General features: G+C 39.8%; 1 pseudogene; it reads left to right on the forward strand.

The window, feature by feature from the left end:
- Positions 1–15,025: 15,025 nt before the first annotated feature.
- Positions 15,026–16,076, forward strand: LOC137764728 (dickkopf-related protein 3 pseudogene; annotated as a pseudogene).
- Positions 16,077–72,089: the final 56,013 nt, after the last annotated feature.

Consider the following 72,089-nt stretch of genomic DNA (forward strand, 5'->3'; position numbering starts at 1 on the left):
TGTCACAGAAAATACTGTCCTTCTTATCTTGGAACCAAAATGGAGCAAAAGAGACCACAGGAACACAGATTCATATTTTCCCCAAAAAGCCTGTCCACTTAGAATTTCCTCCAATCCCCCCTAAAGACTCTGATCTAAAGCCACAGACATTTTTCAATAGACATGTAAATGCCACAGACATTTTTCTCGGATGCTATTTTTTAGAAAGCATAGAAATTGTTTTTATCTTAATTCTGTGCAAAAAATAAAAATCAACATGTGGTGTTTGCTTTCACAGGTTGATTAGCTTCTTTAAGGCAGGAACCTGTTCTTGAGTATTTCTGTCTCTTCCAGAGAGCTCATCCCTGGAATTTGGGGGGGATGGGGGGGACGGCCATCTCTCCTCCACCCCATAGCGGGCACTGGTCTGAGCCTAGGTCCTCTCTCTGGCTCTCCACTCTGCTCTTTCCTCCCCCGGGGAGAAGTAGCTGATCTTACTGGTGTTGTCCTGACCGCAGCTGAGACACTTTACTGGTGCTCAAGGTCACTGCTCCACAGGGCCCCTCTCCTCTGCTTTCTGTCCGCCTATGCTACGCCCAAGGTCCCAGGGCCAGTGTGGTGCTGTGAAATATGTATTTGATCATCGTCCCAGTTCTGGCACAGAGCTCCTAAAACCTTTCAGATTTCCTAAGTGATGAGAATCATAAAGCTGTCTTTTGTTATGTGAATGAGGTAACTTTTGGACTCCACCTAAAGGTGGGGCTGGTCACCAAAGGAACCAAGCTGTGATTAGAGGGTTGGAACTTTCAGTCTCACCCCCTGAGGTCTGGGGAAAGGAAAAGGGGTAGAAATTGAATTATTACCAATAGCCAATAATAATAATAATAATCAATCAGGCCTATGTAATGAGACCTTCATCAAAATCAAAAAAAAGTGGGTTCTAAGAGCTTCCAGGTTGGGGAAACAGAATGTTTCCATGTGCCACTGCATTGGGCCCCAATCTCCACAAGGACAGAAGCTCCTTTTTTTGGGACCTCGCCCTAAGTATCTCTTTATCTGGGGATTGATTGATATCGTTTGTAATAAATGGGTGATCTAGCAAGCAAACTGGTTTCCTGAGTCTGAGCCATTCTAGCAAATTAATTGAACCCAAGGAGGGGGTCAAGGGAACCTCAGATTTATAGCCAGTAGGTCAGAAATACAGATAACAACTTGGATTTGTGAATGGCATCTGAAGTGGAGGGCAGTCTTGTGAGACTGAGCCTTTAACCTGTGGCATCTGATGGTGTCTCTGGGTAGACAGGTCAGAACTGAGTTGAATTATAGGACACACAGCTGGTATCTGAGAATTCTTTACTGGTGCAAGGGAAAAACCCACAAGTCAGAACTGGGGTACAGAATCTTTCTCCAGCCCCGTAGCTTCTCTGCCGTTGTATCATCTCTGCTGGTGACTAAGCGGATGAGTGAGGAGAAGCCACCAGTATGGAACCAGTTCCCAAAGTACAGGGCAGAAAGTGAATGGGTCCCTTGCCTACCATTCTCTGTGTCAAGCTCCTCCTGCTCAGATCCTAAATAAGAAGCAGGCTCCCTAACCTCCAACACCTCAACAACTTTTACGGAGTAAATGAAAGTTTTACTTGCCTGAATCCCCACCTCTTATCTTGTTTCCTGACAGTTATTCATAACAAAATACCGCACAGATTTCAAGCAGACAGGGTATCATTGCTGACTATTAAGTCAACACAATGAAATCTGTCCTCTGTCATATGTTTGCTCCTTTCCTTGCTCCTGTAAAGAATCATTAGTTAACTAATGTCAGAATACATGTTATTCTATCATTATTCTGAGGGCTATATCCATAGGCTTATTTGCCCCCCAAGATTGTTGCATCAAAAGCATTTAGTTTTTGTTTTTTGTTCTTTTTTTAATAAATTTATTTATTTATTTTTGGCTGTGTTGGGTCTTTGTTTCTGTGTGAGGGCTTTCTCTAGTTGCGGCAAGCGGGGGCCACTCTTCATCGCGGTGCGCGGACCTCTCACTATCACTGCCTCTCTTGTTGCGGAGCACAGGCTCCAGACGCGCAGGCTCAGTAGTTGTGGCTCATGGGCCTAGTTGCTCCACGGCATGTGGGATCTTCCCAGACCAGGGCTCGAACCCGTGTCCCCTGCATTGGCAGGCAGATTCTCAACCACTGCGCCACCAGGGAAGCCCCAAAAGCATTTAGTTTTTGAAAGATACTACCCATATTTCTATGGTGATAAATTAGGATATATTCCTCCAATCCATTTCTCATCCTGTCTTCTTCAGGTAAGATTGATATCTGAAAACAAATAGCCTTTTATTTCTATTAGATAGCAGCATTTTATATCCATTTACAGATGAACTAAAAATACCCCCAAATAATACTTGTAATTGCAGGCAAATGAACCCTCTTAGTTCATATTTCCAACACACACACTGTAGCAGAGCTAGCAGACACTCGTGATGGAATAGATGTGAACGCTGCCGCTGACATCGAAAGCTCCAGTGACCCCAGGATTTGAGTGCTGACTCACTCCTGATTTATTTTTGGCAAATTAGGTAGCATAATGAGTAAAACAAATACTTTGAGGCTCAGATTTAAATGAACAAATCTAAAGGAATTCAGGTGTGAGTCTGATTTCCACGGTTATTTCCTCAATTGCGGTAAAATCTTGGCAGCTGCAAGCATCAATTAATGATCTGGGATTCCAACGATAACAGAGTCCTGCTCAGAATGGATTTACAGAAAATTTGTCCAATCTGATCCAAAGCTACCAAATTGGCAAATTTACTAAAAGTAGATGGAGTAGATTACACTTCACAAGACAATGATGAGAAAAAAATATGGTGTAGATAAAATTCTTGTCTTTGAGGGTTTAGGAAAGAAAAATAAATTCCTTGGCCATTACTTGTCCAATGGGATATAATAACCCACATGTCTATGGTGTTTAACAGTTTAAAATATGTTTTCACAAGCATCATCTCATAAAACTCTCACAACAATCCTGTGAAGTTGATGTGCTTATTTGAACAGATGAAGGCATGGAAGCTCTAAACCAGCAGTTCCCCAACCTTTTTGGCCCCAGGGACCACTTTCGTGGAAGACAACTGGAGGAGGGGGATGGTTCAGGAGGTAATGCGGGAGATGATTCAAGCAATTATGCAAGCGATGGGGAGCGAGCGGCAGATGAAGCTTCGCTCTCTCGCCCACCACTCACCTCCTGCCGTGCAGCTCAGTTCTTAACAGGCCATGGACCTATAGCAGTCCGAGGCCCGGGGATTGGGGACCCCTGCTCTAAACAATTAAATAACTTCCCTAAAGTGACACAGAGAAATAACTGTATGAACGGCTGAAACTATAAAGTAAATAAATTTAAATGACTATTCATTAGAAATGTCCAGATTGCGGCATGGCCTCTTTCTTTGTGACCCAATAGACAACCTCATTCACTAGCAGTGTTTCCCTAACCAGGGATGACCAGTTGGTGGCCTGTGGGATATGGCAAACCACAAGGTGATGGAGGGCACAGGACAGGGAAATTTACTCAGTACTCTATAATGACCTATACGGGAAAAGAATCTAAAAAAGAGTGGATATATGTATATGTATAACTGATTCACTTTGCTGTACAGCAGAAACTAACACAACATTGTACATCAACTATACTCCAATAAAAATTAATTTTTTAAAAAATGCTGACACATACTTCCTCATAGCTGGCTGCTCATGAATTCATCTGGAGCCAGCTCTGAAACACATATCATATTTTCTTCTTCAGGTTTCCAGAGATTCAAGGATGTGCTTTCAATAAAACAAAACAACCTTATGCATAAATTATCAGTATTGTTGAATTCTGTATCTTGCTCCCTTTCTCACCTCTCTCCCTTTCTGGACACATTTGTCTAAGCATAGGGACAAAAATCATTCCAAAAAATTTTTGAACAATGTTTTACAATTAAAAAATGAATTTTGAATTTGGATAGAAATATCCAATGTATCAACTGTTTTGAGAACACCAAGGCATTTGAAGACCTAAAAGTCAGTTTCCCACTGATGTCAGCGCTTCAAAGGTGGACTTTTGGAACCACAGATGTTCAAGCCGAAAGGGGTTATAGTATAGACTCTCTTATCCAAACCTCTCATTTTCCCAAGGAGGAAGGGCTAGTGTCAAGAAGTGACTTTTAATAAGTCACGCAATGGATTAACATCTGAGCAAATCTTTAAAACAAAAGTCTCCTGACCTCTGTCTTGGGCTTTTCTGCTATGATTACATAGTAACAAGGTGCCTGATCACCTAAGCAACAATTCTTAGGATCAGTCAGCTGCAAGTTCCCTGGATTTTTTCCCCCTCCTATGAACAGGGACCAAGAAATATCTTCTCACTTCCTACTTTCGAATTTTCTCAGAGGAAAATAAACTGGTCAAAGGAAAGGAGAGGAGGAAGCCATGTGCATATTTCTCCAGCTCTGTCTCTGACATTAAAATTGCATTATCTTGAGGCCGAGACACTTTAAATCTGACCCTACCACTAGAATCTTCAAGAACTTCAGACATAAGGCCTGAACTTCCCAATTAGTCCCTATAAGATATTGAGGGCCAAATAAAAATGGTGAATGTTAAGGGATTGGTCTGATCAATGGAATATTGGCTGCCATATCAGTAAACAAAGGATGTCACAGTGATCAGTGACTGCAGCCACAGCCACCCCCTAAGGTGAGCAGGTGAGCCCTGAGGGAACTCAGGAAGGAAAGAATACCTGCCATCTAGCAGCCATCAGACTGCAGCCACTCCCTACGGTGAGCCCTGAGGAAATTCAGGATGTGAAAACACAGGATACTGTCCCCAGATAGCTGAGTTGCATATCAAAGGAATGATTTCAGTGAGCTCAGACTCTTGCATCTTCCCATACATAGAAAAGCGCTAAATTCCTTAATTTAGGATTTCTGGTTTTCTTTAATTAACAGTAATCTTTGATTCTGACTACCTGTCTTTTGTTGCAAAACTCCTGTACATCCTAGCTCCCCCCTCACCTCCTCGGAGCAGTTCTCTCAGGGTTACTTGAGATGCTGCCTCCCGGGCTTGAAATCCTAAAAATTCCCGCTGAATAAAACATAACTCTCAACTTTAAGTTGTGAAATATCTTTTAGTCAACAGTCTAAACAAGAAGTGGACCGGGGTGAGGGGAGTCTCATTTAAATGTTTGCATGAAGATACATGTCTTCAACATTCACCATTTATTCCTGGGCATATATCACCCCTCCAAATAGTTTGAAAATCTTAGAGAGAACAGAATTTATCCATTTCTTCTATGACACATCAAGTGAGACCCAAAGTAGGTGCTCAATAAATTCTTCTTGCATGAAGGTGAAGAAAATAATATATTTTTCTTGTAGTCATTAGGAAGTAGCCCTCTTTCAATTGGCAAAATAACTCAAGAAACATGGACTGCCTAAACTCAATGAAAAGATAAACAAAACTTTTCATAGAATAATAGCTAGAGTCAATATCCAGGATTATTGGATCTAATCTTCTTGAATTATATGCAAGGGGATAGAAATCTGGTGAGGTGCACCTATGGGCTGCATTTGTACACACCCCAAGACAGAGCCAGGATTAAGTTCTAGACCACATGAACCATCAACCTCCAAGAAGTCACAGAGAGTCCTCGTTCTGCGAACCACTGTATCAGAGGGAAGATTTTGAGACTGTGCTAATTGGTCCAGTTGTCCAGGCACATAGCAGAGACCATCAAGACCAATGTGCTATGCCTCACACTACCATCCTCTTGATTGCCATTTAAAATCCACCCTCCCCACCCTGACTCCATCTTTATCCTTGTCTGTGCACTTAGTCTGACCCCCCTCCCTCTCAAACCTCGGTCAACTGAAATTCCTCTCTACCCTCCATCCTTTCTCAGAAGATTCTCCTCACTTCTTGTCTTAAGTAAAACCCAACTGTCCTCTAAGTACTGCTTTGAAGACTGCTCACAGGGAGAAGGCTTTTATTTCCTCACTCATGTGTCAGAGCAACACCACCCCACACTTCCCGCCAAAACCACGGCTCTCTTGAAACTCACACCGTGCAAATATGTCACTCTTGTACTCTAAGTGGTGTAGTCATCTGCCAACCTCCTGGTCACTCTCCTCATTCACAGAAAACTTTAGCCCCTAGCTCTGTCTTCCTCTGCACCTTACTTACTATCGTTATTTTCATGACTCATCATGAACATGAAGGAACCTTCATACGTCCTGACCTCTCAGATTCTGAATCACCACCTACCCAGGGATATGTTATCAGACCTCAAAGAATACAAGCTTCAGCACAGGAAACTATAAGCTCTCCTATCTCGCTAGTTATTATATGGTAACAATGCTAGGGGGTTCATTAATTTTGTCTCCGGAAGTTGAGAAAGTGTGTATGGGAGTAGCTAACATTTGTGATAAACTTTGAAAGATGAATATCAGTGATAAGATGGACAATGGCAGAGGGAACAGCACAAGCAAAGGCATCAAATGATGTCAAGTTTGGAAACAGCAAATAACCTGATATGGCTGAGAAATCAAGTTTGTGTTGAGAAAACTGAAAAGAGATGGTAAAGGTACAGGACTAGGCCTGATTAAGAAGTGTATTAAATACCAAGCCAAGACATATTGAATGAAGTGTATTAAATACCAAGCCAAGAAATATTGAAGGAAATGTATTCAATACCAAGCCAAGAAATACTGAAGATTTGAAGAAGAATTATATGGGCAGATCTGTGTTTCTAAGCTAATGAATGCAGACTGTAATGAGTAGTTCATAAACTGTAGAAACAAAGTGCACTCGGATTATGGGCAAGGGAGAGGTTAATTCCAATTCAGCATCTAATCCTTGGCAGAAGATGAAGTCCAAAATGCAATTAAAAAAAAAAAAAAAGCTGCTCTGATTGCTAGTAATAACATTCTAATTTGGTCAGCTTTCAATGCTGAAAGTAGAAGGCAGGTCACTGAGATTCAGATTGACGAAAACCAAATATGAGCCTTTTCTAGGGTACTTCCCAGTAGCATTTGGCTGTAGGTTCCCATGGCTCTCATCCACCAGAAGTCCCTTGGACATTTGGAAGGCTCAAATCTAGAATGAACTGGGAATTCCCTAAGCACCACAGAAGGCCTTTGAAGTTTTAAGACCTGAATCTGAACCAAATGACTTGGTTTATTTTTCACTGTAGTGGAAGGCCTGTCCCCTCTCTCAAGACCCAAGTAAACCCTCAGAGGCAACGTCAAGACTCCAAATAATCTGGGAACTGAGTGGTTTGGGCAGGATGAGTATTTACTGCTCTGAAATCATTGATCTGTGATGAACTTATGATTTTCCGTTTTGTGACAAAGGGGGATTTGCATGACTCACTGAAACCAAAGTCAAAGACTTGATGTAATTTTGTCCTTACCTTTTGTACCCAAACTCCTACATATAAAATATAAGCCTAAAGATTGATTATTCTGACTGCATTGGAATTCAGTTCGAACTTCTACACTATTTTATTCCACAGAAGTGTTCAGTTTGACTAATAAAGAGAATAAACATTTTGACTGAATAGGATCCACCCTTGTCTTTAATATTTTGAGTGGTTAATTCCGTTATCTCATGTAGATACCCTTCAGCGACTCTGGAGTGTAATTTTTTTGCAACTCATTTTTATGATAGGATTGAAATTTCCAGTGTCAGTTTTTCCTTGAAAAATAGATGTCCCTGCTCTTATGACTTCAGATGTTAATACTTATTTCCCTGTTAGGAAGTATATTATGATGCCCCAAAGGGCTCGCTCACATTTTCCTGTGATGACCTCATGAATCATTGGGAACTAATTTGTAACTAGACAATACAAATACATCTAGTTCAGACTTAAAAACTCGTTTTGTCTTATAAGTCCAAACATGAACCAGAATTTTATATAGAAATTACAAAATGGCAACTGAAATGATATTTCTACTTTTAGTTAATGACATCACTAATGAGATAATATTAATCTGAGAAATAAATTACTCTATACATTCCTACAGATGTCAATAGTACATTTTGTTTGGGGTAAATCAATCCCTACAGTATATATGCCTGTGGATTTATTTAAATCAACTTTCTTTCAATGAAACCTGTAAAGGAATATGCATATTTTCTCATTTTGAAGCGCTCAAAAAATAATCTCTTCTGGATGAGTTGCAATTATGTATATCTTGAATTACAGTTAATTGCAACTTGGCATTAGATTATAGGGAAAGATACAGCACAGGTGAATTGAAGTTTCCACGGGGACTTCCATGTTTGCTTACAGACTTCAAGTCTGTTGGTTTGAAAATTCAGACAATTCCGATTTGAAGGGCTTTTGGACCCTTACGGTATTTGTCTTTGGACAAAATTGAGCACATTTGCATGCATACTGATCTGCGGGAAATACGGAAGTGTGTTCTCCCGTCAGGCCATGGGGCTGTGCTCCCGCTGTCACAATGTGGCATGTCTGACAATCATTGTCTGCCCGAAGTGCCAACTCATGTCTGCTTTATCTCCAATCCATCTCAGTATAAATGGATGTTTGCAAGGCCTTGAGATCATACAAGTCACCTCAGGTGGTATAATAATTGTTCTTGCAGCAGAGCAGCTAGGCTATTTCATGGACATTTTGGGTTGGCAGAAAAGTGAATCAATTTTAAAAAGAGTGTGTAGCATTAGATAAATCCCAAGTCCCCATGGTCTTATCCAATGGTTTAGTTTGTTTTTCAAAAAGTGAGGTGGCCAGAGGTATTGGTGCTCTATTTCAAGCAGACTGAGAGTTTAATAGGAAGGTGTTGACAAGCAGCTGAAAGGTCATCAGTAGACACTCCTGTGCATCTAACTGGATTGAGAGTTGGCACCGGGCAACTGCATCTGGTGTAAATAGGTTTTTTGTTTCAGAGGGTTTCAGAACAGAATGCCAGCCCTGCTTCCCCGGGGTTAAGCATCTATTGTAATCAAGGCACTGATAGTTATCGATAACTGTCTTGTTATGTATTTTCTGTTTTGAGTATAAATAAAGCACTTACCCTTGGAATTGAGCACTCAACCGAGAACACATAGCACAAAGTGGAAGAAAGGATAGTCAGTGATCCTCTGAAGCAATATCATGGTAGTGGGCAGCAGCTATGGGAGTTGAGGGTTACAAATAAAATGGAAAACGTATGATCTGTTTTGTTTCTGGATACACTCCTGGGAGTCAGGTGAACCAAACAGACCTAGTCAGATAGAGAAAGATTAAAAAGTCCAAGGAGAGTCTCATCGGGGATTATCAATGGAAGTTGCATGAAAAACTTATTCCCATTATGTAAAAAGAAACTGAACCAGGGGAAATAGAAAAAAAAAAAAAATCTGAATGGTGGATCTTAATCTCTTAATTGATCTCTCCGCTCCAATTCCTCCTCCTTAGTATTCCCAAAGTTAGCTTCCTGAAACACAGGGCTGAACGTATTACTATTTTGTTTAAAAATGTTTAATCCATTGTCTATAAAATTCCATAATTTGGGATTCAAAACCCTCTACTATGTGTCTCCAATCTATGATGCCAACCTCACCTCTCACCCTGTGCCCAGTAGAAACAGTCTTTTCAATTCTCCCTTATACGTCTGCAATTCCTGCTCACATCCTTCCTCCTTCTAAAGCCGCCTCTGCTTCTGCTTCAGATGGCGAGATTCAAGAAAGCAGAGAATGTGTCTTAAATCTGGGCCATGACTATGAACCTTACTGGGTGCACAGTGCTGTGCTAAAAGATAGACTTTCATTGTCTTGTTTAATGCTGACAGCTACCCTATGAGGTGGCCCATTTTACACATGGGAAAACTATAGTAGAGAGAGTTTAATTAACTTGCCCAAGGTCACACAGCTAGTAAATGATGGAGCTAACGCCACATTATCTTAGTTCAAGAGCCTGTGTTCTGAATCTCTCTAATGAACTTGTATTACATCTATTCTTGTAATCAGCTCTCCTCCATCAGCACAATTTTTAGGCACAGCTAAGTCGAATACTGGTCCATTAAATATGGTTAAACCAAAGCCTCACTAGGAAATATAAAGAATAGAATTAGTTAAAGAGAGAGAAAATACATATTACCAAGAAACAGAATGAAATATTGACTTCAGAGAAAAGATTTGTAATAAAAAGGGAAATATGGTCTTCTCAGCAATCTAGGTTTTTGTACAGTAGATATGTAAGCAGCACTTTTGTCCCTTTTCTGTTTGTTCATCTCTGTTTTTCTCAGACCTTAATCATAAAAATGATATCACCAGGTAGCGTTTAACCTAACTCCTGATTTTTGCTTTACTGACTGTACACAATGCCTTGCCTAACCTGTTGATTCCTTTCCTGGATTAGAAGGAGTAATAATGAAGAATTAAGTAGTTAAAGAATGACTATCTACCCCCAGCTTCCCCTTGGTAAATTTGCAGGTGGACCACACGGGCAGGAGAGCATCCAAAGGAAGATCAGGAGAAGTCAGCAGGTCTGCACACAATGCAAAAATGACAAATATGACCTCCTTAATGTTTAACTGAGATTATTTCCCCTTTTTCCCTTTAAAAATCGTCATAGCTGAGCAGAATCTTAGGAGTTGTTCTTGGGACATGAGTCCACCTTCTCCCCAGACTGCTGGCTTTCTGACTAAAGCAACTTTCCTTTCTTACAACATTTGTTTCTCAATTATTGGCTTTTGAGCAGTGAGCAGCCAAACCTGAGTTTGGTAACAGACACTGTCCTGTGGGTTAGGAAAGACATCAGAAGGAGAGATAACTTACCACAACTGGACTAAAGACTAAGAACACTAGCTCTAGAAGAAGTTGGGTGAGGTTTCAGACTTAATTGCAGGGGAAATCAACTTCCAATGCAAGGTTTCAACTGCACTCAGGTCTTGAGCGAACACAGCAGATCTAAGACTAGTCAGTGAAGGGTTGCTAAGCTGAAGACTTACTACGTAAAAAAAAATCAAAGAAGACAAGCTGAGTGTGACAAGAAATCCATCAAAGCAATGGCAATACCAAGACAAAAAGTCCAAGTGACAATATAATGCAGGTGACATGGGCCAACTGAATTGAGAGAAAGGAGCCGAGTGCTGGCCAGGGAGGTGAAAGCTGGCTCTTGGAGAGAGGGCAGGAGTTGAGCTGAACAAAATGCAGAGAATTTGAGTAGGTAGAGAGAAGTGAGAGGAATTTCTCCATCAAATGTTAAAGACTATGAGTCAGGATCCCATGGAGATATGTCTGTCACAATATTTCCTAAACGGTATTCCAGAAAACATGAATCCAGCCAGATGTTCTATGGAAAAAGGGTGAGTGGTTTAAGTAAGTCTTGGACGGGCTGAGCTCTACAGGCTTCTTCTGCAAATTCAGGGCATTCGTTAGCATATTGGGGGCTCTGAGAAGCCCCACAGTAGCAGCAGTACTAGTACTAGTAGTACTAGTACTAATAGCAGCAACTTACATTTACTGAGTTCTTACTAAGTGCCAGCCACTGTGCTAAGATTTTACATGGGGTCCCTACGTGTATCATTCCTTATGTGATATGTGTATTACCACCCTCATTAGATAACTAAGGAAACTAAGGCTTGGATAATAGACAAATCACCCAGCGTCCTGCAGCTAGAAAAGTGGTAGGACTGCGGCTCTAAATCAAGCACTCTGACCCTGAAATATATGCCCCTAAAAGCCACATTATGACTGCATCCCACTAAGCATTCTTATTTAAGTTTTTTTATGCAAACCTTTTGAACTATAACATATGCACCTTGTTTCTCGTTCCCTGTAACTTCTCTTTGATCTAATAAACCTCCCATTCAAGCCAGCATTTTGCATGAAAACTGTGCAGTGAGAGGTGTCTTGTCTGGGTGCTGTGTTTGGTTATAACTTTGGTCTAGTTCTCTTCTTAGATAAAAAAAAACCTTTCATCCTGATTTACTTACTAAGCAACACCCCGCAAATCTGAGACATATCATGCTTGAGAAGATCCTGATTTTCACTGACAGAGCAGATCAGCAGAGTCAAAATGATATCTTCCCCTGGTCCCTTTCCACCAATTTCTGCCTCCACTAACTAAAACAAAATGCAAAATAGCCCTTGGTTGGTACATTGATTATGATTCTATTTCATCTTCCTGCCAGAAATCTTCCTGAATTAACTAAGAAAATATCTATGGCAATGCCTTACCCATTTTTTAGTGGGTATGTCATATTTCACAACTAAACTGTTTAAAAATATATCAGTAGAACAAAAATAACCCTTGGGGCTGACCAAGGGGGTATTCTTTCAAAATTCCTTCCAGGAAAATGTTGACTCTTAGGCAATTAGACACCAAGCTGATAATATTGGGGGTTTACAGAACAAATTCCTTGTGAATACCAATGTGGGTGAAAAATGTTTAGAAACAACATCAGAACCATCTTATGGGGTATGCATTTGGCATTTGCATTGCAAGTCTGAAATTAATAGTAATTCATGAAAGGTTTTTCCAGGAGAGGCTGGAAGTTCCAGGGGAGGGCAAGGGCAAGGAGTAGATTTCTGCAGTAGCTTTGCTTGTGACCCTACCGGGTAACCCCCGGGAGAAAATTCAATGACAGCCACCAGAAGATGAATGTCTCCAGGGAGGCAGGTCAGGAGGGGACGCTGTTCAGTCTGCAGTCTAGAAGGAGAGAAGCCACGTTTCCCAGCCCTTCTTGCCTGCTCTGAACTCCTTTTCCCCTTATCCGTACACCGCGTGCTCCTTTAGCTAAGACCTTAAGGTATCTGCCATTCCCCGAATCTCCATCTACTTGGGTAATTTAAAAAACAAACACCTCAATCAGCTTCATAATTGATTCCCAGTTGATGGAAGGTGCTGCCTTTCTGCATTTGCCCAACATGTCACTGAAAAATCAAGCAGCGAATTTCCCAGGGCCTACCAAAGGAATGATTAACTTGGTGAACCATCTGAGCCTGTTGACAACCCTTTCCTGTTGACAGCTGGTTTTCTTAAACAAGTTAGTACCTGCTGAAGTGGGTTGGATTTGACCTGATCCACCACAGCTGATGTCTTTAAAAGCACACAAAACAGCCCCACACTTTATTTGTAAACTACCACCATGTAGTTAAATAGGTGCTCAATGAATAAATACGGGAAGATATTGCAGCTCTGTTCAGGGAGCATGAAATACAACTTGCTAAGCTGCAGTCTATTTTTCCCAGGCAAGACACACGGTGTAATTTTTTTCCTTTTGATTACATGATGTCAGCACATACTCCATCGCCTCCTGTATAAACTGACACTTGACAGGCCTATTTCAGTGTATTCTAAGCCTTCACCAGCACAGTTAGTGTTTCTAAGCTTCTAGGAGCAGTCACCAGAATGGCAGTGAGTCTGGTTTGATTACCAGGCTGGAAAGCTTTGAGAGAGCCCAGAGCTGTTCCCTTTACATAAGCCTTCAAATCAAAAGCCTCCACTTAATCGTCTTTAGAAATGCCCCACCTTTGGGGGAAGTAACCACATGGTTCTTAATGGTTTCAAAAAAGAAATACGTATTCAGTCACTGTGGATCCAGAGCATAACAGATCCATGCTGGTCTCAGCAGGTCACATTTCTAAATACGAAATTGGTTGAGATGAATCTGGGAGAAAGAGAACTGCCTTCTTGCCCAGGGATTTGAGGAGGCTTTTGAGAGACTTAAGCATCCAAATGTTAGTGGATCCTAGTGAATTTTTTTATTACTACCTATGAGGAATGCATGTGTGTGTGTGTGTGTGTGTGTGTGTGTATGTTTGATAGTAGAAGGGGTTGAGGCACAGCAGAGAAGAAAAAGTCACAGTGTCTGTAGAGGAGAAGTTCTCTGCAAAAGAGCCCTGATCTGAGATAGAATCTTTTGTCTCTCTTTTTAGAAATCCTTCTCCTCCCCACGCAATTCCCATGTCTGGTGAGGCCCAGGACTAATAATAATTCCTCAGAGAATCTGGCCTGTTTGAAAATCCACAAAATGGATTTTCAAAATAAACAGCATCCAAATGAGGGTATACTCTAGAATATATACCAGCAAGAAAGTGATGGTAACCACTTCATGGTTATTTACTACTCCCAGGAAGGCAAAGTTATTTCTTCTGAAGTTGTCCTCTTTCCAGGTCAGGACTCAGCTAAGCCCAAAGCTGGAAATGTTTTTATTCCAGCGACCAGCTGTCACACCAAAAGGGAGGGCACAACCCTCCTGGTGGAAGTGTGTCTGGGTCATCTTCCCAAGAGGTGGGATGTCGCTTTGGCTGGCTGAACAGCTTGCCAGTGAGATCACACAGAGAGCTCAAACCACCTACAGAAACTCCCCCAGGCTGCAGCCCCTCAGCATTAAGGGGTGGGTGAGAGGAGCATGGACTTCAGGGCTGGGCACATCTAAGCTTAACTCCACGTTCCCTCACTGATTCTGCGAAGCTGCTCAGGTCAACGCCTACAAAATGAGGTTGGAAATACTCCTTGGGCAGCTGTAAGAATTGAATGATCCAGCCTATGAAGGCCTGAAACATAGGAGTTCAAACACGTAATCGTCCCCACCTAGGAAAATTGTACCTGTGAGTAATCATGTTTATAAAACAGAGGTCGCCTTATCAGTGGAGACTCCTGATGGGACACCACCTTAAAATTCCTGTGAACGACCTTCAGTTGTCAGCAAACAGCAGTCTCCTGCTCTGCCCTTTCCAGTTCTAGAGAAGACCTTACTGCCTCCCTCGGAAAGGCAGCCCCACCAGCACAAGCGGCAGGTCTTCGACGGATGATGGGGCGACTTCTGAGAGTCCTCATTCCCTCCCTCAGTTTCATCAGCACAACCAGATGCGGATTCACCATGAAGTTAATAACGCTTAAGCCCGCCGAGCTCGCCGCACCCGCGGCGCGCGGCGCGCGCCGCTCCGGCTCCGCAGCCCCGAGGCAGCCCCGAGGCAGCCCCTGGCGAGGCCTGGCAGGTCCAGCCCCGGAGCACAGCTCGGTCCAGTCGGGGCGGCGGCGGAGGGCGCTGAGCCGAGATGCGATGGCTGGGGGGCACCGTGCTGTGCCCTGCTGCTGGCGGCGGCGGTCCCCACGGCCCCCGCGCCAGCTCCGCCAGTGACCCCGGCTTCGTTCGAGCCCGGCCCGGCTCTCAGCTCCCCGCAGGAGGCGGCCACCCTCAACGAGCTGCTCCGCGAGGTTGAGGAACTGATGGAGGGCACGCAGCACGAACTGCGCAGCGCGGGGCAGGAGGTGGAGGCAGAAGAGGCTGCTGCTAAAACGTCGTCAGAAGTGAGCCCGGCACGCTTACCTCCCGGCTATCACAGTGAGACCGACACGGAAACCAAGGCTGGAAACAACACCATCCACGTCCACCGAGAAATTCACAAGATCACCGACAACCACACTGGACAGATGGTCTTTTCAGAGACGGTCATTACGTCAATGGGCGACGAAGAAGGCAAAAGGAGCCACGAGTGCATCACTGATGAGGACCGTGGGCCTGGCAGCTACTGCCAGATTTCCAGCTTCCAGTACTCCTGCCAGCCGTGCCGGGACCAGCAGACACTCTGCACCCGGGACAGCGAGTGTGGTGGAGACCAGCTGTGCGTCTGGGGTCACTGCACCAAAACGGCCACCGAAGGCGGCAACGGGACCATCTGTGACAACCAGAGGGACTGCCAGCCGGGGCTGTGCTGTGCCTTCCAGAGAGGTCTGTTGTTTCCTGTGTGCACACCCCTGCCCGTGGAGGGTGAGCTCTGCCACGACCCCACCAGCCGGCTTCTGGATCTCATCACCTGGGAGCTGGAGCCTGATGGAGCTTTGGACCGATGCCCATGTGCCAGTGGCCTCCTCTGCCAGCCTCATAGCCACAGCCTGGTGTACGTGTGCAATTCCACCTTCGTCGGGGGCCGCGATGAGGACGGAGCGAACCTGGTGCCCAGAGACGTCCCCGACGAGTACGAAGACGGCGGCTTCATCGAGGAGGTGCGCCGGGAGCTGGAGAACCTGGAGAGGAGCCTGTAGGTGGAAATGGCTCTCAGGGAGCTCGGGGCCGCCTCGGAGCTGCTGGAGGGAGAGGAGATTTAGACCCAGGCCTGTTCTGTGGGTAGACATGCAACAGAAGTAGTTAATTTATTTCCCCAGCTGTGTCCCTAGGTGTGGGCTCACCAGGCTTTTTTTCCGTGGCCTCTTCCCAGTACATTTTCCCCTCTGGCTTGAAACAACATGAGGGGCTGCACCCCTGCCCAGAACCCACCCCCCCCCTCCCCCATGCATCACAATTCTGGTGTCCGGGGAAGACCAGGGTGTGGCAGGCTGAAGGTAGACTAGGGCTGCTAAACTGGTCCAAAGTATTGGCTGCTTCGCCTCTGCTGGTTGGCAGATGGCACGTTTCGTTTTGTATGACATTGCCCCGAGAATAGTTGGAGGGGAGGAGATGGAAAAGAATGGAGAATTTCCCCACGATGGGTTTTGGGGAAATGTTGACTCTCAAGCACGTGGCGAAGAATGCCCTGCTTTGCAAACGTAAACCTGCGAAAATGCAACAAGTGAATCTTTCATGCCGTTCTCCCCATGGGCACAGGCAAGCGCTGCCCTCAGCCGCTGCAGGTGAGACGTTCTCACTCCGCGTTGCCTGCATTCATCCTCTCAGCAGTTACTCAGCTCCTACCTCTGTGCCAGGGCAGCAGTGTCATGTCCTCTCACCACAGCCTGGTGAAGGGGGCGTTGGCCTCCCCGTCTGTCAGGATCTCGGAGGCTCAGAGATGTCAAGTGGCTTGCCAAGTCACACAGCTAGTGAAGACCACAGCAGGATGTCGCCCAGGTGTGATTCCAAGCCCAGTGCTCTCCCCACCAGCCTCGGTGCCACCAAAAGTACGCCCTACGAGGATGAAGCATGAGAGTTTTCCTTTTTTTTTTTTTTTGAGGCACATCTGGAACTAAGGTCAAACTAGTTCACACATCCCTGTAAGATTAAAGTTCTGCTGTTAGAAAAACAGCGTTCTCCCCAGCTTTCTCCCCAGCGTGGGTGGCCATCACTCCAGTGGAGACAGAGGTATTGACACTGTCCCCTGTGGCAGTCAGTTATATCAGTAACTTTGAAGGTACACATGACTGGAGCATAATATGTAAGTTAACGTGCCAGAAACAGTACTTAGGTAATCTTAGGGCCAGGATTATAAATGAAATTTGCAAAATCAATTACCAGCAACTGAAGACCATTATTGACTGCATGGAGAAAATCAAGCCAAGCAAGACTTTGTGAAATATGGTTGTAATATCCAAGCTAAGAGCACTGAATTGTATGCTGTTCCATAAATGATATTTTCAAGTGTCATGGACTGTTTCCATCATGTATTCAGAGTTATTAAATGTTAAAGTCACACACAATTGTATAAGCATGCTTTCTTCAAGTTTTAAATTATGTATAAACACATGTTGCATTTAGAAATCAAGCATAAATCACTTAAACTACAAAAATAAAAAAGAAATAAAAAATAAAGCTTAAGCTTCAGGGCCCTTTAATTGTAATGGCCCATTCCAATGCCTTATACCCAACTTAGAACTTATAATATTTATGTTCTTTTTCTTAAAGAGGATCTCTCAGATTGTATAAGTTCTGGACCTTCAAAAATATAGACCTGTCCCTGGACTCACCATAAGGATAGTGTCTTCCTTATTTTACAGCTAAAGAAATGAAATACCTGAGATGATCAGGAATAAGACCTGAGCGTCTTAGTTCCAGCCTCAAGCTTAACCTTCTACATAAGCTGCCTGCCTTACACAGGCACCATCTCCACCTTGGGTCACCTCTCCCTCCTCTGGCTATACCCCAGACTGTGCAAGCTAATTAGCAAAGAGAAAAGTGGAGATTCTGTAACCCCACATCTTACCAATAACTACAACTAAGACTCATATTTTATCATATAAGTAGTAGATAATTTTCATTTTATATAAATATAAAATTTTGTCCCAGACTAAAGCAAACTGTAATAATGACACAGCTGTAAATTATTATATTAACAAAAAAGGTCTAAATTATTTCCTCCCAACATTTAATGAATACAGTTGCTTAATGAATTTCCCAAATGCACTGCCTTCCCCCATTCCATGTTCCCATTCCAACAGTGGAATCATGCAGCTGTTGGGAAGACCAGTGATTCCCATGTCATCCTTCCAGAATACAATTTATTTGCCAAAAAGAAAGACTGAAAAAAAGAGAGAGAGGGAGACTAAATTGTCTTTGATCAGTGGGAATTAGTTGCAAATGCTCAATAAAAATAAAAGCTGGATTTGACTTGTAGTATGTTTAGGACTTCAGTGATGCAATCACCCAAATTTAGAATTTATAAGGTTGCTTTGTTCAGTTCCTTCAGCTCAGTTCCCATATAAATGTTTGCTCTCAGGGCAAAAACATGAAGCATCTGGATGGAATCTATTCTGGCTTCAGGAAGACAAAATGCCAACCCTGTAGAAAAACTGTCCATCTTTAAATTCAAATCCAAGCAGCTTGCACCCCAACCAAAGTCTGTTTCTCTACATCTTTATAAATGACATGATTTAAATCATCTGTGTGGTGATTCTCTTTTTCCCTATTCTTTGCAATCTTTTGGAGTGAATGTGGTGCTTGTTAACGTAAGGAACTGATAGTTTGTTGTCATTTTCCATGGTCTTGACATTTGGGAACATTTGTAATCAATAAAGGCAGACACGAGGAAACAAATTTGATAACTGTTTTTAAGGAATAAAGATAGAATATTAAAACAGGATTCAAAAGAAGTGCCCTTACCCCAAATCTAATAAATCCACAGCTTGAAATTTTTGATTAACTAGCTGTCACGTCATCCAACCTACTTCTGCATATTTAAGAGAGCTTCTTCTCATCCACACTTGCCCTCATCCCACACACAATACCATACTGTTCAGGGACCAGTAACAAATTAGTTCACTAATGTCCATTAATTCCACTGGGCACTTGGAAATGCCAACCAGACAGTCCTGGGCAAAATCGTAACACAAAGCCTGGGCTACGTGCCACCATCTTCCTTTTCTTTACGGCATTCGTCTTTCACTTATTCACTAGTAAAAACACCAATTCTTTCTTTGCCATATGGTTACACAGGGTGGCCCATCGTAGCTGCAGAATCAGCTGCGTTGAGCAGTGTCTCCTGTCTAAGCCGTTTCCTCACGCCTCTCTCCACATCAGCATCTCTCTGTCCACTGGCTGACTTCACAAGGTCATAACCTAAAACGAGCCTCTAACTTACACTCAGTTTTGCTGGTGGGACTGGATTATCTGAGCTCTGTATCATCATGGAAAAAAAATCTCCATTCTGCATTTAATGATGGATTCCAGTGGAATATGGTGATACTTTTAAATGAAGTTTTGTTTTGTTTTGTTTTGTTTTGTTTTGTTTTCTAATAGGGGCCTATAATAGTAATAGTGTCTTAACCCAAAGAAGTGATTCCAATACGGAAATGCCAAATAGTGATGGAAGACGGATGACTAGCAGGGTCCCAAAAGGCAGAAAATCACTGGCATTTCTCAAGTCACACCTCCCAGGAGGCTCCCGCTGTCTAAACTTTTCACATGATGGAACTATTAGGACTACAACCATATGATATTATTGTTTAATTAGAGCAGAATTTTCCAGACAGTTTTCCAGGGTATCCATCGTTCTGCAGTGCTCAAGAATCCTGAGTAATAGTGTCAGAAACAACCTGGGAAGGGGAAGAAGATGGGGAGTTGCAATGGGGGGCTCTGAGCACCCCACCCTAGCATCGCTCTAAAAGGTCCACTTCTACTTTATTTATAAGTTGAGATTTAGTCATATTTCATCTATAAAGCAGTACCCTAATAAAATGCCTAGATTACCCTACTTAACTAGGCTAATAAAATTCATGAAGAATAAGAGGAAAACCTAATTCCTCTCTCCCTCTGATCAGGACAGTCCCTCTATCTGTTTGGCACTGGTTCTAGGAGTGATCTTATGCTCGAGAGCCAGCCTTCTTTCTCAAAGGTAAAAGGATGGAGCTTTAGAAACCCTTTATATGTAAGGCATTCCTGTTCCCCTGTGGAAAGCTACAGGGGCTGTGGTTCCAGCTACAGGTGTATATATCTATACTTTCTGGCTTAGGGATAAGAAAAATCAGACACATAGACCAATTAGAGTATGTAATGCCAAAATTTAATCATGAGAGACATAGAATGATCCTGCTCATCACAGGACATAAGTGAACCTCAAGAAGGCAGAAGTATCGTTTTAAAATCAATTTTTAAAAATAGTCTTGGTGCTGTGAGATCACTCTTGCCCCTATGATATTCAGAAAGGTGAAACAGCTTCCACACAGTACCTCTGACACTTACATGAAGTGCAATCTATGTGGAATTACCTAGATGGTTATTTACTATATTTATCCCTGGCTTACTTATGATGGATGCTAAATATAAAAAGCAAAGAAGGAGGGAAGTCATTTGACAATACTGCTGTCTAAGGTCTCTGGGCAGATGTCTTCATCGAATTTAAAAATAACCTGGCTCTACCTGATCCATGTTAAAAGACTACACAGCCCATTTTCTCAGTTGTGGAACTTTGAAGCACAGAGGTGGAGTGGATCAAGATAAAACCATGCTAGCTGCTTCTGTGGTAGACAGCATTTAGTCCCCTCCCATTTGTGTGGGTGAAACAAACTCTGGAACATGTTTTTTAGCACATTCCGCCTACTCCCCATCCTTGCTTCCTTCTTTAGGAAATAGACTCTTCTACTGGTCGCTAAGGTGATGAAAATGCAGGCTCGGGTATGTGCATTATTTCCTAGTATGAGACAACAAATGAAGAAAAGTGTAGAAAATGTTTTAGAGAAGTTGTAGCATCTCCAAACAGAAAATAAAATACAGTAAATTACCGTCTAGCTGGCTTGCAAACAATTACAAAACCAGAAACCAAAAGCATTTTGCACGTTTTGCATTCTTTTTTGAGAAAGAGACGAATGACAAGTAAACAAGCTGTCATCAGGGATGTACTCAATGTCCAGAGATTGCCTAAGGCTCTAAGGCAATTGGGCCTCATTGTCTAAGTCTTCCGGGTTCTTTATTATTCCAGGATGAGTCTGTGTTTAGAGTCCTGGACCTCAGGTTCATATAGACCTCCGATTCAATATATGCAGAACAATTCGAGGGTTTAGTTTTCTAAGTCTTTGAAATCTGGAGGTCCACGTAGGTAAGCATGGGAAACTATAACCTTCTGATACGTATATGTTCCTCTCTATCATGGATTACAGCCTCAACAAAATATCTAAGGGCTGTTCTCTCCTCTCCTGCAGAAGGATCTACCACCTGATGCTGGGAGCGCTTGGAGGTAGGTGCTGGGAATCTCTCCTTCCTATAGAACAAACCTCCAGTGGAAGGGGAATAATTTCTCATAGAAAAATCTAGGTGTTAGGGGAAAGGGACAGAGCTGACCAAGCTCTGGGTACCTTGGGGCCACACATCTACCAGCAGAGCCCCTTGAGTCCCCCTCCTCTAGAGTTCACTCCTAGAAGGTAGGGTTCTTTAATAGTTATTCAACTTTTACTTTTGAAGAAGAGCACTGGTTTTCCATTCCTAAAAATTATATTCTTTTTTTTATGATCAAATGAAGGTATTTTCCTGAAAGTAACAGATCGTTGTAAATGTATTTGGAATTATATTTCATGTCACAGTTTTTCCTTCACTTTATCCAGTTTTTCCTTTAACTGGGTGGGATTCGTCACTCACACTCACTTAGGTTAGCGGTAGGTAACTAACATGGGTATGCTTGCAAAGACTTCTTCCAAATACATTTAAGAGTTCCTTTTGCTAGCCTTCATAGGCTGCGTTCCCTGGGAAAGAGACTCTGAGATTTGCATGCAGAAGCTTTATTGGGGAGCACACTCACGAATAGCACTGGTGAGAGGTGAGGGAAGCAGGACCCAGCAGAGGGAAGAGCTGAAACGTGCTCCAGTTGCAGGAGCCACCTCAGCCAGTCTCATGAGGAGCCCCAGAGGTGGACTGGCCCTGCGGACTTGTTCCATCTATGCAGAGGTCCTCGTTTTGTATCCCCCAAATCAATCAGTCTATGGGTGTGGGCTGCCTCCACAGAGGAAATGTAACCTTGGACAAAGCAACTTCCCTCAAATGGAGGACAATTCTCCAAAGAGGGACTCAGTTATGGGCCATCAGTGGCCAACCTTCCTGCCGGCTAGACAATGAGTCCTCAGTCCCAATGGGGAATCCAGGTGGCATAACACAGCATCCACTACTTTCTATCCTTTGTGTGCCATTTGCCTCTGCTAAAGAGCTCATCCTATATGAAAATAGCTGTTCCCAGATTGGACTGATGTCTTTTCCTAGAGAAACTTACAAGATGAAGGTTAATGGGACAAACTACAGCCCCCAGCACTGCAGCTAGTTTTTAAACTGCAGCTGGCACTCCTCTTTTCCCTCCTTTACCGTCCATTTTAGAGTCCTCCTATCCTTGATCAGGACCTCTTTTGCTCTTGGTAATTTACTTAGTTGGGTAACCAAGACTCTCATCTTTTGAGGGGTCTGGGCTCCTATTAACATGCCCATCTCATGCCTGGGCATTTGTCCAAGTACCATCCAGAGGGGTAAGGGTATGCCAGGTCATGCCCCAGTGGATCATCCAGTGCCAAACAAATTCTTCCCTGCCCTCACTGTGTAACAGCAGTTTTACCTTTCTGAATGAGCAGGGTCAGTTATCCCCACCAGGCTGGTGATCCTGTGCCTTGCCTGCTTGTCTTTTGACACAGGGATAAAAGTGATAGATTCGCAGCCATAGTGTAAAGTTTAATGGGACACTCACTGTCCCATGGTGGAAATGCTCCTCCTCTATGACTCACGAATTTTAAAACCTACAGAGCCTAGAGTTATGAGAGCAACAAATTCCCCCAAGGGATCATTGGTTGTGATGATAGCAGGGCCACTCCTACTTCTACCCTTTAGTTCCTGGACCAAGTATTCCTCCTGTTTGGGACACAGCACCGTATAATAGTCGACGATTTAGAGCATATACTGCAGCCTAGGGAAGGGCTCCCCTTGCCTTTAGAGAATAGTCTCTAATCCAGTACCTTATCTTAACCTTCAAAGAATCATTCCATCACTCTATCAGGCCATCAGTTTGGGGGTGGTATGGTTTATATAACAGTGGATTCCATGGTGATGTGTTTACTGCCACATCTTCTTTACTATAGAACAGGTCCTTCGGTTTGATACAAGGTTATGTAAGATCTCATGCCCCTAGATCAAATTGTTTGGTCCTCAATGGTGCTGGCTAAAGCCCTGTGGGCAGGAAAAGTAAACTCATACCCAAAATATTCCTATCAAAATAAATATCGGCCATTTTCAGGGTAGAAGAGGTTCAATATAATCAAATTCCTACCAAGTGGCTAGTTGGTTTCCTCAAGGAATGGTCTTCCTCCCCAGATCACTTATCCCTAATATTTCCCCTACCCTCTCTTGATCAACCAGACAAGCACCACAAGTGCCTTTCCGCACTGCATATACCTCTAATTCTATTAGGTCTGCTGAAATGTATACTTTGATCACAGGCTGAACCTGCTGCAGAGCCCTGTCCTGACTGCTCTGTGTCACACTCAAAGCTGGTAGCTTTTTATGTCACTTGGTCAGTCAGGGCACGTGATAAGGAACCAGTGCGGGAGTTCTTCAAACTACCAAGTATATCCATGCCAAGCATCCATTCAGAGACTGAAGATAAATGGTTCCCTGGTCATGGACTCAGAAGACCTGTGAGCCATAAGACCTGAGCCAAAATTCTCTTTATTACTTGGTCCTCATATGTCCCCACCTTATCAACCAGATCTTATGTCCAAAAGTCCTTAAAATGTCTTGATATTCTTCTATTCTCATTATACGAGGATTTGAGTAAGGGAGTATAGTTGCCTTTGAGGAAGGCTTGGCATAATCATTACTGAATATACGTGCCATGGTTTCACAATGTTCTTCCTTGTAAGGACTCATCATCTCCCTGTTTTCAGTGAGTCTTGGCTCTGAACACTGGCCCAGTTTTGGAAACTGGTCAAGAGATGATGACTTTTGATTGGAACAATCGCCTGCTATCTGCTGAGCATCATTCTTGTTTTCTTCTGTTGTGCACAACTGAGCAATACCCTTGTTGGCTGACAATTTATCCTGCCCCAGGGAATATCATGCTCTCTTCACCACATACCCATAGCTCTTTTTAGGTCAGGCCCCCTAGATCCACTTGGACCTTGCTCCTCCTTATAATAAATGCACCCACTTTGTTTCTGCCAGTTAAGCACCATCAGCTGGCATCTATTTTTACAGAATCATATCATCTACATTGCTATCAGGGAGCCCAACTGCATGATAGCAACTCTCTAAATCAGTGCCGACCTACAAAGGACAGCTCTCTTTTTACTTCTTAAGAATGCTGGCACCTTCTCATTAGCATTTGGTAAAGGAAGTATCCTCAGACCCTCCCACTGAACATAGACAATTAGTAGGTTTTCCGGCCATATGTAGTAAATCCATTATAGCAGGCTCAATTCCTTGAGACTTTTGATCTTCTCCTCTACACAAAAGTTCTGGCATTTCTACTTCATTTAATGTGATGCAACACTTTTCCATATTTTCAAGGGTCAACCCAGTGTTAGATTAATAACATCCCCTGGGATCTTGCCAATATTAAATCCAGTATCACAGGAGAGTGTTCCCATAGTAATAAACTCTCTTTCATCTAACTTTAATTTCTTTCTTTCTTGTTCTATTACCCTCAAGATCCAGTCCAGTATATGCTCTTCCAAGCAGTGTGTTCACACCCTCCCTGGGCATCTTAGCTTGGGCGGCCATAATAAAATTCCATAGACCGGGTGGCTTAAACAATAGAAATTTATTTTCTCACAGTTCTGAAGGCTTGGAAGTTCAAGATCAGGTGCCAGCAAATTCAGTTCCAGGCGAGAGCTCTCTTTCCTGCTTACAGATGGCCGCCTTCTCACTGTATCCTCAAGTGGTCAAGATAGAGAGCTCTGGTGTCCTTCCCTTTTATAAGATCACCACCCCTATCAGAGTAGGGCCCCATCCTTATGACCTCACTTAATTTTTATCACCTCTTCATAGGCCCTCTCTCTAAGTACAGTCACATTGGGTGTTAGGGCTTCAAAATATGGATTTCATGGAGGGCACAAACATTTAGTCCATAACACTGGGTTCTTGCCCAAGGATTAAATACTGCATTTGAGAAAGTGCTACCATATCAATAACTATCACCCAAATTTATGTCCTCTTCTGCTGTGGTACAATAAGAAATATATTTGGTCTCTGTCCTTGCTTCCTGGCACAGGGCTCCAGAAATCCTGGTAATTTCTTGAGTGAGAGAAGTATCTTTTGTTCTTCATAAGAAGAACTTTTTGAACACACCTGAGTTTATGTTAATGTGGTGACTTAGGGTGGGGCCCCTAGATAGCCTCAGGATGGGGGTATCCACCAGAAAGACCGAGTGATTAGATTGGTCTTCCAGCTCCACCCACCGGCTTCTGAGAAGAGGAAGGATTGTGGGCTTTAGAGATTAAGCTCTCTAAAAAACTCTTGAACAATGAGCTTCCGAGTTAGTAAACACATCAAGGTGCTGGGAGATTGTGCCCAGAAAAGGCATGAAAAATGCAAGCATCCCCTTTGACCAATACCTTGCCCTATACACCTCTTCCACCTGGCTGCTCCTGCATTCTAACATTTTATAATAAATTGGTACATGTAAGAAAGTGTTTCTCTGAGTTCTGTGAGCCATTATGGAAAATTATTGAACGCAAGGAGGAGGCTGTTGTAACCTCTGATACATAGCTGCTAGGTCAGACATGCAGGAGATGGCTGGCACTTGCGATTGGCATCTGAAACAGGGACAATCTTGTGGGATTGAGCCCTTGACCTGTGGGGTCTGCGTTAACTCCAGATAGTTGGTGTCAGAATTGAGTTTAATTTGTAGGGCACTCAGTCAGTGTCCATTGAGAACTTCTTGGCATGGGAAAAAAGCCCGGACATCTGAGTGCAGAGGAGAAAAATAGAGTTTCCTTTACACCTGCCTTCTCCTCCAATCCAGTGCTGTGCCTTCTCTCCTGGTCCTGCCAGTATATGTTGATTCGTTCTTGCAGCTTTTTGGGGTATAGACCCTTTCCTCCTTTGGCAGGCTCAGCACATTCCCAGCTAGCTTATGTGCTTCTCAGAATGATAGACGGAAGAGTAGATGAAAGTAGAATGAGGGGTTGCTTGCTGTCTTGCAGGCAAAATTCTCTGTAACATATTCAAGCAGGTGGGAAGAACCAGACTTTGCCAAGGAGGAGTGACCCACTCCTACAGGCCCACAGTGCTCTACGAAGCCAGGGATTTTTTTTAAAATTTAATTTATTTATTTTTATACAGCAGGTTCTTATTAGTTATCTATTTTACACCTATTAGTGTATATATGTCAATCCCAATCTCCCAATTCATCCCACCACCAGCACCCTCCCGCCCTGCATTCCCCCCTTAGTGTCCATACGTTCTTCTCTACATCTGTGTCTCTATTTCTGCCTTGCAAAACGGTTCATCTGTACCATTTTTCTAGATTTCACACATATGCATTAATATACGATATTTGTTTTTCTCTTTCTGACTTACTTCACTCTGTATGACAGTCTCTAGGTCTATCCACGTCTCTACAAATGACCCAGTTTCGTTCCTTTTTATGGCTGAGTAATATTCCATTGTATATATGTACCACATCTTCTTTATCCATTCGTCTGTCAATGGGCATTTAGGTTGCTTCCATTACCTGGCTATTGTAAATAGTGCTGCAATGAACATTGGGATGCATGTGTCTTTTTGAATTATGGTTTTCTCTGGGTATATGCCCAGTAGTGGGATTGCTGGGTCATATGGTAGTTCTATTTTTAGTTTTTTAAGGAACCTCCATACTGTTCATAGTGAAGCCAGGGATTTTTCAGTGCATCAACTTAGATGTATTCATCCCAAGTCACAGGTCCCCACTCTTTCAAATCAGAGCCCTGATACTGACACAAAAGATCAGTCATGACTAAGAACCCAACATTCTTTGGAGCTATTCCCTTGGCTATAGATGAGATAAAAATCTTTTTGTGTTGCCAAGGAGATGATTATGGGCTGAATTATGTCCTCTCAAGGTTCATGTGATGAAATCCTAACCCCTAGTACCTCAGAATGTGGCTGTATTTGGAGATAGATTCTTTAAAGAGATAATTAAGTTAAAATGATAATAATTAGAGTGGGCCCTAATCCAATATGACAGCTGCTCTTATAAGAAGAGGAAATGTGGGCACAAGCATGTATAGAGGGAGAATGTCATGTGAGCATGAAGAAGGCCATCTACATGTCAAGAAGAGAGGCCTGGAACAGATCCTTCCCTTGCAGAAGGAATCAACACTGCTGAAACCTTGAGTTTGAACTTCTACCCTCTAGAACTGTGAGAAAATATATTTCTGTTGTTTAAGCCACCCAGTCTTTAGTGCTTTGTTATAGTAGCTCTAGTAAACTAATACAGAGGCCCCCTGGCTTTCACACAACACCTTCCAGTTGCTATTAATCATTCTTAACCTTTTAGCATCCTTCTCTAGTGCATCAGTGGACCCCAGCAACAGTCACCCAATACTATAGTCCCAATAATTACTATTTCCCTTAAACCTCACAAATGCAATTGCTCCTGCTGGTAGGTGACCAAGCTCCCAAATCCCATTTTACAGTCTTCTTAGGAACACTTCTGTTGTCAACTGCCATAGGTCAGTTCAACAGGAAAAAAAGATTATGAAACCCTAAGATTTGCATGTGGGATGTTTACTGAGAAGTGCACTTGGCAACCACACCTGTTGAGGAATGGGGAGAAAAATGGAGCGGAGGAGGAAGATGAACCGTGATGTAGTTACAGTAGGAGCTTCTAGAACTGAAGAGTTACCCTAATTGAGACACAGGAGTCAGACCTTCATACACCCACATTGACCACGTATCAGATGCAGGCTGCCCCCAAAAAGAAGTGTAACCTTGAAAGAAGCAGCTTTGCTTAGTCAGGGTAATTCCTGGAGAGTGAATCAATTGTTTTCAGTCAGCAGCCTTGGTCCTGGGGTGGGAATGAGGGCTTCACTGTATCTGTCAGTCTACCTCATGGGCCTATCCACCTTTCTTACCACATTTCCAAAAAACATGCACATTCCACTGTTCTTTACCATAATAGAGCCTTATGCTTTATAGGAAACATTTGATGGTCCTAGGCATTAGGATGACAAAGGCCTATGCATTCTTCTAGGAAAGGGAATGTAAATGACTTCTACTCTTCCTTAAGGAGTCAACTGCCAAATCCAGACCCCAAAGATGGTCATGGGAATTTTGCTACAGAAGAAAGAAATAGAGAGAGGAGGTAATTTGAATTTGCTATAGGTCACACCACTATCTCTGTATAGATTATCATGAGGAAATATGGCACCATATTGCTGACTTTCTTACAATAATATTGTACTGTGACTTGGAGATCAGTGCCTTTAGCAGCTGCCTTGCTTACCCACCCCTAACCTGGATCTGGACCCTCTCCACACAGTGGTGTTTTTCTGTTTTGAGTTTGGCTTCTGATGCCTTACATTACTCATACCTAGTGTTGCTTACTCTTTTCCTTTCCACAGACCTCAAGAAAGCAACCAGTAAAAGTGAGCAATATCATAACTTGTTTCTGAATTTAGGAATTAAGAGGTATCAGAGTTTCTTTGAAGCATTCAACATTTTTCCTTCCTTCCCAAGACAGGACACAGCTCCCTTAATACTTCCTAGAATTAGCAGACTCCCTCCAAAACCATTCTCCAAAGTTGTTTCAGGGTAAAGTCACTCATTCCTTCCAAGGTTTGGCAATATCTTAAATTGTCCGCATTCCACAACTTCATTGGACATAAGGGAATATGTAAAGATCAAAATCTAGCCATGGTCCTGGAATCCCAAAGTTTTCTATCTCTTGACTCAGTTCCATTATTTTTTACTCATTCAGTTACACCATAGGAAGCAGAATGTTAAGTCTGTCTCAATATCTCAATTATTCTGAAGAATTATAATTTATTTTGTTGTAGATATTTCATCAGTGCTACAAATACTTGCAGTAAATTGTTAGTCCCTAGAAGCAGGGTCAGTTTTTGTAATTTAGGTAGGAACAGTAAGAAGTACATGATTTTGTATTAATATGCTTAAAAGATAATCAATTCTAATATCTAATATAATAAAATCGTATCACTATCTTTTTGTGCTCCTAATAGCGTACACTTAATAGAAAAATGCTTCATTCCAGCTATTTTGGAGTCTGTGGTAAAGAACAACATGTTTCTTACAAGTATTTGTGAAACCATTTGATCTACAAATTGTCAGGCAAAATATCTTATCATGTCTATTGGTGTTGGAAGTAGAGATTTTTTTTTAGAGTTACTGACGATGTGTTTCTTCATGAGAAACAGTACAAATATAAATAAGAAATAAAACTGCACTGAGTGCACAGAATACACCAAATTACTTGTTTCTTCATCAAACATTTCATAACCAACAACACTGTGCCAGCCACTGAGTGGACCAAAGACATAAAAAGACTCATTTGCTGACTTCCAGAAGCTCACCATCTGGTGCAGGGAGAAGGTACATTGTATTATAAAAGGGGGATACTGTTTTATTTATGAACCTTTTGACAAGGACCAGAAAAGGTGAAGAGTATTACTATATCTTAGAAATAGTCTCATTTAAGTTTCCTCACTACAAAACCAAGAAATAGGCACTATTATTTCTATTAAGTTTACCTGACACCATGTAGCCAGTGAGTGGCTTAAATCCAACTCTATCTCCAAAATCTTTGCTCTTTGTGCAATTCCACGAGTTGGCAAACTGTCACCCATAGGGCAAATATGGCCTGCTGCCTGGTTTTAAAAATAAAGTTTTATTGGAACACAGCCATGCCCATTCGTTTTCATATTATCTGTGGCTGCTTTCACTCTATAATAGCAGAGTAGAGCAGCCATGACAGAAACAATATCACCCACAAAGCTGAAAATATTTACTATCTGACCCTTTACGGAAAATGCTTGCCTACTTCTGTACCGTATCATACCATAGTGGTTCTCAATCAGAGGCAATTTTGCCCCCACGGAGACATTTGGCAATGTCTGGAGACATCGCTAAAATTGCTTTGACGTCGGGGTGCTACTGGCATCTTAATACGTCAAGGCCACAGATGCTGCTAAACATCCTACAATGCAGAACAATCCTCCACAACAAAGAATTAATTATTCAGCTCAAAATGTCAGTAGTGCTGGGACTGAGAAAGAGTCCCATCGCAAATCCTCTGTGTAATGAAATTTGCATGGTCCCGTTACATAACTTCATGAAATGTACAATCTTAATGCCATTTTAATATATGTTATTATACCAATGAGTTGAACATTGACTAAAATTTTCAAAATATTTGTTTCTTCCAAAAAGTAAATTTGCAGGCTATATGCTTGATATTATTGCGTTATGCAAATATAATCCATAAAATAGACCATCTAAAGACTTCTGTGTAAAGATGGCTGATTGAATACAATCATCTATTTCAAAACACTCTCAAAAGCCAACTAAAATGACAGTAAAAAGATCTTTATGTAGTTATAACCCTACAAGAATGAGAATGACGTCAGAGATATTGGCAACACTTTGGGAGCTGGAGAGAAAACAGGACAGTGGTAAATGCTAGCAGACCTAGGAAACTGAATCCTAGCAGTAAGAAAACTGAGAACCAACCAGATTTTCACCAAAGAATTCTCCAAAGCATTGGGAATTGGGAATTGGCAAAACAATCTCCTCTGGAAGGAGTGCTGCAGCTAATGCCAAAAGCACAGAGGACTGGTCAAAGTTGGTTAAAGGAACCATCAGAGGCTCAGATCACCTCCCTCGAATGGTACAAATGGTCACTGTTTCACTCCCACCTTGCAAAAGAACGCAAATGTTCTCTGGAGTGGGACAAACTGGATCATTATCAGGCAGGAAATTCTGAACTGAGAACTGAGAAGTTAAGGGGACAGATGCATATAGGATGCTGAGACCTTACCCACAACTCTATATCTCAGTCCCACTCAACTCCCAGAATGCTGGCAGAGATACGAAAAAATATTGCGAACTTTAAACAAGAACAGGGATTTGTTTTTTTAATTCAAGAAAAAAAGAGGTTTTGGAGAAATTTAAAATTTGAGAGCAGAAATGAAAAAGTCAATAGAAGATTTGAAAGGTAAATTTGAAGAAATCTCCCAGAATGTAGAACAAAGGAAAAAGACACACAGTAATAAAAAAATTCGAAGGCAAGTTTAGAATATTCAATATCTGAATGGTAAGATCTCCAGAAAAAGAACACAAAGAAAACAGGGATGAAAAAAAATTAGCAATAAAATAACCCAAGAGTATTGAATTTCTACCAAAGCATAGAGTCATATATTTCAGACTGAGATAAAGAGATGATCCAAAAAGCCTCCAGAAAATGTAAACATAAAAATCAACTTACATAAGAGGTTCCAAAGTGGATTTTAGATTTCTCAGTAGCTGGAAGCTAGAAGGTAGAGAACCATACATTCAGGATTCCAAAGCAAAATTGTTTCCAACTTTGAGCTCCATACAAAGGCAAAATTCTCATCAATTGCTGTTAAAATATTTTCAGACATCAAGGTTACAAAAAATTTACCCCCCCATGTACCCTGTCTTAGGCAACACCTTTCCTCCAACAAAACAGGATAGAAAACCAAGAAAGTAAAATACACGCTATATTAGCCCAGTTTGGCCAGAACACCAAGCCCGGGGCAAGTAGTGTTTTATTAGGAAGTTTGATCCTAGGAGCAGGAGTGAGGGGTGTGGGGAGCAAATTAGGGAAAGAAGAATATATTTTTCAGGAGATTCCTCCTGGGAAGAAATGGGGAAGAATTTGTCATTTAGTTCCTGTCCAATGCTGGTCCAAGTTTCTCCTGAGGGTGCCAAGTCTTCAGCTTGTTACTGAACCAAAACTTGGGTCCACTCACCCATGTGCAATAAAGCCAATCTACTGACACCAGCTTGCCATGAAGGAAGTACAGCATTTATTGTAAAGTGCCATACAAGGAGTCCAGGACAGCTAATACTCAAAGAGCTCAAACTCCCTGATGGGTTTCAGCAAAGTATTTTTAAAGGCAAGGTAAGGGAGGGGAGTCCCACAGTGTGTGATCAGCTCACACACAATTTTCTAATTGGTTTATGGTGAGGTAACAGGGCAATGTCACAGGGGTTAACATTATCAATCCTCAGGCTCCAGGAGGTCTGGTGGCTATGTGCTCATGGTCATCAGGTAGATAATGTCTTTCATTTGGTGGGGGGATTAGCATCTGTAACACAACTCAGGAAATGTGCATCAGATACTATTATCTAGGTACTTCAGAGAGGAGCTAAAGAAGAGGATATGGGGGAGGAGTCTGTCCCAAAAGACCCCATAGGGTCCTGCTTGGTTATAAGCGCTTTTAGGGGCACATGCATGAGCATCAAGTGGCTCCAGTTGTCAGAGAAGCTCAGAACCAGAAGCAAGAAGCATCCGTGCGGGTCCAAGCTGAGCTGCTCTGTGTTGCTCCTTCCTGAAGCTGCTGGGTGTACTCACAGAACTGATTGTCACAGTGTGGCTGGATTAAGAAAGAGGTGATGATCAGACAGTCAAGAGGATCTGAAGTGTGCAGAACAGATGTGGGAACATTAAGCTACACATTTGTATTTCCAGTTATCCTCTCCTTCCAAACACGCATTTCTCCACACCCTTGCAGTTAGCATGGCCAGGTGACTTGGTGTGGTCAATAAAATATGACCATAAGGCACAATGAAACTTCCAGATGGGAGCACTTAAGAGCTGGTGCACAGTACTCCATGCTTTTGTTCCCGTCCTCTGCCATCACGGACGTGCACATCAATGTGGAGTCACCACAATATCAAAGTCACCTGGGATGCTGGTCCAACAAAGAGTAGAGCTGTTAGGGAACCGTTGACCAGAGCTGCCTGCCTTGACCAGGCACGATGATCACCACTTGCATGAGTTGTCTCACAAGAGGTAAGAGATAAGGAACACGGTGCTGCCACCCAAAGCTAACCAGGAGAATTCAGGAGGGGCCAAAAGGGGAGACACCAGTCCATATGTCCTACCAACCTTCCAGAATACCTGTTGCAGGAATCCATCTTGGCTGTGAGATGCCCCCACCACCAGGAAGGATCCTGAGTCAGACCAAATATGGGCCAAGCAAGATGATTGGCCAGAGACAATCGGACACTAACAAACACCATTACCATAAAACCTGAGACTGCGAGCCACATGGCAGAGCAGTTCTCCTGGGTTCCCTTACCCTGCTGCTCTCCACCCGGGTGCCCCTTCCCAATAAAGTCTCTTGCTTTGTCAGTATGTGTGTCTCCTCGGACAATTCATTTCCGAGTGTTAGACAAGGGGTCTCCCTTCCTGCAACAGAGCCATCCTGGAAAGTCATCCAGAGTTATCCAGACCTGCAGAGAACCTTATACAAGGGATAAACAACTTTTGTCATGTGAAGCTACTCATATTTTGGTACTAGAATGAAATGACACAAAGGGGGAAAAAATTCATCATAGGAAAGAGATGACTTCAATTCCCAGGATAATAGTCAAGGACATCTTGGGATGATAGTTAGGTGACATGCATATAGGGCACCCTGTCCACATGGGAGCAAGTCAGAAGGCTCCAGGAAATACATCTTTAGGAAGAAGAAACTGAGTTTCTGGGTATCTAATGAGTCTGAGTTCTTGAGAAGAGAGTTAGACAATCGGCAAAGATTTTGAGGTTAAATTCCGGATCAATACAGAGAAAACTAGCATATATTAAAGCAAGATGATTCTTAACTATAAGAAAGGAGTTTTACAGTAAAAGAATTATTATAATTTGCTATGAGGCTCTGTTATAAATAACATTTACTTACTCGTAAATATGTAAACCCTGCATATTGCTCTAAGCAAGCACACTATTTTAGGGAAATGGTAGAATGAGAAGTCATGCATGGGTAAAAGGGACAGTGAAAGAATTTTTTTAATTAATTAATTTGCAGAGTGGGGAGTAAATATAAAATGACTGAAATTGAAGTTTAAAAATACCAATTCAATAAAGTTACTTGGAAACATGAAGAAGGTAAATACCAAAATAATCATCGAAAAGAGTCGAATGTAGTTACCTCCAAGGCAGGGAAAATGTGAAGAAATAGATAGGATTGTGCTGTTTTCCAAAATAAATTTTGTAGAACTATTTGACTGTAAACTATTTGCATATATAACTTAAAATAATACAATGAATAAAAAAATCAACACACTTTCTTTTAGCTGTGATTCTATTAGTTTAGCTTTCCCTGCCCTATGCACAGCTGTGCTTAGGGAATGACTATTACGTTTAATGTAATTATATCTATGTTTGTATTACATAGTCTCAAATGAGTCTCTTAATAGTAAGTGACAGGGCATTATTATTCCAAGGTCTCAGAAGTTAGCAAATTGTCAGGCAGAATTGTGTGTCCCACTTTCTTCCCTGCCCACAACACATTGCCTCTAACATGTCGTGGTTTTATGGAAAGTCGAAGTGGTCAAGGAGCCAGAACTGAAGATTTGAGTTAAAGTCCTGATATCAGGCAAACCTAAATGACTTTGACTAGACTGAAATGTTATGATCTCGTAATTAATTAAAGCCTCTTTAAAAAATTAGGGAGATATTAATTTACAATCAGGGTAGTGAATGATCACTCAAAGAACATGGGTGGGTAGGTAGGTACAGGGCAAAGTAAATGGAATTTTCTCTCACTACCTCAAAAGTGTATTCTAATTCATTCCTAAAATATTTTAGGTAACTACTAAGCACCAGGCAACATGCAAGACACTGGAGTCAATGATCAATATGCCAGAGTCTTTAGACTCATTGCTGCTTCTCCCCCTGCAGCTCTTACCATAACTGTAATTTTGCATTTATTATATTACTCTTTGTTTATTGCCAGGAATGGCCTCTGTTTTTACTCACTGTTATATCCTCTGCATCTAGCAAGATACTTGAAATATAGTAGTGGTCAATTCATATTTGTTTAATGAATGAACATGAGTAAATAAATAAACAAGAGGATAAATGACCAGCAATGAACTTGGGTCAGATGGACAATGTGTAGGACTGGGAGAGTGCCAATCAAACTACTTTCCATACTTTCCACCTCCAGCTCTTTCCTGCAATGATTTTCTACTTGTTCCAAAGTCATTTTATGTTCCCTGTGACTAAATGATTATCTCTGGGGAGTAATGACCACGTGTCAACCTTCTGGACCCCTCAGAGTACACATCATAAGACTGGACATAGAAATGAACACATACTCCATGATGAGCACAGCCAATCCAGCAGTCCTTGCAGACACACCCCCATAGCTCTACATGAAAGTTAATCAATCCACAAAGCATGGCTGTATATGCAAGAGAGATAAGCCTGTTCATGATTCTCTTCTTATCTAAACACTTCTGACCTCACATGAAAACCTTGAAAAGAGGGAGGATCTAAAAATAGTTCTGCAGCACTTATTTAGAATGGATGTAGGATGTGAAGAACTCTCTTAAATTCATTAATTTGTCTCTATTGACTCAATAAATACCAATTGAGTAGCTATGATTATCTCTAATGTACCAAGCACTATACCATGAGGCAGCCAGAACTAGAGTCATGTGTATTTTCACTACATTATAATAAAGCATATGGTCAACATTGTACTTTGAAGGACATCCGTTAACAATTAAGAGAATTCATCAAGAATGAATCTTCCACCTACTTTTTCCCAAAGAAGATTTTATTTATTTACCTATTTATTTATTTTTTATTGAATCATATAGCTTCATGTCACCAATATAAAGATCTCTAGAGAAAGTGATCATTTGCAGCTTCTTATTTGGCCTTTTAAAGTTATCTTACAATAAACAACGGGTATATCTTGCATGTAACTTGGCATCAATGTGCAACCTGATTAAATCTGTTGAACAACTGGAGGGAAAAGAAAAAGAATCCATCCTCTTTTCTTCAATCATATAAAAGTAGTAAATGATCATTGGAAAGAATTTTGTTTCTGCTGTGATTGGCCCTCATGAAGTCTTCATGAGCCAATAGACAACCAGATGTTTCTCTAGCTATAGGTAAGGACTGCAAGAGATAGATCTACTATCCGTAATATTCCAACACACATTTGTTGAGCAATTACCATGAGTGAAACATCATACTAGATACTGGAGAGACAGAAAATGAAAAAAAATTAAATAATGCCCCCCTCCTTTTAGGAGCTGCCTCTCCAGGAGAAAATATTGACAGGTAAGCAATTACCATCAAAAGTTATCAGAGCTAATAGATATAAGATTAAATGTCTACCCTGGCCAGAAGTGCTCATTGAAATGGGCCTTGAAGGATAAGTAGGATTTACCAAGGAAAGAAAAATTTAGGGTGGAAAGGGCATTTCAGGCAGCAAAAACAGTACATGCAAAAGTCCAGAGTTCAACTGAAAACTTTGGGTATTACCAAATATGTGTGAGAAGAGTGAAAATGGAGTGAATAATGCTGGGAAAGCAAGTCAGAGCCAAACAGTGAAAATTATTTTTTGCCATAAAAAGAATTTGGGACTTATGTAAAGGGGTTGCATAGTGAAACTTACAGCAATTTTCTTTAGTTAAAAACAAAAAACAAAACCTAAAGTCCAAACAATGACTAGAGCCTAATATTACTTATTTCCTTATAACTGTCCTAAAAGAAAAGATTCTAGAGTGAATTACTTCGTTCCCCTCTAATAACTACTTTAAAAGCCGAAGTGATTTAAATCTTGAGAACACAAATGAAATTATCTGTGGTTTTACTTCAGATGATCATATTACAGTTGAATTATTGGAAAAAAAAATTCCCATGAAAGGCCATAAAAGTAACTGCCACTTATCTATCTTCCATTTGGGGACTTATATATTTGTCATGCTGAGTTTCAAATGTAAGTTTTTAACAAAACCTTCTGTTCTTCCATGTACTTAAAAATATAATACAGGTTTCTAAAGCAGACCAACAGGAGCAAGTATAGGTAGCAAGTGGGTAGCCATTTTTTTCCCAGAGCCCTCAAGGCCAGGAACTTTATCTAAGGATTATCCCAATCCAATCATGACACTGGAAAACAGATGACATCTAATCAAAATTTTAAAATTTTGGCTCTGCAAAAGACACCGTTAAGATAATTAAAATACAAGCCACAGACTGTGAGAATATATTTGCAAAAGACACATCTGATAAAGGACTATTAGCCAAAATATACAAGGAACAGTTAAAGCTCAACAGTAAGAAAATGAACTCAATTTTAACATGGTGCAAAAGATCTGAAAAGGCACCTCACTTACAGATGACAAGTAAGCATATGAAAAGGTGTTCAGCATTATATGCCATTATTTCTAAAATTAAAACAACAATGAGATACCACTACATACATATAGAATGGCCAAAATTCAAAAAACTGACAATATCAAATGCTGACAAGGATGTGGAGTAACAGGAATTCTCTTTCATTGCCAGTTGGAATGCGAAATGATACAATCGCTCTGGAACAAAGTTAGCAGTTTCTTACAAAGCTAAAATAGCGTTATATGATCAAGCAATCAAATTCGTAGATATTTACCCAACTGAGTTGAAAATCTATGTCCACAGAGAAACTTGCATGTGAATGATTTTAGTAGATTTATTCATAATTACCCAAATGGAGGCAACCAAGATGTCCTTCAGTAGACAAATGGATATACAAACTGTGGTACATCCTTACAATGGAATATTACTCAGAAATAAAAATAAATGAACTATTAAGCCATTAAGAAACATGGAGGAGAGGGCAGAGAGCAGAAGCAAGAAGAACTGCAATCCTGCAGCCTGTGGAACAAAAACCACATTCACAGGAAGATAGACAAGATGAAAAGGCAGAGGGCTATGTACCAGATGAAGGAACAAGATAAAACCCCAGAAAAACAACTAAATGAAGTGGAGATAGGCAACCTTCCAGAAAAAGAATTCAGAATAATGATAGTGAAGATGAGCCAGGACCTCAGAAAAAGAATGGAGGCAAAGATCGAGAAGATGCAAGAAATGTTTAACAAAGACCTAGAAGATTTAAAGAACAAACAAACAGAGATGAACAATACAATAACTGAAATGAAAAATACACTAGAAGGAAACAATAGCAGAATAACTGAGGCAGAAGAACGGATAAGTGACCTGGAAGACAGAATGGTGTAATTCACTGCTGTGGAACAGAATAAAGAAAAAAGAATGAAATGAAATGAAGACAGCATAAGAGACCTCTGGGACAACATTAAACACAACAAAATTCACATTATAGGGGTCCCAGAAGGAGAAGAGAGAGAGAGAAAGGACCCAAGAGAATATCTGAAGATATTATAGTCAAAAACTTCCCTAACATGGGAAAGGAAATAGCCACCCAAGTCCAGGAAGTGCAGAGAGTCCCATACAGGATAAACCCAAGGAGAAACACGCCAAGACGCATAGTAATCAAACTGGCAAAAATTAAAGACAAAGAAAAATTATTGAAAGCAGCAAGGGAAAAAAGACAAATAACATACAAGGGAACTCCCATAAGGTTAACAGCTGATTTCTCATCAGAAACTTTACAAGCCAGAAGGGAGTGGCATGATATACTTAAAGTGATGAAAGGCAAAGACCTACAACCAAGATTACTCTACCTGGCAAGGATCTCATTCAGATTCGATGGAGAAATCAAAAGCTTTACAGACAAGCGAAAGCTAAGAGAATTCAGCACCACCAAACCAGCTCTACAACAAATGCTAAAGGAACTTCTCTAAGTGTGAAACACAAGAGAAGAAAAGGACCTACGAAAACAAACCCAACACAATTAAGAAAATGGTCATAGGAACATACATATCTATAATTACCTTAAACATGAATGGATTAAATGCTCCAACCAAAAGACACAGGCTTGCTGAATGGATACAAAAACAAGACCCATATATATGCTGTCTACAAGACACCCACTTCAGACCTAGGGACACATTCAGACTGAAAGTGAGGGGAGGGAAAAAGATATTCCATGCAAATGGAAATCAAAAGAAAGCTGGGGTAGCAATACTCATATCAGATAAAATAGACTTTAAAATAAAGAATGTTACAAGAGACAAGGAAGGAGACTACATAATGATCAAGGGATCAATCCAAGAAGAAGATATAACATTTATAAATATATATGCACCCAACATAGGAGCACCTCAATACATAAGGCAACTGCTAACAGCTCTAAAAGAGGAAATCGACAGTAACACAGTAATAGTGGGGGACTTTAACACCTCACTTACACCAATGGACAGATCAACCAAAATGAAAATAAATAAGGAAACAGAAGCTTTAAATGACACAACAGACCAGATAGATTTAATTGATATTTATAGGACATTCCATCCAGAAACAGCAGATTACACTTTCTTCTCAAGTGCACACAGAACATTCTCCAGGATAGATCACATCTTGGGTCACAAATCAGGCCACAGTAAATTTAAGAAAATTGAATTCATATCAAGCATCTTTTCTGACGACAATGCTATGAGATTAGAAATCAATTACAGGGAAAAAAACATAAAAAACACAAACACATGGAGGCTAAACAATACGTTACTAAATAACCAAGAGATCACTGAAGAAATCAAAGAGGAAATAAAAAAATACCTAGAGACAAATGACAATGAAAACACGATGATCCAAAACCTATGGGATGCAGCAAAAGCAGTTGTAAGAGGGAAGTTTACAGCTGTACAAGCTTACCTCAAGAAACAAGAAAAATCTCAAGGAAACAATCTAACCTTACACCTAAAGGAACTAGAGAAAGAAGAACAAACAAAACCCAAAGTTAGCAGAAGGAAAGAAATCATAAAGATCAGAGCAGAAATAAATGAAATAGAAACAAAGAAAACAATAGCAAAGATCAATGAAACTAAAAGCTGGTTCTTTGAGAAGATAAACAAAATTGATAAACCATTAGCCAGACTCATCAAGAAAAAGAGGGAGAGGACTCAAATCAATAAAATTAGAAATGAAAAAGGAGAAGTTACAACAGACACCGCAGAAATACAAAGCATTCTAAGAGACTGCTACAAGCAACTCTATGCCAATAAAATGGACAACCTGGAAGAAATGGACAAATTCTTAGAAAGGTTTAACCTTCCAAGACTGAATCAGGAAGAAATAGAAGATATTAACAGACCAATCACAAGTAATGAAATTGAAAATGTGATTAAAAATCTTCCAACAAACAAAAGGCCAAGTCCAGATGGCTTCACAGGTGAATTCTATCAAACATTTAGAGAGGAGCTAACAGCCATCCTTCTCAAACTCTTCCAAAAAATTGCAGGGGAAGGAATACTTCCAAACTCATTCTATGAGGCCACCATCACCACGATACCAAAACCAGACAAAGATACTACAAAAAAAGAAAATTACAGAACATAATCACTGATGAATATAGATGCAAAAATCCTCAACAAAATACTAGCAAACAGAATTTAACAACACACTAAATGGATCATACACCAAGATCAAGTGGGATTTATCCCAGGGATGCAAGGATTCTTCAATATACATAAATCAATCAATGTGATACACCATATTAACAAATTGAAGAATAAAAAGCATATGATCATCTCAATAGATGCAGAAAAAGCTTTTGACAAAATTCAACACCTATTTATGATAAAAACTCTCCAGAAAGTGGGCATAGAGGGAACCTACCTCAACAAAATAAAGGCCATATACGACAAACCCATAGCAAACATCATTCTCAATGGTGAAAAACTGAAAACATTTCCTCTAAGATCAGGAACAAGACAAGGATACCCACTCTCACCACTATTATTCAACATAGTTTTGGAAGTCCTAGCCACAGCAATCAGAGAAGAGTAAGAAATAAAAGGAACACAAATTGGAAAAGAAGAAGTAAAACTGCCACTGTTTGCAGATGACATGATACTATACATAGAAAATACTAAAGAAGCCACCAGAAAACTACTAGAGCTAATCAATGAATTTGGTAAAGTTGCAGGAAACAAAATTAATGCACAGTAATCTCTTGCATTCCTATACACTAATGATGAAAAATCTGAAAGAGAAATTAAGGAAACACTCCCATTTACCACTGCAACAAAAAGAATACAATACCTAGGAATAAACCTACCTAGGGAGACAAAAAACCTGTATGCAGAAAACTATAAGACACTGATGAAAGAAATTAAAGATGATACCAATAGATGGAGAGATATACCATGTTCTTGGATTGGAAGAATCAACATTGTGAAAATGACTATACTACCCAAAGCAATCTACAGATTCAATGCAATCCCTATCAAATTACCAATGGCATTTTTTACGGAGCTAGAACAAATCATCTTAAAATTTGTATGGAGACACAAAAGACCCCGAATAGCCAAAGCAGTCTTGAGGGGAAAAAACGGAGCTGGAGGAATCAGACTCCCTGACTTCAGACTACACTACAAAGCTACAGTAATCAAGACAATATGGTACTGGCACAAAAACAGAAACATAGATCAATGGAACAGGATAGAAAGCCCAGAGATAAACCCACGTACCTATGGTCAACTAATCTACGACAAAGGAGGCAAGGATATACAATGGAGAAAAGACAGTCTCCTCATTACGTGGTGCTGGGAAAACTGGACAGCTACATGTAAAAGAATGAAATTAGAACACTCCCTAACACCATACACAAAAATAAACTCAAAATGGATTCAAGACCTAAATGTAAGACTGGACACTATAAAACTCTTAGAGGAAAACACAGGAAGAACACTCTTTGACATAAATCACAGCAAGATCTTTTTTGATCCACCTCCTAGAGAAATGGAAATAAAAACATAAGTAAACAAATGGGACCTAATGAAACTTCAAAGCTTTTGTGCAGCAAAGGAAACCATAAACAAGATGAAAAGACAACCCTCAGGATGGGAGAAAATATTTGCAAACGAATCAACGGACAAAGGATTAATCTCCAAAATATATAAACAGCTCATGCAGCTCAATATTAACAAAACAAACAACCCAATCCAAAAATGGGTAGAAGACCTAAATAGACATTTGTCCGAAGAAGACATACAGATGAGATGGCCAAGAAGCACATGATAAACTGCTCAACATCACTAATTATTAGAGAAATGCAAATCAAAAGTATAATGAGGTGTCACCTCACACCAGTTAGAATGGACATCATCAGAAAATCTACAAACAACAAAGGCTGGAGAGGGTGTGGAGAAAAGGGAACCCTCTTGCACTGTTGGTGGGAATGTAAGTTGATACAGCCACTATGGAGAACAGTATGGAGGTTCCTTAAAAATCTAAAAATAGAATTACCATATGATCCAGCAATCCCACTACTGGACATATACCCAGAGAAAACCATAATTCAAAGAGACACATGCACCCCAATGTTCCTAACAGCACTATTTACAATAGCCAGGACATGGAAGCAACCTAAATGCCCATCAACAGAAGAATGGATAAAGATGTGGTACATATATACAATGGAATATTACTCAGCCATGAAAAGGAACGAAATTGGGTCATTTGTAGAGACGTGGATAGACCTAGAGACTGTCTGAAGTAAGTCAGAAAGAGAAAAACAAATATCGTATATTAACGCATATATGTGGAACCTAGAAAAATGGTACAGATGAACCGGTTTGCAGGGTGGAAATTGAGACACAGAAGTAGAGAACAAACGTATGGACACAAAAGGGGGAAAGTGGCGGGGGGTGGGGGTGGTGGTGTGATGAATTGGGAGATTGGGATTTACATGTATACACTGATGTATATAAAATGGATGACTAATAAGAACCTGCTGTATAAAAAAATAAATAAAATTAAATTTAAAAAAAAATCCTATTAAATCATAAAAAAAAAAAGAAACATGGAGGAATCTTAAATGCATATTGTAAGTGAATGAAGCCAGTCTGAAAAGGCTACGTATAGTGTTATTCTAATCATATGACATTATGGAAAAAGGTAAAACTATACAGATAATAAAAAGATCAGTGGTCGTCATGGATTTTGATGGGGGGGAAGAGGAAGGATGAACTGGTGGAGCACAGGGTTTCTATGGTGGTGAAACTACTCTTTAAGATAGCGTAATGGTGGATATAAATGTTATGCTTTAGTTAATAAATACTTACTAATATATCAATGTAGACATTAATTACAGCATATGTACCACGTTAACGCAAGATGTTAGCAATATAGGAAACTGGGGGAAGGGGTGGTTATGGGATTACTCCATACTATCTTCTCAATTCTTGTGTAGATCTGAAACTATTCTTAAAAAAAAAAAAAGTCTATTAATTTTTTTAAAAAGGAAATAGGAACTGAAAGAATAATCTGATTAAGGAACAATTATTTTTAGCCCCAACACAACTCCAACCTGACTGCTTACTGAAAAGTGGAATTTGGCTTAAAAATAGTTTGAATCAGCTCATGCAAGCCCACCTTAAAGGCTCCCAACCACCACAAAATAACTGCTAGGACACAGCAATGGTCCTAGACTGCTGGACCCATTGCCAAATGTGAGCCCCACTTATGAGCTGGTAACTGTACTGTAGTAGTTTTCCATGACTGTGTAACAAATTACTACAAACTTAGTGACTGAAAACCACCCACATTTATTGGGTTACAGTTTTCATGGGTCAGGAATCCAGGCATGGCTTAGGTGGGTCCTCTGCTCAGGGTCTCACAGGTTACAATCAAGATGTCACTGGGCTATGTTTCATCTGGAGGCTTGACGTTGCAGAAGGCTGTCTCGAGTCTTACAGGGAAGCCCACGCCTCCTTGCCATGTGGCTTCCTCAACAAGACTGCTTACTCCATCAGCCCAGCCAGGAGGACTCTGCAGTCTGCTAAGAAGGAGTCACATAGCCCGATGGAATCACAGGTGTGACATTCCATCACCTTCGCATATTCTATTGGTTAGGAAAAAGTCCCGTGTCCCACACACGCTCAGGAAAGGGGAATGACACTGAAGTGTGGACACTAGGAGGTGGGGGTTTACTGGATGTCCCTTAGGGTCTGTCCACCATCTATGCCAACTGGAGGACTGCAAGAACAGGAACCAAAAACAAAACACACTAGAACGCATAGCCTTGTGGAGAAGCTTCAGATCTGTGAAAAATGGTGTTCAGCCCACTGGATAAAGTTTTGACTGAATGGATGGTATCATCTGTCAGTGTGTACCCTCAGGCTTTACCAAAGCATAATGGATATTCAAAATATGCAGGTGTTTGCACTTCTAAGCTGAACCACAGGCTTGTTATGTTTATTCTTTTTATTGAAAGATAATAATAACATCAAACACGTTGTGTATCACCTCTCACGTGTCCAATACTGTTCTATGGTTCAATTAATCATTGTTTTTTAAAAAATTTACAAAAAATGCGTGGAAGCACAGAGCGGCTTCAGGGCTAGTAAGCGACAGAGCCAAGATGCAAACCGGGGAGGCCACTTTGTCTCTTCATTATTTATAGACGATGTGAAATAGTGAAGCAAAGGATGGGAGAAATTCTCTGCAAGGTCATAAAATTTGAAAAGAAAATAGTTATCAGAAAATTATTGTTTTATCACATCTAAAGTCCACTCTCCCCAGTACAACTCTTTACCATCTGGTTCATTTACAGATTTTAATGAATGCTACTAGATCAAATTTTAGAGTGCTATAGTCCATCTGCTGTAACTGGGGCTATGGAAATAATGACTTTTACATTCTGCTAGTCAATAACCAAGACTTATTGCTCAATTCCTATCTCTAATCTACAAGTCATAATCATTGATGTCTCCGCGACAACAAATCTAATTTTAAAAAGTGAGATATTGGCAACACACACACAGATATGTATACAGTAAATTTCTGACACGTGAATTTACTAAGCATGTGGTACTATAAGGTTTCGTACTAAATGTAGATGTGATGGAGGGAATAAAAATGAATATGGATTCTTTCTGCCCCCAAGGAGTTTATAGTCCAGTTGGAGAGGCAGGTGTATAATGAATATTAAAAAAGACAGAAGGAAATAAGCACTACTAATAGAGGAATAAGCAATATGGTGTGGGAGCACAGAGCAAGCAGGGATGGGTGTTTCAGAACCAGTCAGATGTCAAATTTACTCCCAGTCCTCACCTCACTGCAACACTCTCTATGATCTGAAAACGTCAGCTTTTAAAAGTTCCATTGTCAATTTAGAGAACAAAGGAGAAAACACTAGAGAGGCCATGAAAACCACTGGCAATTGCTGGAGCCACAGGGAGAAGGATCAGATACAGTATATGCCTTCCATTGGATTCGCTTGTTATTCATCTGTAAGGAAAATTCTTTGAAAGACCAGCACCAAGAGACCTCCTTCTTCAAGCTGAAAACTGGGGAGAAAGTAGACCAGAATTTCAAGGGGAAAGAAAATTAGCCAGAGTTTGCAAAGTTTTGAATTTAGTATAATAAACCATAACAGGCTCAGACCACTGGGATAAATTTTATGCTGTGTTCCAACAGTAAGATCACTGTATTTATCTAAATTCAAAGAGATAACAATTTCCAAATACCCTTGGCCACCCAAAACTGCAGCAGGCATTTAGAGCAAGGCTTAAGGTGTATAAGAAACACATGGATATTGTTATAATGCAGATTCTGATTCGATAGATCTGGGGTTAGAAGATTACGAATTTCGAACAAGCTCCCAGGAGATGCTGCTGATTCATGGACCATACTTTGAGTAGCAAAGATTTAAAGAAAAACCTTCAGTATATTCTAAGTGCACAACCTGTTCACTGTAAACATGCAGTTGTAGCCCAGCTGACTTGCAGACTGAATGACTTCCGAATGGATTAGGAGGAAGAGAAGAATTTTGAAAGTAGGTCTTAATTGGCAACTTATCCTGAAGAAGACTACATTCTGTCTGCTCCACTGCATGACATAAAATACTCTTACATGATGTGAAACCTCCTTCAAGAAGTATCTATACATCTCTGCTAAGGTTTTCAGTGTATTTCAAAGAATTATTTAGTTTTAATTCTATCTTTGTTCATAGGAACTTTTACAATGTCTTTAATATAAAAAAATCCTAGTTTTTTATTTTAATTAGAGCAGATCCAGATTTTGAGGAATGTGAATCTTACAGAAAATTTGGGAAACTCTTTAAGAAAAAGGATATCAAACTGTAAATACAAAATTCAGTATGAAAGTGAATATATATTTAGAGAAAAAGGCTCAGGGTCACCCCAGACTCACTGGTCACAAGTAGATGACAGAGTGACAGAGACAGTGGCCTTAACCAGTTACAGTTAAATATCCTACATGCACTTAACACTCCCAGGGCCTTGGATGAGGCCTCAAAGCTAAAGCTTTAATTGCTTCACAGTAAATGTGTCTCTGGTTTTAATTCAACTCTTGATTAGCTGGAGTATGTCCATTAATGTTTTTTTCAAAATAGGCAAATTTGTAGCATAGTCATAAATATTTCATAAATCATAAAAATCATTTTAAAATAAATATTTAAATGAAATATTTAAGTAATTTAAAAAGAAAAATACTATTTAAAAGAAAAAACAGAAATACAAAGAAAATGTATCCAAAAAAATAATCATTCGTATTATCTTTTTTAAAGGTATCATTTTGCTTGTCACAGGCAGCCTCTGATTTAGAAATGGTTCTTCTCTGGGAAGCCAGCTGTTTAGAACTCAGGACAGTGCAACTGCTATATATTTAGTTTCTCAGGGCAGCCCTCGAGAAGTTTGTTTATTCCACAATATGTATTCCATAAACATATAGAATGCAAACTCTACATTAACAACTTGCTATTATCACAATATATGAGAATTCCTCTACTCTGGGATGTCCAGAATGTTTCTAACAGAATCCATGGCTTCCAGGTCCCCAGAGACCTCTCAGGGCCTCACGTCCACTGGAAAGAGGGCATTGCAACCCCTCCAGCCCCAGGTCAGTGTTAGCAGCAACTCCAGATTAAGGCAGGGAAGAAAACAGGGTTAAGAGTAAGGGGGTGAGTGAGGACTTCCTACACTTGCCTCAGTCCAAGTTCAACTCTCTAGGAGTCCTTCTCTTCCTTAAGAAAGTCCCAGAATGCAGTCTGTCTCTTTCTCTTGGTCATGTGCTACTTCCAGCCTGGTCCCTCTTCCTTCTATGACCAGTGGGAGACATGACATATTATCCCAGCCCCTTTCCTTTCCTCACATTCCCAGCATAATAGCAGTCTTTGCAATTTTTAATCATGGCTGTGATGGTACTTGCAAAGGAAAAGGATTGTAATGGAAAGGTTCTTTTTTGTGCACAGAGGTCCTGGGTAGGGTATATTACAAAGAGTGAGGTTTTTCTCATTGTACGAAAAAAAAAAAAAAATGCAGTCTCAGTCTTAGCTACTCCAGGTATATAATCATAGAAGTCAAAGCCAGATGCTAGGAGGGGCAAGGACAGGGGTCTACAATATGAGCAGAAGGGATGAACTGATGGGTTGAGACTGGGAAAGCTACCAAGGGTACCAAGCATGGGGGCAAGGTAGTGATAACAAAGGAGAGACGGCAGGGCCCCCTTCCTCTCATTCCTCACCTCCAACCAGTTCTACCAGCCAGACACTTCCCTAGATCCTTGTGGACCAGCATGGGGAAGAAGCATAGGCAGGACGGGAGGACAAGAGCAGGGCTGCAGGCAGCCCTGCAGGGTGTCAGCAACAGAGATTAGAAACCCAGAACAGCCAAAGCAGTAGCAATAGAGAAGAAAGAGTTTTGCGCAACTACCTGATTAAGGAGGATCTCACCAAGGGCTGGTCCAACATCAAGAACGGAATTGGCAGTTGTGCAGAAAGTCACATCAGACAGGGTTGGAGCCAGCAAGTTGGGGGAATTGACTCCTGCTCCTTGAGGTTCAGAATGCCTGCATAAAGATTTCTTTTTCCCAGTGAAGTACAATACCTTTGAAATCTTTATCTTCTTTCCTGACTCTATCCCCCTGTGCTTGGAAGAAAAACATTCCTGACTTCCACAAACAGAGTTACCCAGCTAAATAAAGTTCTTGACTACAGATCAGCCTCAAATCTGAGGAAATCTTTGCCAGGAAGGAGAGTGTCCAAACAGTCTTTGTCTACCAAGCAATTTTAAAGAGCACAAGTAGGAAGTCCAGAGAAAGGGCAATCCTGACAGGCTCTAGAATCCACACCACCACCCCCACGATCCAACACTTTTGTTTAATTTCCTATGTACTCTCTCCTCACTCAGGGGAAAGCAATTTCTCAATCCTTATTGAAACATAAACTTGATGTATTTCCCAGAACTGTAGTTGTGTCAATTAAATTCTCCTTTATTGCAGGCTACTTGTTTGTGTAGCCCGTAAGTCACATACTCTAGGACCCACGATAGAGACTCCTAGGAGCCTCAAGGGACCAGAACCAACAGACATTCACAAATTAGCCACAATCTCTTTATGAAGAGCAGCAATGATGTACAGTGTTTTCCTTGTCCACTGTCATCTTCTTTGGCTGCCACCATGTTTCCAGCACACCACACATAGGCATGTAACACAAGAACAAGTTTCCAAGACCCAAGGCTCTTTGGGTTTCATGATGGGGACGAATTTTTTTTTTTTTTTTTTTTGGCCTTTCCACCTTTGCACACTGACCCTACACAACCATGTAAATTGATAGGCTGGCTTGTTATCCCCATCTGTCTATGTACATAATCAAGTATAGTCTTTATATCCTCAGGTGACACCAGCCTGGGTAAAAATAAGGTTAGTATTTGTCTAACTCTGCTTTGACCTATTAAAACAGGCCCTCCAGTCTCTTCATCCCTCAAAACTTTTCTGAGAGTACTTGGAAGATATATTATATGTGATATCAAAGAGAGCCCACTCTACTAGAACTTGGAATCTACACTTTGCCTCCTCCAGTTCCATCTTCCTGCACTAATATCCCCCAACAAACTCTCCAGACCCATAATGTACAATGAAAGTGCCACCTCACTCCAGGAATACTGGAAAGGACCACAGTGCCAAAGCCATGCTTTAGTGTCATGTCACCTACGCCAATGATGTCTTGACACCCCTTTGCAACAACACTGGAATTTAATCTGATAGGCTGGGGACTTTCCTAAGAAGGTGACATTGTTGCCCTTGCTCCTGGTACCAGCACTGTGGTCCTGAGTTCCTCCAGTGCCAAAGTCACCAGTACCATAGGTACCATAGTAAACATGGTATTCAAGAGGCTGGCTGTGCCCTCTAACCCCTTTCCCCACTTTGGTATCACTCATGATTACATCAAAGGACTCCAAGCAGTACTCCCCCAGGCTCCCCAGGTCTCAAGTTCCTTCTGTTTCTCCCACATTTATCTCTCTTTGCAGGTCTCAAGCACAGATTCATGGCAAGAAGCATCATGAAGACAATTTGAACTAGAGACACAATGATAAGTTAGGAGTATGGGATTAACAGATACAAACTACTGTACGTAAAATAGATAAGCAACAAGGATGTACTGTGTAGCACAGGGAACAGTATTCGATATCTTATAATAACCTATAATGGAAAATAATCTGGAAAAAAGTAAGTATATATAATATATTTATATAACTGAATCACTTTTCTGTACACCTGAAACTAACACAATATTGTAAGTCAACTATACTTCAATAAAAAAATGTTTTTAAGTCAAAATCATTCATTTGTTCATCTGACACTTATTAAGAACCTGTTGGCTGCCTGGCCCAGTTCCAGAGCCGGACTCACAACTGAGCTTGTAAAATGGTGGGCACTCAGGTAAACAATGAAAGCAGTGTGAAAAGTGTTAGGATGAGGGAGGACCAGATTCATGGGAGAGCCCAGCACAGTGGCTAAGTGCAGGTTTTGCAGGCAGACCCACTAAGAGTTCATTCTGGTCCCATCACTCACTCACTATGTGGCCCAGGTAATTTATTTAATCTTACTGTATCTCATTGTCCTCATCTGAAAAATTCTATCAAGCAGGGGCTGTTAGAAGTACTTAATCAGGTAAAATTTCATAGAAATTAATACTTAGTTTTTAACTTTGTTAAGTGACTTCAGCTAATCTGTGTTACTTAGAAATGCGTACCATTTGAACTGCCATTTTAAACATATTAACAAGTAATTATTATTAGTGTGTCATTTGCAAAATTTGTATGATTATTTTTAGTTTCTGTAAATCATGAAAACAAAGTATTATAAAATAAGCATAAAAATCATGACCTTATTTGAAAAGTGATTATAAATTCAGAAAAGTTATTATCTTAAAAAAATGATGCCTGCCATTCAGGAAAGCTTAATGCAAAGAGTATCCAACATCATCCCTCTGTTATTTCTATGACAAAAGTGGACCTGATGGGTTTGAGATGGTGGGTGGAGAATAATTCAACCTGATCTTTTTGTTTTGTGTATATCAACATAACTGTTTGATTTTCTGCTTTTTTTGGCTGTCCAGACAGCTGTGTACTATTCGGGAGACCTAAGAGTTCTATGATGTAAAAGTAATTACAACTCCTATGACTATAGAAATCCATGTTTTACAGCAACTCATTTACTCCACACCAATGATTTATTGCATTTGTATGTGTGCACATATAAGTTTGCCATAACAAGATGATGCTTAGCAATTAATTGGCCAACATAGTTTTATGTAATGTAATCCAGCCGTACTAAATGCACCGCATTCAATAAAAGAAAGTACTTAAATAGAACTCCATTCTGAAAGGCCCTTTGGTGTTATGGTGAAACATCAGGAAACCAAAGCAGAAATGTGAAGCAGGAAGTCGAAATCTCAAACAGTGCTACAAATCCCAAAGAGGCAGACTGTTTGAGCTGTGAAAACTTCCCACCCCAAACTGAAGTGTTCTTGCATTACATAAAACTGAATGGTCTCCTGGGAACCTGAAGAGAAAGAAATGAGCGAAATTTCTGATCTTTCAGATGGCCTGCAAATTCGCACATGAAATATAAGAGGAGATGGCTTGGGCTGGAGACATTTGAAGTTCTGGGAGTCTTTCTATTTCGAGCCTCAGTTCTCAGAAATGACATCATTCCTGGTATAACCTACCTTTATGTGGGGAGCTGGCAGTTAGCACCTCAGCTCATGAGTGAAATTGTTTTTGTTTAGTTTGTTTGGAAAGAAAAACTGATGCACTTTTTGTCTTTCAAAATAATATTAGTGATATACTCTCTTGAGTGGAACATCGCAGAACAGACCATTTTTCTCCCTTTAATTAACTGCTGCTGAATTTTTTATTACTTAGATAAGTTCTTTTTTAAATGACATTTAAGATTGAAGATAATCACAGCACTGTCTGTACATGGAACAAACAGTTGCAGTTCTGGCAATCTAAAAAAGTTCTGCCTGAAAATCTCGTGGTGAAAAGACCTCCAGATAAAGATAGACAAATTCTCCCTGCTTTTTCCCATGCCTGAACACCGCAGCCCCTACATACCTCATCCCGCCCTCTGCACACCTGTCCTCTTTCTACAAGAAAGAGCAGCATGTGTGGAAGGTGATCTGCTGTCTCTTCAACGATTTAGTTCCTATTCTACAAGGGTTGTCCAGAGGTTAATAACCTATGCAAATTAGTTTGGGGAAAAGCAACAGATTGCACGTCCCTGTTAATGTCACTGCATATCTCCTAGAGAAGTTTTCCGTGATTTATGTCTCTCCTCTGACCTTATTCACTTCTCTTGTCTTCTGCTGATTTTCATTCCTTCATATGTTGATCTGAAAATATCTGTTTTCTCTATTCATTGCCTCCAAATCACTCTGCACACTCTTCAGAAGGCCACCTGCCCAGTATCCTCTCTATAACGCCAACCAAGATACATTAACCCTTTCATTACATCGTGCTACTGTTGCAGAAATTTAAAATCTGGAAAGTAGGTAGATAATTACATTCAATCCCTTCAAAAATGCTTTGGTAATCAGAAAACAACAAATAATAGGCAAACATGTTTACTTTGAGACTTACAAATATTAAAAGAGCATCATTTTCAAGATGTTGGTGACTTTCCTTCCAGTCTTTTTTTTCTAAAAGAGGTGGATAGACAAATCACTTTGTCAAGTTCCAACACTAATCAAATATAGTCCCACACAATGAACAAGAATTGCAACAATTCTACAATACATCTGGAAGAATTTTGTATACTTAAAATATTCAGTCTTTCCACTTAGAAATATGTGTCTAGGTTTAATAAAATTTCTAAGCATTTAAAAAACTTTTTTCTTGTGATTGGAATCTGATCTTTCCATGTTCTAGACTAGTTATGTTTGGTGCATTGGAAAGCTTTTATTTTTTATATACTATGAATTTCTTACTAAACTCTCCAGTCCCAACAGCTTTCAGTCAAGCCCACATTTTTGCAAGATGAGAACAAGAATCTTTCATGGGGACCAAAAAAAAAAAATGCAAGAGAAGACAGAGGCAAAGGAAATGTAATGTCAGAGATGGTTGGAGAGCTTCCTTGGTCTGTGTGTGCATAGATAGAGAAAAAGAAAAGTTGAATAATATTTTTGACTCTCTGTTTCTGCATGTCTTCCACTGCATATTTACATTTTGAGTGTGTGTCAGACAACAAGTTCTCAATTAATGCTTGTTAAAGGAATAAAGACAAACTACAAAGTAGAATTGGAATAAGTGAGAAAAATTATCCATATCGTACGCATGAAAGCACTAGTTTTAAATTTACAGAAAAGAGTGATGAAGGGGAAGATATTTCCATAAAAGGCAAAGGAATGCTCAACTGATCAAACTAGGGCACTAATTCATGAATTCTGTCTGGTGCAGTTGACAGAATTGGGATTTTAGGTGGTGACATACTTCAATTCAGGACTCAAAGGCAAGATAGATTCACATTTTGAATCAAGTTCCACTCAAACAAATCTGCCAAAAATATGTGTTCTGGACTGGTGGTTACTAGGAAACAGGGTAAAGCTCTTCAACATGGCCACAGCAGCCATGGGGCATGTACTGAGTGTCACCTAGATCATAGCTCACCCTCTTTCTCTTATGCATAGGACTAATTGAACTGGCCTTTCTTAGATAGCTAAAACTGGTAATTCGTTAACATAAAATGATATTCCTCTATGTGAAGGTTACTACTTAAATGGCAATACGATCATTTTCAAGTGTTTTAAAATAATAAACAAACGTGGAGTGAAAAGATGTGATTATTATAATCAATCAGGAATTAATTAAGTCACTCTGTTCTGCTCCTGCTACAGAAGGCTGCAGCCCAATGCAGTGAAGAGAGTTCCTACTAAACCCTCGGCCAGTAATCATTCTAAATAGCTAGGATAATGAAGAGCCATGAAAAAGTGAAAACCTCTCAAAATTCAACCAAAGCATTTTGTTTCCTTGGGAAAAATTCCTAATTCTTAGGTTCATTAAGACTGTTCAGTTGTGGGCAGTGTGTGTGTGTGTGTGTGCGTGTGTGTGTGTATATGTTTTACAAGCTTAAAGAAAAATCCCCATGAACAAATTAATTTGTGCAAATTAATTTCTTTATCTGATAAAAGAATGGAGGAAAAAAAGACATCATATTGACTTAAAAGTTTTGACTAATTTCTAACGGTGCCTGAGGAGTTTCCACTATGCCTTCCAATCCGCAAAGGATTTGTGATTCTTTTCAGTGTGCCTGAGATTACACAGACAAATTACTTAAGCGCCCAAGGAGATTATCTCTAATTGGCATAAAAAGGATAAGGCATTAAAAACAAAACTCTCTGGAACTCTGACAGTGTTTGGTGCCCAAAGGGTAAGGCAGCTCCCGATGCAGAAACACTGTGGAAATAAACACATCAGCTATGGTAGAAGGTGGCCTTTTGAGGTCTTACTTAGATTTGAAGAGATTTACTTATCTTGCACTGTTCCACAGAGCAGTGTCGTACTTGCTGAATGAGGGCAAATGACAAGACTCACCTCGGCAGCTCCTCGTCTTGAGGCTTGCCTTTGTTATAGCTGATTAATTCTCATTGTTTATGAGATACAAATACCAACGCTCACTAAAAGTCAATATGAAATATTTGCTGTTTGACTGATGCAGAAACCAGAGACCGAGGGCATTTTGGGGAGCAGTGGAAGGAGCAGGGAGGTTAAGTTCACCCTTAGCAGATAGGCAGGAATAAGTAGCGGTAAATTTCACCAGGTATTTAGTTAATGATAACAATCACGAGACAGTGATCAGGTGGGATTAGGTGATGGGCAGGTATCAAATTCCCTACTTTGGATGGATTTTTAATCCTATGGCCAAAATAATACAGATTTATCATAAAACTGAAAAAAAATGACATGGAAAAGGCAATAGAAAAAATCCTAGGACAAAAATGAACAAAGGTGTGGAAGCAATTAAAGATCATTCAAACCAATCCTTTCATTTTGTAGTTGAGGAAACTAAGGCCAAAAGAGATTAAGCGTCTTGCCTGTGGCTACGATGATGGCCAGATAATCTGGCCCGGAACTGAGATCTTATCTTCTTACCAGTATACCAGACTGCTTTACAGGATATATCGTCAAATAATGAAGAAACACATGAGCGTATGAGTTCAGGAGAGAGAGAAATGATTATGTAACACAGTAGGGTCAAAAAGTTTTGCTGAATAAGTAAGTTTTAAAAAACAAAAAAGGAAGCAATAAACAAAAATGACAAAATCCAGGCCTTGAAGGAGAGAGACAGTTTCAAAGAGCAGAAATGAAGGGAGTGGGCTGGGAAAGAGCACGAGCACAGGCTTAGATGGGGCAACAGAGCCATGAACAGAGTGGAGACTAAGGGAGCTGAAATGAAGAGACCTCATGTGAGGGCAGTGAATTAGACAGATACAGTATTTTCCCTCTTGAATCCCCCCAGCACAAACTTTGGTTTTGGAATTCTGTCTGGGCCTTAAAACAACAATTTCCAATCAATCCAGTCCCCCTGTTAGCCTCTAAACACCCACGTTCTTTCCTAAGCCCTTGCCTTTACTCATGCTGATCCTTGCAGGACACCTCCTACCTGACTTTCAAGGTCAGATGGAAAGTCTGCTTCCTTTAGAATGTCCTCAATGCTTGGGCTCATGTAAAGCTCTGGTTTCTGAACTCTGTTGAGTACTGGCTGAAATACTCATGTGATTACGTAGATTGTAAGCTTTGAAGAGAGAGGTATCATAACTCACAAAAACAGTAGGCATGTCATGGGCCCTGAATAATTGCTTATTGACCAAATAATGAATGGAAATCATTCTTCCAATGGATTGTGCACCTGTCACCAAGTCCTGGTCACTTATCCACAGGTCTTCACCTGAGCTGCAAAATCATGATAGTGATGATAATAATGATGATGATGAGGGTCATGGTGGTGATGGTGATGGTGATGTGGTGACGACAATGATGGTGGTGGTGGTGGTGATGATGATGATGGTGGTGGTGATGAGGGTCGTGGTGGCGATGATGATGGTGATGTGGTAACACCGGTGATGGTAATGGTGATGATGAGGATGATGGTGATGGTGGTGATGGTGATCATGGTGATGGTGGTGATGGCCCTGATGGTGCTGGTGGTGGTGATGATGATGAGGGTCATGGTGATGATAATGATGATGTGGAGGTGACGATGATGATAATGGTGTTGATGAGGATGATGGTGGCGGTGGTTCTGGATGGTGATGATGATGTGGGTTATTATGCTGATGATGGTGATGATGATGATAACATTAATAACAATAACAGCTAACATTTCTTGAGTTCCATATGCCATACACCCTTCAAAGCACCAATACATGTTACTTATTTAACACTTATACTCAAGTGAGATATGTACTCTTATTATCACCGTTTTACAGTAGAAGAAAATTAGGCGCCAAACACTGATGATATAAAAAGCCAAAAACATTTTTATGCAAAAAGTTTCCTTTCATGACTGTAGCACGTAGACTGATTTGTAGTGTAAATAGATTTGGATTTTCATAAGATAATTGGGGTTAAATATTCCTTTCCTTATTTAAACAATTATTCCATACTTACATTGTTCCTTCCACATGAAAGTAGGCAGGATACTTAAAAATTTTAACAGCCTGTAAGATAAGGATATCAGCCTTCTGTCAGCCTACAGATGCTTGACTATCATCTCCGTGTGGCAGGCATTCTATCAGATTATCACTCGGTCTCATCCCTCACCACCCACCCCTGCTCCCACATAAGAAGAGTGATGTGTCTAATTGGATCTGAGCATGCGTGACTTGGCGCCTTCCTCTTCCTTTTCCTAACCTAGTGCTTGCAAGCTGGACACATTTTGCTCAGCTCCTCCAGCCCCTCATTTTAACAGAGTGGTCCCAGTTGATGAGCTAAGGGAGAGCCCACAGTGAGAGCGCTGCTTGTGACTGGGTGGGGAAAACTGTCTAATTTTGAAGTTCAGTATGAAGTAGCGCACTGTTGCCACATCTACTCCAACCAAGATTTCAACAGCACTACTGCAGGGGAAACTGACATTTGGGTCGCTATGTGCCTGCCTCCTTGTCTAGCTCTCTATGGTTCTGAAATCGTGGAAGACTGGGGCTATTTATTGGGCTCTCAAAATCTGCACCATAAACCAAAAGATGTTTCTACATAAAAGAGAATTTGCAATAAGAATGCGAATTTACATTTACGTTCAAAGCTTTAATTCTTTGTTTAACATACACTTTTGTTCGGCAATATTTTATTTAATCTTTGCACCTCTCAAGAATGAGACTACCATTGAATCTATGACATTAAATGCTTTCATAAAAATTATATCATTGAGGAAATTGTCTGGACTCTCTGGCAACACATCCGCTCCTGTTTGTACCACTTTCTTTTCTAGGAAGATGCATGTACTGTTAAGAAGATGAAACAAAGTAAACACTTTGCAGCAGCATGAAATGACAAACCTGGCACTAAAAATAGAAAGACTCTTTTTCCCCTAAGGAGGAAATAATGCCATTCTTAAATGTTTCTGTATTAAGAATCTATTATATTCTTTGCTTCCTATTAGAATCTATTATAATATTACGTAGTATAATATCCTATGTCAACCATACCTATATCTCCACATTTGGGGGGGAATTTATTTTATTTTATTTTTATGAAGAATGATAACCCTATTTCTTTCATTTAAGAGAGACATTAGCAAAATGTAACAATGTTATGTTTGGGGATTCTTTTAAGATTTTTAAGCCCCAGACTGGCAAGAACAAAGAATCGCTTTGCTAACTAATGTATTAAATATGTTGTCTATTTATATAGTAATTGTTTGATGGAAAATTCATTTCTTTTGTTCTTTCTTATCTTTTCTTTCCTCTTGTCCATGCAGTGTATTTATGAATTATGCATGTGAACATAATTAAAAGTAACAATTGGTGAATTGTACTCCATGGACATTGTTCCATGTTTCAAGTCTTATTTAGACTGAACCAAATTTATGCAAAGAGAAGAGCTTATAATTAAATTCATAGCCATCCTTCCTGAGAAGGTTTCCTTTATGTAAAATGAATTGGTTGCTAGAGGCTGTTTTTCTGACCAAAAGCATTGCATAACATCTTTTTAAAAAAATCAGTAGACAATTTAGCAGCAGTCCCCACCCCTTCCTACAAATGAAGATTTCCTATAACTGGTTGTCCATCTTCCTTTATCTTTGACAGCTTGGTGAGTCTGCAGACCACGGACAACTGTTAAGCATCAGCTTCTACAGTGGTTCTGTTATTTGCAAACTAGGAATAGATACAATATGGCAAATGGTGGAATGAAATCAATTCCTAAAATGTTGCCCTTTGATTATTCTCAGGGGCTCTCATAGTAATTTTTCATCTTTTGTTTGCTTGTTTGCTTTTATGTTTTAAGTACAAGAATCCTGGAAAAGGAAAAAGCTGAGACTCTTAGAAAGATATTGCTCTATCCACAGGGATATTTATTCTTTAAGGGGAAAAAAAAAGATTAAACATTAGTCCAGCTCCAAACTTCTTTCTTCCCAATTCACACTTCTCAAAGCATTTGTTCTTTAGGAAAATACTTTTTATTAAGTGATTCTATTTTTTAAGCTATGATCCCAACCCCCATCTCGGTGTACACTTACAGAGAATCATCTGCACTCCATCATCTATTATAGTTTGGAATATTCTGTTCAGGACCTGTTCCCCATATTTTACTAGCATATACCTGTATAGTCTTTCTTTTTCTTGACCTGGGTCATTCCTAGCAATCTCTTTCTCTGCACTTATTATTTTCCTGAAGCAAAAAGCTCTTCTGTAAAGATACCACTTGATGATTTAGTAGTAAGGAATTGACTATATCCCTTCACTGTCAACAATCATTTCTGACTCTAAGTCAATTTCTCTGCAATCTGACAATATCAAGGGATGAATAGACCTGAAGAAACTTCGGATTTGCTCTTAGACTCAGGAAAGAATGTGATGCACAATTATTGCAGCCTGGCCTGTATTTTTAAAAATGTAGTTTGATATTCTCTCCTCTTCCTCCCTTGGCTCTTCTTTTCTCCTGTGATTTGAAAAATGTCATGTTTAAAAGCTTTGGCTGGTCCACAGTGTCACCCGCTTGATCCATCCTCATCTTCTCAGCTCATCTTTCTCTCTATTAAAAATAAGATATTTATATTTCTAGATGAAATGGGAGAAACCTAGGCCTGATAAATGACTTCCTGTTGTCATTATTGCCGGGCAGTCTATTATTGGATGGAGTTCAGTCATGATCCAGTGTTATTGCCTTCTGTTATGCTGACTGGAAACAATCACTCATAACCACATACTGTAAAGTTTATTTTTAAGAATTAAACTGTTAATTAAAGAGAAGAATAATGAAGACAAGAAGCATGCATAGAAAGGTGGTGACAGATGTCACCAGCTGAAGGTGTTGAAGTCTATCGAGAAGATACATGGATTCCCTTAAATTATCCCATATCTCTGAATAGTTGAGTGAAGTCAATTATTATAGATCTTGGGGAAAGAAACAGTTGTTTGAAATCAGCACTGCCCTTATTTACTACAGAACCCCCTTGGCGATAGGGAAGGCAACCCATTCCCAAACCTGCCAAAGAATTTCCCACCAGAGCATGGAGTTTGGCCATATTGTGATCCTTTGAGATGCCCCCAACAGTTCAGGAAATGACCTTAGGAGATACCCAGACACGGTATTATGCACTTTGAATCACATAAAGAGGAAAGCATTATTTTTATTTTCAGCCTTTCTTCCTATATCTAAGGGTAAGTCTCAGCTGGTCTGAGTATTTCTTTAACACTACCCATCATGCACTCATCTTCCTTTCTAACAAACAGAGAGAACACCCTGAACCTCTACCACTACCTGGATAGAATTTAGGAATATCAGTTTACATTTTATTTGTTATTGCAATTACCTGCTATTTCTTGGAAGCAAAACTGGCATTTCATTTATGGTGGTCGTATGAAGTTTCTTTTTTAAAGTGAACTAGCTTAAGTTAAAAAAAAGTAAGTGAATTTAAGTAGAATATTATGTAAGTAGTAACAGACATGATACTCAGATAGGATAAAATAATTAAAGAAGAACAGTCATAGTGTGTGTACATGGAAAAAATTGTTACGGTTTTGCAGAAATGACTGAAGTTTGGAAAATGCTGGTTTAGCAGGGATCTGTGTCAGAAACCACACAAAGGACTGAGGTAAGTCTTCAGAGAAGTAATAAAGATATCAGAAAAAAAAAGAGATACATAAATAAAATCAGTATTAAGCCCTCAAGAAAAAATTGTCTGATGTTTGAAGGACTCTTTTTAGGGTGTTTTTTAATACTTGTTATTAACTAAGCACATCAGTTTCCTTTATCCTAAAAAAAAAAAAAAAGTGTTCAGCAAAATTAAGTAAAAAAGGACTTAACAATATTTGACTCCCTCCCTTGTATACATTCCATTTAAAGTGACTCACTCTGAAACTTACAAAAATAAGTGTATTTTGGCTGGAAATGGAAGGTCAAAAGCCAGAGGTTTATTTTAAGCTCACTGGACACTTGATGGAGAGATGTATGAAACTGTCTGATAGAGAACTACAGCCTGATAGATGTCTGTTCTTTTGCTTTGAAAGACCCTGATGTGATAACAGGATTTCCTATTTCCTTACAAAGGCGTCTCCCTCACTAGGCTCTCCAGCCTCTAAGACCTCGGAGGTCATGTTCACCACCTTATCTCCAGGGACTGATCCAGTGTCTAGCCTATAGCTGGCATGAGTAAGTAGTGAATGAGCGAATGAATGAATGAATGAACAAATGAACTTAAGGTCTTCATATAGGAACCCAGCCTGTGAGATCTGATAAGAGGAAAGAAGTGAGTACCTCCTCTTCCAGAAAACAGTAACGAAACTACTGAAGTCAACAGTTTGGTTTTTTCCCCCCACTGTTAACCTTAAAAGTGAAGGTCACAATCAATGCAGTTCAGCCGTCCGCTTTATAATCCATGCACGAGTTTTGTTCATCTCTCTGTGAAGCTGAAAAGATTATAATGAAAATGCCTAAAGAAACAAAGGGAGGGACCACTGTAAATAGTTTTCTCTGACAACTAGTATCAGCATTTTCTCGTAGCCTTGCATTTTTTCCCACTAAAATGACAAATGTATTACAATGAATAGATGAGATCTTTCTGTCTGGATATGGCATAAAAATAAAACAATACTGTACTGATTTTTCTGTCTGAGTATTGTCCTCTTCGCGCAATTGCTGAACACTGGCAGAGCTGTTAACACCATTGATGGGAAACAAAAGCAAAACTTGCGAGAGATTCTACAGCCAGGGCCTTGTGAATGTCTGGGATTTACAGCGCAGCTTGATGCCACCGTCAGACCCTCCTGGCTTCAGTATCCTGCCAGCTACCACGGGGGCTTTTTTCTCTTCATGAAAGTGCACCTTTTCCTCAAGGTCACACATTTATAGTTTCCTAAAGAGATTCCTACTGGTCATGGGACTCCTTTCAGTTTGAGGAGCCTCCTGGGTGCTTTGAAGCATGGCTTCTTGAAAGCCGACCTGGAGCCCCATGGAATGGAGTTAGAGTAGAGAGACATGGACTGTTCGGAATTGAAAGGACCCCCACCCAGCATCCCACCGTGGAGTCTCTTCTACCTTCCTTACAGAACCTATCAATCTACTACTGAAAAGTTGTCACCAGCTTTCAGGAAAACATCAACCTTCATCAAAGTTTTATGCATGTTTAAACACAACCTAAGCAGGCATGAGGTCCCTGAAAATAGATCTCTATCATACAGCACTCTGGTTAGAGAGCAAGCTTAAAATATGCCCTGACCCGTGCCCTAGACTTGGGTTTTTTAAAATTTTTATTTATTTATTTATTTATTTATTTATTTTTATTTATTTATGGCTGTGTTGGGTCTTCATTTCTGTGCGAGGGCTTTCTCTAGTTGTGGCAAGCGGGGGCCACTCTTCATTGCGGTGCGCGGGCCTCTCACTATCGCGGCCTCTCTTGTTGCAGAGCACAGGCTCCAGACGCGCAGGCTCAGTCGTTGTGGCTCACGGGCCTAGTTGCTCCGCGACATGTGGGATCTTCCCAGACCAGGGCTCGAACCCGTGTCCCCTGCATTGTCAGGCAGATTCTCAACCACTACGCCACCAGGGAAGCCCTAGATTTGGGTTTTTAATACAAGCACAGTAACTTCTCTCATTCTGGAAGTGATTGGCAAGGTTCCAATCATCCCTTGCTGCTCCACAAACCACTGGCAGGAGGGAGCTTCATTTCCTGATGAATCATTCAAGCCGACCCCGGAGGGCCTACCAGGTCAAATGACCCAAGGCCAAGTTCTCTCAGTACTCCGCATGCATAATCAGTCACATCACAGAAGAGGAAAGTACACCCTTGCTCCGTAGATGATTTGAGGACATGCTTCGGTCATCTTTCTCCTGTGTTTCCTTAGTCTCCTGTTTTATACCTTTTGGCCCATGGTGCAAGGAGATCACAAATGAAGATCTGTGATGCCTTTTTGAAGGAGCCAGAGTAAGAAAGAGGACTCTCACAGGCACCGTGAATTGAACTGAAGGTGAACTTGAATAGGAAGGGAGGAGGGCACAATCTTTAAAAGAATGACATAGCCATCGGGGACACAACATAAACTGGTTAGAATCAACTAGGTTCAAGATGGCCATTGATTGACTTGCACTAGACCTTGAGCCTCAGTATACACTCCTTATATTATATTAGCATCTAAATGACACACCCATGGGCACCATGACAGATCCAAGGCCAACCAAAAAAGGCCAAAAAGTGGGTGGTGGCCCGATTCCTGGAAATCTCCGCCCCTTCCCCAAAATAGTTGTAATGATCCTCCCACGTGTTAGCCTATGAAATTACCCACCCTTATAAAAACTGACAACCCCGTACCCTGGTGCCTCTCTTGCCTTCTGAGATAGCCCACGCTCTGTCTGTGGAGGGTGTTTCTCCCTGAAAAAGTTTCACTTTACTATGGCTCGCTCTTGAATTCTGCACAAAGCCCAGAACCCACACTCGGTGGCCGTCCCAAGGACTTCCCTGAGACCTGGTATATGACCATCTTCTTGCACCCCACTTTCTTTCCTGCAACAAACTGGCTGAAATACCCATGGAACATGACCCAACAAAGCAAGGATCCCAATTCCAGAGGCAGCATAGTGTCCTGAGAACACAGACATTGGTGTCAAATAGATTTAGATTTGAGTCCAAGGTTTCCCACCTTAGCTAAACAACATAATTTGACTAAACCTCTCTTTTCTCACTTGCAAGTGGGAGGAAGGGATACGTTTCAGGAGGAAGGGACATGATGAGCACAAAGTATCTTGTATATAAACACCAACTATGTTCAGAGTACTGAATTAGTCTTTAATCTGTGAGAAAGAGTATTTTCTTGAAGAGGTTCATTTTGTCTGACTCTGTTTTCAAAACTTATTCTGCTTGATTCTGCCTTTAGAATTTAAGTTTCCAGCTGTTCAATTAATTCCAGTAGAATTAAATTTCATTTTAATTGCTGTGTTGCCAGATACTAGAACATTACTTAACATGTTGTGGTATCTCGATAAATAGCTGTTGGTAGATCTAGTTCATCCTCAAAATTTGAGCCATGGTAAGAACACAAACATTATTCTTTCTTCTAGAATCAGCTCTTTAATTATACTCTCTCGGAATGCCTCAGGCTCACATTTAAGGTCACTTATCCTTTTCAGGTTCTGACCATTATCCCCAACTGGACTGCAGTCTCTTGACAGCAGGAATGTCTCATGTTTCCTTAGATATCTCCTAGCTCAGCACATCACACATAGCCAGTATATATGAACACTGATGCCAGCAAGGGCTTCTTGTGAGCAACTACTGTGGCCTTGGTGGAAACCTCCTCCAAGTCTTATTTCTGCCAAAGCACCTGGTTTTTCTTACCTGCCCTTAATCACAGCCCATATGTTTTCATTCTAATCTCTCTATATAGTGGCTACTATAATTTATGAAATTTCCAGCTCAGTCAATAAACACACCCCCCCCCCATAAAACTAAAATGGACTTTCTCATTAGTATTCCTTTACAAAGGCAAATAAGAAGCTACTTTTTACCCTCTCTTTAGTTTTTAGAGCAACTAGCAGTGTTTTTATTTTTGGCAAGATGTATCAATCATCCTCAACACTCCTGAAGAAACAATAGGTCTTCTGAAAACTTAGCTTTGATCCTTCTGACTGCATTGGGAGGCCAATAGAATGGCTGTTTAAAGTGCACATTCTCCCATAATTTATCTTTCTCCTAATGTTGCAGAGTAAAGCTGTGATGATCAATCAATTAGAGATGAATCCACCTATTTCCCTCTGACGGAATATGAGGAAATAGCAGTGAGCATGCATCAAATATTGACTGTAGAGATAAGAACTGTGTTCTGTGGGGAAAAATACTTTTTCAATATTAAGCTCATGACATATTTAGGACATCTATTTTATCATTATTTGGCTGTACAAATCCCTTTCCAAAACATGCTCAGAATATCAAGAAATCATTTTGTGCATTTATCACATAAGTATATCTGAATAATCTATTCATGCCCATTTTCCCACAGCTTTTTTGAGACAGTCTCTCATGTGGAGAAGCCAGCATTTCTAACATCTTTCTTCCCACAGAGATGAATATAAAGTCAGATGAATCTTGTCAGAAACTCCTTAGTTTTCTTCCCCACATTTTCCTTCCTACCCTAGCCCCTTTCAACTCTAATTCAGGGGAAAACACTGACATTCCTCAAGGACATGTGGAGGACACACAGTAAGAACATCTCCTTGGATGGAAAACTCTGTTGGATAGAGCAAAGGGGCAATTATTCTCATCTTCCTTAAGAAGTCTTCTGTCTCCTCTCCTGTGGCTAGAATAGAAAAACTTCTGCTGTATTTCACTTCAGCGTAGGATATGTTCAGCACAAAAGCCAAGTGGGACTGGGACAAAATAAGAAGTGAGAAGGTCCCACTAAATTAGGCCTTTGAAGTCAATATCAGGCAGCTGGCAAACTCTTTCCAAGAGTCAAAAGCTCAGAGTTAATAGTGATTATATTCAAACAAAAGTCTGTAGAGAACTTCTACTTCCAGACAAAATGGAATAACAGGGACTAAATTTACCTTTCCACCCAAAACAACCAAGAAAACTGAACAAAATATATGAAACAATGGTTTTCAAGACATTGAGTACTAGTCAAGGAAGGATAGCGATCCCCTAGAAACAGGATGTAAATGAGATGAGCCCTCTGATTGCCCCTGCTTACTGTCTTGAAGAGTTTCCAGGCTGTAGTGTAGAAAAGAATGTGGGTGGAGCCCAGCAGACTGCATTGAGGAAACAGAGCTGAGAGTTTGGCGAGACCAAGGCAGCCAGAATTCACATGTGAAGTACTGGAGAGGAGAGAGTTGCAGAGACAAAACTCTGGAGATCTGCAGAGGACTCCCCTTAAGTATTCAGAGAAGTAATGATCAGCGTATGTATGTGAAAAGCTACCCAAGGCTAGGGGAAGAACCACTTGAAATAATTAGAAGTAACAGTGCCTTGTGTGCTCATAAAGTGTGGGAACAGAGTCTGGTCCTACCAGCCATACTGTAAACCTCATAATTCACAGAACTTTGGGTAGAGTACCCAGAAGTCTTTTGCCTCATTAGTGGGGAATAATTAGCCCTAGGCTAAATAATACACTGGTAACACCTAACAAGTCTAAAAAGCAAGACTTGAAAGGATCAAACTGTTACCAACTAACTTAATGGTGCCCCATAACAAAGTTCAAAAATAATTATAGGTATAAGAAAACGTCTAGCACCCAATAGAGTAAAAGTCACAATATCATCATCCAATAAAAAAAATACCAGGTATGCAAAGAAGCAGAATATAAGACCCATGATAGGAGAAAAATCATTCAATCAAAACAAACTCAAAATTTATGTGGATGTTAGAATTAGCAGACAAGGACATTGAAACAGCTGTCATGGACTTCCCTGGTGGTCCAGTGGTTAAGAATCTGCCTGCCAATGCAGGGGACATGGGTTCGATCCCTGGTCCAGGAAAATCCCACATGCCACGGGGCAACTAAGCCCATGCACCACAACTCCTGAGCCCACGCTCTACAGCCTGTGAGCCGCAACTACTGAGCCATGCGCCACAACTACTGAATCCTGCACACTCTAGAGCCCATGCGCCGCAACTATCGAAGCCCGCGTGCGCTGGGGCCCGCATGCTGCAACTACCGAAGCCCGCACACCTAGAGCCCATGCTCCACAACAAGAGAAGCCACCATAATGAGAAACCCATGCACCACAGCAAAGAGTAGCCCCCACTCACTGCAATTAGAGAAAGCCCACGTGCAGCAAAAAAAGACCCAGCGAAGCCAAAAATAAAAAAAATAATTAAAAATAAATAAATAAAATAAAATAAAAACAGCTGTTATAACAATAGGCCTTATGTTCCAGGACATAAGTAGCAAAAGAAATATATTTTTTAAAGACTGAAATTTAACTTCTAGAGGTGAAAATTACGATATCTGAGATGAAAAACATACTGAATGAGATTAATGGCAGATTAGACATTGCAGAAGAGTTTAGTGAATTTGAAGACTTAGCAATAGAAAAATGTTTAAATAAAACAAAAACAATTTTAAAAATGAACAGAGATTCAGAGAGCGTGGGACAATTTCAAGCCATCTAACACTGTAAAACTGGATTCACTGAAGGAGAAAAGAGAGACACAGGAACAGAAAAAATGTTTGAATAAGTAACGGGTCAAACTTTTCCCAAATATGAAAACAGCAAACCCACAGATCCAAGAAGCTGAATGAACTCTAAGTAAGAAAAATATGAAGAAAACTATACCAAGGCACATAATATTTAAATTACTCAAAATGAGTGATAAAGAAATCTCAAAAGCAGCTAGGGAAAAAAGACATTCCATACAAAGGAACAAAGACAAGGATGATAGTTTCTTATCAAGCATAATGTGAGAAGACAATGGGGCAACATCTTTAAAGTTCTGAAGGAAAAAAAACCGTCAATCCAGAATTTTATATCCAACAATAACACTTTTCAAAAATGAAGGTGAAATAAAAACATTCCAGACATACAGAAGCTGAAAGAATTCATCTATAGCGGACCCTCAATACAAAAAATAATAAAGTCTTCCAGGAAGAATGAAAATATACCTCATGGAAACAGGAATCTACACAAAGAAAGAGCAATAGAAATGGTAAACGTATGGATAAATACATAAGAAATGTTTTCTTATACTTTAAATCTCTTTAGAAGCTAATTGACTCTTTAAACAAAAATTATAAGAATGTAGTGTAACATAGTTAAATAAAATATGTGACAACAAAAGCATAAATACCAATAAGAATGAACATATATTAATGTAATGTCATTATACTGTATGTGAAATGGTATAATATTACTTGAAAGTAGACTGTGATAAGATGTATATCATAAACGTTATATAAACCACTAAAATCACTAAACAAGGATTACATGTAATAATTACAGCTAAGATGAAATAGAATCATAAAAATCTCAATAATTCAAAAGAAGGCAGAACAAGAGGGAAAGAGAACCAAAGAACAGACAATACAAATGAAAAACAAAACAGAGATAATAGACTTACCACTTGCCATATCAAAAATCACATTAAGTGTAAATTATCTAAATGCACCAATTAAAAGGAAGAGACTGTCAGATTGGATAGAAAAGCAAGACCCTATTAAACACTGCCTGCTAAACAAGACCCCACTAAACATAAGAAACACACATAAGACATAAAGTGATAAACAAGTTAAAAGTAAAAGGATGGAAACAGTTATACCATGTTTACATGAATCAAAGGAAAGCTGGAATATCTATGTTAGTACAGACAAAGGAGATTTCAGAATAAAGTACATGATCATGGATAAAGATGATCATTTGATAATGATAAAGAATCAATTCATCAGGAGGACGTAACAACTTCAAAAGTTTACACTGCTAGTAATGAAGCTTCAAAGTACATGAAGCAAAAACTGAAATCTGAGATAATATACAGACAAATCCACAGGTATAATAGAAGATTTCTATACCATTCTTTTCATAACAAGTACACAGAAATCAGAAAAGATATAGAAGCCTTGAACAAAACTATTAACTTGACCTAACTGATATTTATAGACTACTTCACCCAACGACAGCATAATGCATTCTTTTTGAGTGTGCATGGGATATTTACCAAGGTAGACCATATTCTGGGTCATAAAACAAGGCTCAATAAGTTTAAGAAGATTCAAGTCATAAAAAATGTTTTCTGACCATGATAAAATTAAACTCAGAAATTAATAACAGAAAGATATCTGGAAAATTTCCCAAACATTTAGAAACAGAATAACACACTTCTAACAACCTATGGGTCAAAGAAGAAATAAAAAGCAAAGTTAGTATTTTGAAGTGAATAAAATGAAAACGTAACATTCAAAATCTGTGGGATTATGCTGAAGTAGTACATGGAGCAAATTTTACAGCACAAAACACCTATTTTAGAAAAAAGAAAGATCTCTAATAAATCAAAACTTCAGTTTAACATAAAACACTAGGAAAAAAGAGCAAATTAAAGCCAAAGTAAGCAGAAAAGAAAAAATAATATGGATCAGAAAGGTTATCAATGAAATAGAAAACAAGAAAACACAAAAGAGAAAATCAACAAAACCTAAAGCTGGTACTTTTAGAAGGTCAACAAAATTGATAAACTTCTAGATAAACTAATCATGAAAAAAATCAGGAATAAGAGAAATGACCATTATTATAGACGTTATTGATATTGAGAGGATTATAAGGGAATATTATGAACAACTCTAGGACAATAAATTTGACACAATAAAATGGACACATTCCTTAAAAGATACAAATTATCAAAGCTCAAATAAGGAGAAATAGCATGAGTAGCCCTATATCTCTTTTTTAAATGAAACATATAGTTAAAAACCTTTCCACATAGAAAACCTCAGGTTCAGATGACTTCACTGGTGAGTTCTACTAAACCTTTAATGAAGAAATAATATCAATTCTATACATTCTTCCATACAACTATAGCAAAGGCAATACTTCCCAACTCATTCTATGAACAACCTTACCCTGATATTAAAACTAGACAAAGGCATTAAAGAAAAGATAACTACAGACTGATATCACTAATAAACAGACACAAAAATTCTAAGCAAGATTTTAGCAAATTTACACCAATAATATATAATGGATAATATATTATGACCAAGTGAAATTTTCCCAGGAATGAAATGTTGTTTTCACATTTAAAAATCAGTTAATGTAATCCACCAGATTAATAAACTAAAACCAATGAAACAAAAGTATATTATCTCTATAGATACAGAAAGAACATTTAAAAATTCAATATTCATACTTAATGGTGAAATATTGAATGTTTTCTCCTTAAGATCAAGAATAAGGCAGGGATGTCTGCTTCCATCACTTCTTTTCAACATTGTACGGGAAACTTTAACCAGTCCAACCAGGCAAGAAAAAGAAATGAACAGTATCCAGATAGAAAAGACATAAGCAAAATGACCTTCATTCACAGGTGACATAATCATCTACATAGAAAATCTGATGTAATTCACAAAAAAGCTACTAGAACTAATAATTGAGTATAACAAGATTACAAGTTATTCAATTAATATAGAAAGTTAATAGTATTCCTTTATGCTAACAACAAAAAATCAGAAATTGAAATAAACAAAACATGCCATTTACAATACCTTCAAAAATACTAAATAGTTAGGGACAAATATGACAAAAGTTGTGCAAGATCTATATACTGAAAACTATAAGACATTGCTAAGTAAAAGTAAAGAAAAATCTAAATAAATAGAAAAATATTCCATCTTCAGTAGTCAAAAGGGTCAATATAAGATATTGAGTCCCCTCAATTTGATCCATAGATTCAATGCAATCTCAATTAACATTTTAGCAGGTTTTCTGCAGCTCTTGACATTTTGATTTTAAAATCGAAATGGAAATGCTAAGGACCTATAATAACAAAAACAAATCTGAAAGAGATGAGAAAAGTTAAAGAGCTGACACTTCCTGATTTTAAGACTTATTTCAATGCTACAGTAATCAAGATAATGTGGCACTGGCATAAAGATAGAGAAGTAACAGAATATAGAGAAGAGAAACGATAGATGTTTCAAAATTTACAATAGCCAAGACATGAAAGCAACCTAAATGTCCATTGACAGATGAATGGGTTAAGAAGATATGGTACATATATACAATGGAAGATTACTCAGCCATTAAAAAGAATGAAATAATGCCATTTGCAGCAACATGGATGGACCTCGAGATCATGATACTAAGTGAAGTAGGTCAGACAGAGAAAGACAAATATCATGATATTGCTTATATGCAGAATCTTAAAAAAAAAATGATACAAATGAACTTATTTACAAAACAGACTCACAGACTTAGAGAATGAACTTATGGTTACCAGTGGGGGAATGGGAGGGGGAAATTGGTAGTTTGGGATTGACATGTACAAACTGCTATATTTAAAATAGATAACCAACAAGGACCTACTGTAAAAAAATAAATAAATAAATAAAAATAATATAAAATAATAAATCCACTTGTATATACACAACTAATTTTCAACAAAGGTGCAAAGACAATTCAGTGGAGAAAGGATAGTCTTTTCAACAAATAGAGCTGAAATAATTGGATAAACATATGCAGAAAAAAAGAACCTCAGGAACTTCCCTGGCAGTCCAGTGGTTAAGATTTCACCTCCCAGTGCAGGGGGTGCGGGTTCAATCCCTGGTTGGGGAGCTAAGATCCCACATGCCTTGTGGCCAAAAAAACCAAAACATAAAACTGAAGCAATATTGTCACAAATTCAATAAAGATTTAAAAAATGGTCCACATCAAAAAAACAAAAAAAAATTAAAAGAAAAAGAAAAAGAAAAAACCTCACACCATAATTAATCAGTACCTCACACCATATATAAAAGTATAAAAATTCAGTATAGAATCAAAATGGATTCTAGACTGAATGTGAAGCCTAAAATGGTAAACCTTCTAGAAGAAAACATAGTAGAAAATCTTTATAATCTTGGCAAAGATTATAAAGGCAAAGACTCCTTAGGTTCAACCCCAAAAGCATGACCCATAAAAGAAAAAACTGATAAATTAAACTTCATCAAAATTAAAAAATTATGTACTTCAAAAGACACTATTAGAAAATACATATGTAAGCCACAAAATAAGAAAAACATTTGAAAAGCATACACCTGATAAAGGACTTGTATCCATTAAAAACAAACAAACAAACACTTCAATATGAAGAAAACAAACAATTCCCCATACCCCCTCCAAAAAAAGAAAAGCAGGCCCAAAACTTGGATAGTCACTTTACCAAAGAAAATATACAGATGACAAATAAACACATGAAAAGATATTCTACATCATATGTTATCAAGGAAATGTAAATTGAAACAACAATGAGATACCACTACACACTATTGAAATGGCCAAACTCTGAAACACTGACAACACCAAATGCTGATGAAGATGTGGAGCAATAGTAACTCTCATTCCTTGCTGGTGGGGAAGTGAAACAGTACAGCCACTTTGGAAGACAGTTTGATAGTTTCTTACAAAACTTAAACATACTCTTGCCATAAAATCCAAAAATCACACTCTTTGGTATTTACCCAAGGGAGTTGAAAATCTGTGTCCACACCAAAACACACACATGAATGTCTTAAGCTTTATTCATAACACATAATTGCCAAAACTTGGAAGCAATCAAGATGTCCTTCAGTAAGTGAATAGATTAATAAACTGGGGTACATCCAGACAATGGAATGTTATTTAGCACTAAAAACAAATGAGCTATCAAGCCATGAAAAGACACAGAGGGAACTTAAATGCATATTACTAAAGAAGCCAATCTGAAAGGGAATCATACTGTATGATTCCAACTATATGACATTCTGGAAAAAACATAACTATGGAGACAATAAAAAGATCAGTAGTTGCCAAGGTTTGGGGATGGGGGAGAAGGGTGAAGCTGTAGCACAGAGGATTTTTAAGACAGTGAAACTATTCTGTATGATATGATAATGGTGGATACATTTCATAATACATTTGTCAAAACCCATGGAATGTACAACACCAAGAGTAAACCCTAATATAAAGTATGGACTTTCATAATAGTGACATGCCCATGTAGATTCACTGATTATAATGAATGTACCACCCTGGTGTGGGATAGTGATAATAGGGGAAGCTGTGCATGTATGGGGGAAAAGGGTATATGACAACTCTCTGCACTTTCCACTCAATTTTGCTATGAATCTAAAACTGCTCTAAAAATATATATTATTTTAAAAATGCTTTAAGAGGGAGTCATATTTTCATTGAGCAAGTGGGAGATAGGAGGAAGTCAGAATGAGGAA

The sequence above is a fragment of the Eschrichtius robustus genome, chromosome 5, assembly GCF_028021215.1.
Source record: "Eschrichtius robustus isolate mEscRob2 chromosome 5, mEscRob2.pri, whole genome shotgun sequence".
Lineage (NCBI taxonomy): Eukaryota > Metazoa > Chordata > Mammalia > Artiodactyla > Eschrichtiidae > Eschrichtius > Eschrichtius robustus.